The sequence below is a fragment of the Mauremys reevesii genome, linkage group 13 (genome assembly GCF_016161935.1).
Source record: "Mauremys reevesii isolate NIE-2019 linkage group 13, ASM1616193v1, whole genome shotgun sequence".
In the NCBI taxonomy this organism is placed as follows: domain Eukaryota; kingdom Metazoa; phylum Chordata; order Testudines; family Geoemydidae; genus Mauremys; species Mauremys reevesii.
In genome coordinates, this window is record NC_052635.1 from 10,078,876 (window position 1) to 10,150,964 (window position 72,089).

The 72,089-nt window shown below is 44.4% G+C and overlaps 3 protein-coding genes across 3 annotated transcripts; 1 reads left to right on the plus strand and 2 right to left on the minus strand.

Moving 5' to 3' along the window:
* Positions 1-771: 771 nt before the first annotated feature.
* LOC120379961 (olfactory receptor 6F1-like) lies at positions 772-1,743 on the minus strand. Its single transcript, XM_039497474.1, has one exon. It carries the CDS (start codon positions 1,741-1,743, stop codon positions 772-774), a length of 972 nt encoding a protein of 323 aa, XP_039353408.1.
* A 15,498-nt stretch (positions 1,744-17,241) lies between these two features.
* Positions 17,242-27,788, minus strand: LOC120379962 (olfactory receptor 10A4-like). The gene is made up of 3 exons (XM_039497475.1): positions 26,801-27,788; positions 22,696-22,710; positions 17,242-17,348 (listed from the first exon to the last, which is right to left on the minus strand). The coding sequence occupies exons 1-3, from the start codon at positions 27,786-27,788 to the stop codon at positions 17,242-17,244; spliced, it is 1,110 nt and encodes a 369-aa protein (XP_039353409.1).
* A 33,989-nt stretch (positions 27,789-61,777) lies between these two features.
* Positions 61,778-62,710, plus strand: LOC120379963 (olfactory receptor 6N1-like). Its single transcript, XM_039497476.1, has one exon. It carries the CDS (start codon positions 61,778-61,780, stop codon positions 62,708-62,710), a length of 933 nt encoding a protein of 310 aa, XP_039353410.1.
* The last annotated feature ends 9,379 nt before the right edge of the window (positions 62,711-72,089 follow it).

Here is a 72,089-nt window from a genome sequence, read left to right on the forward strand (position 1 = left end):
TTTTACAAATGACTTGCCAGAGTTGATTCTCTTTTTTTTCCCCTCAGTAAGATTTAATTTCCTATTTTCCTATTTTTGCCTCTAGCCTCTTCTTTGACTTTGTTGTTTAGCGATGGTTGCACTTTTGTGGTCCTCTTACTATGCTTTTTTAAATTTGGGTTACACATTTAATTTGAGCGTCTATTATGGTGTTTTAAAAAAGTCTCCATAGAGCTTGTTGGCCTTTCACTTTTGTGACTGTGCTTTTTAATTTCTGTTTAATTAACTTGCTCATTTTATGTAGTTCCCCTTTCTGAAATTAAATGCTACTGTGATGTGTTGCTTTAGTGTCTCTTCCACCCTCTCCCCCCACCCTGCCCCGCCACACACACATACGAATGTTAGCCTGTCTAGGGCCGCAGCAAGGCTTACAACATCCAATGGAAGTTGGAAACCTCCCTCCCTTGGCCCTCATGTAATTAACAATGGATCCATCCATACAGATCCTGCTGAGTGACATTCAAACCTAGCATCTTGGAATCTTCAGCACAAAAAAGTTTCCTCCTCCCACTGGAGCTCACCTGTCAAGGTTGTTACAGTAAATGAGGAAAGCTGTAAAACAAAGACACAACAACATGTACTAAGGAAATGTTACATTAGGGTTTGGGGTAGGCTGCAGGTCTGACTGCAATTGCAAAAGAAAAGGAGTTGGCTCTCCTTTGAAAAATACATGACTTAATCCTTTTGCTTCCTATATCAATTACCTTCAGGACATTATAATTAAAGTTTTGGTCATTTTGATGAAATTTCTACATTTCTAAAACCATTTAATATTCCACTGACTGTCTTTCTCAAGGCTTCCTTCACCTCCTTGTTTCTGAGAGTGTAAATGAAAGGATTTAATAGTGGAGTTACTATAGTGTTAAAGATGTTGACAATTTTGTTCAAATCCAGTGAGTTCTGTGCAGACGGCATGAGAAAAAGAAAAATGGCAGAGCCGTACCAGATCATCACGACAGTGAGATGGGCCGAGCAAGTGGAAAAGGCCTTTTGCCAGCCTTGGGCTGCAGGGATTCTCAAGATGGTGGAGATAATGAAAATGTAGGAGACCACGGTTATTGCACATGAGACCGTGACAACAATGAATGAGTAGATGAATGTTGCCATCTCAACAAGGCGCATATCAGCACAGGAAAGGGCTATCCAGGAATCTATGTCACAAATAAAATGATTGATGACATTTGGGCCACAGAAAGGCAACCTGGATATTAGAGACACTAGCACAGAGATAGCCAGGAAGCCACATAGCCAAGAGGCGAGGGCCAACTGACCAGAGAAAGTTCTGTTCATGAGGGAGCTGTAGCGCAATGGGTGGCATATGGCCAGATAGCGGTCATAGGCCATGACGGCCAGGAGGAAACATTCTGTGGCACCCATGGAGAGGAGAAAAAACAATTGCAGGAGGCAGACAGTGAAAGAGATGGTTTGGCTTGTGCCTAGCATGACGCCAATGGCCTTGGGGACACATGCTGTTGTTAACCAGATCTCCAGGAAGGAGAGATTGCAGAGGAAGAAGTACATGGGGGTTTGGAGCCGTGGGTGAGTCCTCACTAGGGCTATGATGGACACATTCCCTAGGATCGTTAGGATGTACATCACAGAAAACAGCACAGCAAGGGCCATCCGGAAATACCAAGTGCCAGGAAAGCCAAGTAAGATAAACTCGCGCACGCTGGTTTGATTTCTTATTTTTGTGCCAGCCATGACGTCCACCTGTGAAGACATGAGAGATCATAAGGCATTTAAACATGTTGAACACACATTTGGATGTGCAGTAGTGCAGGCCCCACAATCTGTTAATACAGCTAAGATAAGAGAAGGGAAAAGGGGTGCTACTCAACACCGTCCTGCCTCGTGCACTTTCCACAATGAAGATGAGATCTCAATTCATCATTTTTATAAGGCCCATGAGGATGCATGTTCATCCTATGGTATCTTTCATGTCTTAATGGTCTTGCCCATCAACCCCACTCAACTCACCCCTGAGAAAGTTTCAGGATTTGGCCCGTTCTTTTCATCACTAACCTTGGAAAACAACTTTGCTCTGTACTCAGGACAGAGTTGGAGTTTTTGCACAAGTTGCATTGAAGGTTGACAGGATTTCTACTCCTAAATTCTTTACACTCTTCTGAACTTCAACCAGGCTTGTGTTACTTGTGCCTAGAGTGGTTAAAAAAATTTAGAAAACTGTATCCTTTTTGAAAAATGCCATTTTGTTAAAACTGGAATAGTTCATGAAAACACACTAAGTTTGGCTGAAAATCTCACCAGGGTGGTGTCTCAGGTACAGAGTGAAATTTCTAATTAAGAAAAAATGAAAAAAAAAAGCTTTCTATCCCATTATTTAGGGCACTTATTTGGGATGTAGGGGACCCAATTTGAGTCTCATTTTTGTTCCATATTGGAATAAAAACAGAGTGCAAAACTGTGCCATTTTTCACAAAATGGAATTCTTGTTTCCATTTTTCTTAATGTCTTTTGAAAACTCCAAATCAAATGCTCAGTAACAGGGAAAAAATTAGAAAATATCAGTTATGTTTATTATTCCTTGTTGTCTTCTGGTAGAATCTTAAGGTCCCACCTGTGGTTAGAGGCCCATTGTGCTAGGCACTGCATAAACTTAGCATAGAAGCCACTCCTACTCCAAGCAGCTTGCAATCTAAAAGGCAAGAGACACAAACCAGTAGAAAGAAACAACAGAGATGCAGCTTCCAAGATTTACAGTTCAATGACTTCCTCATTTCTCTTTCACATAACAACCCTCGTCTTCTACTCAATGCCTCTGAAAATCATCTCCACTCAAACCTTACGGTCTGGGATAGACCAGAACAATAGTTAGGAATAATGTTCCAAATACCGTCCAAGGCCAAATGCTTAAGAAACCTATAACTCACCCCACTGTTGCATGTATATTTGTCACATTTTACAATGGTGATTGCTCCTGGAGCTGAGAGAGACGTCATGCTGAGAGAACATGAAGAATAAATGGTTGGTCATCCTTGCACCCTGGTATTTTCAGAGGGATCCATGGGAGTCAGGTACCCAGCTCTCCATAACATTCAGTGGAAACTGCACCAGGAACTCCCTTAGGCTTCTTTGAACACCCCAGCTGCAATGTCCATCCTCTGTCTGTAGTGTTGTTTGAAATCCTCAGACAGATAATGATCCTTAGCACTTCTGTAGCTCTTTATAGCTGCATTGTGCAGAGAATGACCATTCATCCACACAACACACCGGCATGCTAGAGGCCTGATTGAAGGCACAGTGGAGTGAATAGTTGACTAGCCAAGTGTAATTGTTCCCACTGTAGAGCAGAGGCACCCAAGTCTCAAGTCTCTTAGATGTTAAGGTCAGAATGGACCATCATGACCATCTAGGCGGACCTCCTGCACATCACAGACCATAGAACCTCCACCACCCAGTCCTGTAATAAACCCCTAACCTCTGGCTGAGTTTCCAAATTCCTCAAATCATGGTTTAAACACTTCAAGTTAAAAAGAATCCACCATTTACAGTAGTTTAAACCGGCAAGTGACCCATGCCCCAAGCTGCAGAAGAAGGTGAAAACCCCCCAGGGTCTCTGCCAATCTGACCTGGGACAAAATTCCTTCCTGACCCCAAATATGATGATCAGTTAGACCAGTGGTCCCCACCCTTTTTCGTCTGGCAGGTGCCAGATGAAGGACCATGGCGGCGGTGGAGCATCTGCCAAAATTCGGCGGCTCAACTGCCAGTCAGTACGCGGGTGCATTTAGATGCCCCCACAGGTGCCATGGCGCCCACATGCACCGCATTGGGGACCCCTGAGTTAGACCCAGAGCATGTGGACAAGACTCATCAGACAGACTCCGGGAAAGAATTATCTGTAGTAACTCAGAGCGCTCCTGTCATAAACATAGAGCTAAGGATAGCATAAAATCCTTCTTTACCCTGTAAAGGGTTAATTCCTCTTTTACCTGCAAAGGATTAAGAAGCTCAAATAACTTGGGTGACTCCTAACCAAAAGAACCGATAAGGGAAAAAAGTACTTTCAAATTTGTGGGGGAAGGTTTATTGTCGGGGTCTCCCGGAGTCAACAAGGATCCAGGGCAGGGAAAATACATCTCCGTAAGCCATACCTAAGATAAGCATCTAATATTGCAAAAATAGTAAGCAATAGCCAAAAAAATGTGTTAGGTTATCTTTTGTTTTAGTTTCTGAATGTTCCCTGTGCTAAGAGGGAGGTTTATCCCTGTTTTTGTAACTTTAAAGATTTGCCTAGAGGGGAAATCCTCTGTGTTTTAAATCTTTTTGTTACCCTGTAAAGTTATCTTCCATCCTAATTTTACAGAGGTGATTTTTTTATCTTTTTTTAAATAAACTTCTTTTAAGATTGTTTTCAGTGTCCTAAGACCCAGGGGATTTGATCTGGGCTCATTTAGTAACCAATTGTTTAGGATATTATTCTCAAGCCTCCCCAGGAAAGGGGGTGTAGGCGCTTGGGGGGTATTTTGGGGGAGGTAGGGCTCCCAAAATGTTTCTTTAAATCACTTGGTGGTGGCAGCGATACCAAAGGCCAGGAAGAAATTTGTCCCTTAGGAAAGTTCTTAACCTAAGCTGGTAAAAATAAGCTTAAGGGGTCTTTCATGTGGGTCCCCACATCTGTACCCTAGAGTTCAGAGTGGGGAGGAAACCCTAACATCTCCCCATCTAGTTACCCATCTCCAGCCATTGAGGATATTTGCCACTAGCAGTTGCACATTGGCTACATGCCATTGTAGGCAGTCTCATCATACCATCCTCTCCATAAATTTATCAAGTTCAGTCTTGAAGCCAGTAAGTTCCCCCAGACCCCGCTCTCCTTCGGAGGATGTTACAGAACTTCACTCCACTGATGGTTAGAAACCTTTGTCTAATTTCAAGACTAAACTTGTTGATGGCCAATTATAGCTATTTGTCCTTGTGTTTACATTGGTGCTTAACTTAAATAACTCCTTTCCCTCCCTGGTGTTTATCCCCTGATGTATTTATAGAGAGCAACCATATCTCCCCTCAGTCTCCTTTCAGTTAGGCTAACCAAGCCAAGCTCTTTGAGTCTCTTGTCACAAGGTAGGTTTTCCATTCCTCAGATCATCCTAGTGGCTCTTCACTGCACCTGTTCCAGTTTGAATTTATCTTTCTTAAAAACGGGATACAGAATATTCCAGATGAGATAGAATCATAGAATATTAGGGTTGGAAGAGACATCAAGAGGTCATCTAGTCCAATCCCCTGCTCAAAGTAGGACCAACACCAACTAAATCATCCCAGCCAAAGGATAATCATCCCAGCCAACTATTATTCCACTTTACAAGGTTGTCCAGATCTTGTTGTATGATATTCTTGTCCTCCTCTGTATGGGCAATACCTTCCAACTTTATGTCCTCAACAAATTTTATTAGCACACTCCTACTTTTTGTGCCAAGGTCAGTATTAAAAATGTTAAATAAGATTGGATTCATGATCTGATTCATGGATTCCAAGGCCAGAAGAGGCCATTGTGATCATCTAGTCTGGACTCTCTGAAATAATTCCTAGTACACTACTTTAGAAAATATCCAATCTTCATTTAAAAATTCCCACCATACACCTTGGTAAATTGTTCAAATAATTAATTATACTCATTGGAAAAATTAACACCATATGCCCAGTCTGAATTTGTCTAGCTTCAACTTGCAGCTGCTGGATTGTGTTAGAACTTTCTCTGCCAGACTGAAGAGTCCATTATAAATATTTTTACCCCATCTAGGAATCTAGAGACTTTGATTAAGTCTGCACTTAACTTGCTCTTTGTTAAATTAACTAGATTAGCTCTTTGAGTCTATCACTTTAGGGCATGTTTTCTAATCCTTCAGTTGTTCTTGTGGTGCTTCTCTGAACCAGTTCCAGTTGATCAACATCTTTCTTGAGTTCCAAACACCAGAACTGGACACAGGATTCCAGCAATGTTTGCACCAGTTCCAAATATACAGACAAAATAACCTCTCTGCTCCTTCTTGAGATTCCCCAGTTTATGCATCCAAGCATTGCATTAGACCTTTACGCCACGGCATCTCACTGGGAGCTCATGTTCTGCTGGTTATGTGTCATGGCCCCCAAACCTTTTTCTCAGTCATTGCTTCTCAGATTATAGTCCCCAATCCTGTGAGTAAATCCTGCATTCTTTCTTCTTGTGGATATACATTTACATTTAACCACATTAAAACATATATTATTATTTGCTTACATCCAGTTTACCACGCAATCCATATTTTCAGTCCCACCTCTGGCCTTTGTTTCCTGGGCAAGGAGACCACCTGATCTCTTTGTTCTCCAACACCTTTAGTTGGCATCTTGTGGGGGAGGGGCCCAGGCCATGAGTTGATAGCTGTTTTGATAGCTGCTTTCAACTACCTGAAGGGGGGTTCCAAAGAGGATGGATCTAGACTATTCTCAGTGGTAGCAGATGACAGAACAAGGAGTAATGGTCTCAAGTTGCAGTGGGGGAGGTTTAGGTTGGATTTTAGGAAAAACTTCTTCACTAGAAGGGTGGTGAAGCACTGGAATGGGTTACCTAGGGAGGTGGTGGCATCTCCTTCCTTAGAGGTTTTTAAGGTCAGGCTTGACAAAGCCCTGGCTGGGATGATTTAGCTGGGAATTGGTCCTGCTTTGAGCAGGGGGTTGGACTAGATGACCTCATGAGGTCCCTTCCAACCCTGATATTCTATGATTCTATGATTCTAAGGTAAAATGAGTTTGAGACTCCTGGTTTAAAGATAAGGGATGGAATGCAACTGAACTCTTGACAGGTTAAGCCCTCTGGGGTGGTTACAAATCATTTGATTTAGCAGAGGACTTGAATGATACAGTAAGTGGCAGAATTGAAGATTTTATTTTAAATAAAATAATTAGTGAAAACAAACAGGCATTACAATAAAGCCATACACAGCATTTATACTCCCATTCCAGGATAAAATGGTGCATATAAGTCCCTTGATGAGAAAAATGGGTATAGACTCCTTCCTTACACAAGAACATAAGAACGGCTGTACCGGGTCAGACCAAAATCCATTTAGCCAGTATCCTGTCTACCGACAGTGGTCAATGCCACGTGCCCCAGAGGGAGTGAACCTAAAAAGCAATGATCAAGTGATCTCTCTCCTGCCATCCATCTCCATCCTCTGACAAACAGAGGCTAGGGACACCATTCCTTACCCATCCTGGCTGATTTATGGACTTAACCACCATGAATTTATCCAGTTCTCTTTTAAATGCTGTTATAGTCCTAGCCTTCACAACCTCCTCAGGCAAGGAGTTCCACAAGTTGACTGTGCGCTGCGTGAAGAAAAACTTCCTTTTATTTGTTTTAAACCTGCTGCCTATTAATTTCATTTGGTGACCCCTAGTTCTTGTGTTATGGGAATAAGTAAATAACTTTTCCTTATCCACTTTCTCCACATCACTCATGATTGTATATAACTCTATCATATCCCCCCTTAATCTCCTCTTTTCCAAGCTGAAGAGTCCTAGCCTCTTTAATCTTTCCTCATATGGGACCCTCTCCAAACCCCTAATCATTTTAGTTGCCCTTTTCTGAACCTTTTCTAGTGCCAGTATATATTTTTTGAGATGAGGAGACCACATCTGTATGCAGTATTCAAGATGCGGGCGTACCATGGATTTATATAAGGGCAATAAGATATTCTCAGTCTTATTCTCTATCCCCTTTTTAATGATTCCTAACATCCTGTTTGCTTTTTTTGACCACCTCTGCACACTGCGTGGACATCTTCAGAGAACTATCCACGATGACTCCAAGATCTTTTTCCAGATGCATAGCTAAATTAGCCCCATCATATTGTATGTATAGTTGGGGTTATTTTTTACAATGTGCATTACTTTACATTTATCCACATTAAATTTCATTTGACATTTTGTTGCCCAATCACTTAGTTTTGTGAGATCTTTTTGAAGTTCTTCACAGTCTGCTTTGGTCTTAACTATCTTGAGGAGTTTAGTATCATCTGCAAACTTTGCAACCTCACTGTTTACCCCTTTCTCCAGATCATTTATGAATAAATTGAATAGGATTGGTCCTAGGACTGACCCTTTGGGAACACCACTAGTTACTCCTCTCCATTCTGAGAATTTACCATTAATTCCTACCTTTTGTTCCATACCTTTTGTTCCCTGTCTTTTAACCAGTTCTCAGTCCATGAAAGGACCTTCCCTTTTATCCCATGACAGCTTAATTTACATAACAGCCTTTGGTGAGGGACCTTTTCAAAGGCTTTCTGGAAATCTAAGTACACTATGTCTACCGGATCCCCCTCGTCCACATGTTTGTTGACCCCTTCAAAGAACTCTAATAGATTGGTAAGACATGATTTCCCTTTACAGAAACCATGTTGACTATTGCTCAACAGTTTATGTTTTTCTATGTGTCTGACAATTTTATTCTTAACTATTGTTTCGACTAATTTGCCCGGTACTGATGTTAGACTTACCGGTCTGTAATTGCCGGGATCACCTCTAGAGCCCTTTTAAAATATTGGTGTTGCATTAGCTAACTTCCCGTAATTGGGTACAGAAGCCGATTTAAAGGACAGGTTACAAACCTTAGTTAATAGTTCCGCGACTTCACATTTGAGTTCTTTCAGAACTCTTGGGTGAATGCCATTTGGTCCCGGTGACTTGTTAATGTTGAGTTTATCAATTGATTGCAAAACCTCCTCTAGTGACACTTCAATCTGTGACAGTTCCTCAGATTTTTCACCTACAAAAGCCAGCTCAGGCTTTTGAATCTCCCTAACATCCTCAGCCATGAAGAATGAAGCAAAGAATCCATTTAGCTTCTCCGCAATGACTTTATCGTCTTTAAGCGCTCCTTTTGTATCTCGATCATCAAGGGGCCCCACAGGTTGTTTAGCAGGCTTCCTGCTTCTGATGGACTTAAAAACACTTTGTTATTACCTTTGGAGTTTTTGGCTAGGTGTTCTTCAAACTCCTCTTTGGCTTTTCTTATTACACTCTTGCACTTAATTTGGCAGTGTTTATGCTCCTTTGTATTTGCCTCACTAGAATTTGACTTCAACTTTTTAAAGGAAGTCTTTTTATCTCTCACTGCTTCTTTTACATTGTTGTTTTTTAACTACATAGTTTTTTAGTTCTTTTACTGTTTTTCTTAATTTGGGGTATACATTGAAGTTGGGCCTCTATTATGGTGTCTTTAAAAAGCACCCATGCAGCTTGCAGGGATTTCACTTTAGTCACTGTACCTTTTAACTTCAGTTTAACTAACCCTCTCATTTTTGCATAGTTCCCCCTTTTGAAATTAAATGACACAGTGTTGGGCTGTTGAGATGTTCTTCCCACCACAGGGATGTTGAATGCTATTGTATTATGGTCACTATTTCCAAGCGGTTCTGCTATAGTTACCTCTTGGACCAGCTCCTGCGCTCCACTCAGGATTAAATCTAGAGCTGCCTCTCCCTTTGTGGGTTCCCATACCAGCTGCTGCATGAAGCAGTCATTTAAAGTATCGAGAAATTTTATCTCTGTATTTCGTCCTGAAGTGAAATGTTCCCAGTCAATATGGGGATAATTGAAATCCCCCACTATTATTGGGTTCTTAATTTCGATAGCCTCTCTATTTTCCCTTAGCATTTCATCATCACTATTACTGTCTTGGTCAGGTGGTCGATAATAGATCCCTAATGTTATATTCTTATTAGAGCATGAAACATATATCCATAGAGATTCTATGGAACATGTGGATTCGCTTAAGATTTTTACTTCATTTGATTCTACATTTTCTTTCACATACAGTGCCATTCTCTCCCCCCCACCCCCGCATGACCTGTTCTGTCCTTCCAATATATTTTGTACCCCGGAATGATTGTGTCCCATTGATTGCTCTCAGTCCATCAGGTTTCTGTGATGCCTATTATATCAATATCCTCCTTTATCACAAGGCTCTCTAGTTCACCCATCTTATTATTTAGACTTCTAGCATTTGTGTACAAGCCCTTTAAAAACTTGTCCCTGTTTATTTGTCTGCCCTTTTCTGATGTGTCCGATTCTTTATGTGAATGTTTCTCATCTGATCTGGCCCTTACATTATCCTCTTCCATCCTCTGCTCCTGACTATAACATAGAGAATCTCTATCAATAGACTCTCCTCTAAGAGAAGTCTCTGTCCGATCCACATGCTCCTCTGCAGCAGTCGGCTTTCCCCCATCTCCTAGTTTAAAAACTGCTCTACAACCTTTTTAATGTTTAGTGCCAGCAGTCTGGTTCCACTTTGGTTTAGGTGGAGCCCATCTCTCCTGTATAGGCTCCTCCCATCCCAGAAGTTTCCCCAGTTCCTAATGAATGTAAACCCCTCCTCTCTACACCATTGTCTCATCCACGCATTGAGACTCTGAAGCTCTGCCTACCTGGCCCTGCGCGTGGAACTGGGAGCATTTCTGAGAATGCCAAAATAGAGGTCCTGGATTTCAGTCTCTTCCCTAGCAGCCTAAATTTGGCCTCCAGGACATCTCTCCTACCCTCCCTATGTCATTGGGGTACCTACATGTACCACGACCGCTGGCTTCTCCTCAGCACTGCACATGAGTCTGTCTAGATGCCTCGAGAGATCCGTAATCTTCGCACCAGGCCGGCAAGTCACAATATGGTTCTCCTGGTCATCAGAAACCCAGCTATCTACGTTTCTAATGATCAAATCTCTCATTACTAACACCTGCCTTTTCCTAGTAACTGGAGTTCCCTCCCCCGGAGAGGTAACCTCAGTGCGAGAGACAACCCCAGCACCATCTGGAAGGAGGGTCCCAACTACGGGAAGGTTTCCCTCTGCTCCCATTGACTGCTCTGCTTCCCTGGGCCTTTCATCCTCCTCAACAGCGCAGGGGCTGTCTGACCGGAGATGGGACAATTCTACAGTGTCCCGGAAAGCCTCATCAACATACTTCTCTGCCTCTCTTAGCTCCTCCAGTTCTGCCACCCTGGCCTCCAAAGTCTGTACGTGGTCTCTGAGGGCCAGGAGCTCCTTGCACCGACTGTACATATATACCACCCGCCCACGGGGCAGGTAATCATACATGCTACACTCAGTGCAATAAACTGGATAGCCCCCACTCTGCTGCTGGGCTTCTGCCTGCATTCTCTTCTAGTTAATGGAAGGGTTGTTTAAAGCAAGAGGTTTTGAATGTAGTTTGGTTTATAGGTTTTAAGGGGAATAAAGGGACACAGATAGAGCTGGTACGGGACCCCGCTCCATTCCCACTCCCTTTCGAAACTCCCTGTTAGCAACCCCTGGTCGCTTGTGCGGTCCTTTATAAAGCCCTGGCCTGTGTGAATGCCCCGCCCATTGATTAAGGCTCAGCCAATTACCAGAGGCTGCTAGTTTTCTGACCTTCCTTTGAAGCTCCCAGCCTCCAACTGCCAGCCACAGCACACGGTCCTTCAAACAACCAAACAAACAGACTGACAAACACAAGCTCAGCACACAGCAAGTAACCCCCAAACACAAACAAACACACACTACAGGCAGTCACTTACCCCAAGGATGCTGTATTTGCACCTCCTTCACCTCACTTGCAAAACTCCCCGTTAGCAGCCCCTGTTCACAAAGCCCTTGATGGTGGATAAGTGCACTAATCTAAATGTAGCCTACTACCCTTTTATAATCAACTATAATAACCTAATTAACCTTAAATCCACCTTTTTACCATATCTATTCTTCTGCTACCGTATCCAAACGTCCATACCCTCAAAACCAAGTATCTTGTACTTCTTTATTGGCTATTAATATCAAACTTTATTCTAATTATAATTTGCATCAATGCAAATGCTGCAGTAACAATAGCCTAAAACATCCCCAAATCCCTTTACAACACCTGCTAAAACCATTTAAAACAAAAACATGTCGACTACATGACCCAAGCTTCTGCCTTGACTCACTTCTATGAATTACACTCACTCACGCCTGCTAGCAAATGAATTTTAGCTACTATGAAGCCTTAACTTTAGGCCCAATGGCCTGCTCTCTGCTGATGTTTCAACACATTCTAATCAGCATAAGCAAACATTATTCTCATGGGACACAGACCATAATTTGGTCTATGTTTGTACAGTGCCTAGCACAATGGCACCCTGGTCTATGACTAGGGCTCCTAGACAAACAATAACACACCTACTACTAAAACTACTACTACTACTACTACAGTGGGATCAGAACATGTTCTTCTGACTGCGTCATAAGAATGACCATCCCTCAGGAGGGAATTGGAATCTTGCATCAATCTTTCAGTCTTTTGATTGGATCCTGGATCCCCAAATTCCCTGGGATGGTGTTTTCCTTGAGTTAAACTAAAATCTGATTGCTGAGGTTTGGTGAGAAGTCAAATTAATGTATGTCCTCTGATGAGTAGGCCTGAATGGCCTGTCACTCATGCACTTTTAGATGGCTACATACATTGTGGAGTAGTGGAGCAAGCAGTAGCGTGGGCCCTAGAAATTCTCGGTTTTAGTCCCCATCTCTGCTACTAGCTTGTTGAGTGATCTTGACCCCCTCAGTGTGTAAAAGGGGGATAATGCTAATGGCTTCCTTTGTAAAGTGTTTTGAGATCTACTGGGGAAAAGTGCAAGCTACAAATAATTATTATTACCCTTGCTTTACGGTGCTGTCAGCATGACTCATCCCCTTCGTCCCAAGGAAAGTCAGTCCTGATTTAGACCTTTGGAAGCGAGAGCAGAATCAGGTCCCTTTGATCTTAATTTTCCTCCTCTACACGTGGCTCTACTGAGGCACCAGCTGGTTCAATGGCAGAGCTGAGCATAAATCCCACTTCAGTTGACTACCAGCTGTTCGTCCAACCTAAAGTTGGAATAGGCACCTTTAAATGCTCCTGTCCAGCACCCCTCTGGTGAGACCCAATCCCACCAACATCCATGGAAAGTTACCCACTTCCTTGGAGATCAGTGGATGAAACCTGGGAGCTGGGATTTTCCAAGGTTATTGGGCACCTGAAGATACACAGCAGTCCCTAGTGGAATTTTCCAAAACACGTCAGGAGGTTAAGTGTCTCTCTTCCATTAAAAATCAATAGGAGTTAGAAGTCAGATTTTTAAAGGAATTTCATGCCTAATTCCCATTGTAGTCAGTGGGAGTGAGGCTCCTAAATGCCTTTAAAAATCTGGTTCTGGGATCCTAACCAGTTTAGTCAGTTTTGTAATCCCACTTGGCACCTATCTGCATCTATAGATGAATAAATAGCTTTGAAAATCTCGCTCTTACACTCCCTGCTCCACTGACTTTCAATCCCTTAAAGCCCTTGGGAAATCCCGGCCTTGGGAGGGAATACATCACATCTCTCTATGTGAGACAGCGGCATGTATATCTATCATTCTCTATAGAGATAGAAAGATAGTCATGTACCTTTATTTGCTATTTTTCTCACTGTCTCTGATACTATGGGATAGTATTAAAATGGAAAAAAGTCAATGATGGCTATGAAGGAGATTAGAGAGATACAATGTGAGATAGTAAACAGTCAGTATGAAAGTTTTAGAGTTCACTTAAATAGCTGAAAGCTAAGAAATAAAAATGATGACAAGATGACAAACCGCCAGGTTTAATTTTTAAAGCAAATTTTACTTAACATTTTCTACTGATGTCCAGGCAAATTTCCGTCTATGCAGAGCCCTTCCCTTCTATGGTGACAATGAATACACGATGTCAAATAACACAGAGACTGAAACAATGTTAATGTCAGTTTTTGCCTTTTGGCCCTGCTCCCCCGGGCAGAGCCCCGCCGCCCCGCTCTCCTAGTCAGAGCACCGCAACCCCGCGGCTCCGCTACCCCGACCAGAGCCCCGCATCCCCGCAGTCGCGCTCCCCCGGCCGAGCGTGGCAACTCCCGCGGCCCCACTACCCGGCCAGAGCCCTGCAACCCCGCAGCCCCGCTCTCCCGGCTGGAGCCTGGACAGGGGCGGCTTTAGCCATTTCCTTGCCCCAAGCACGGCGGCAGCCGCTGGGTATGCTCTGCCGGTCGCCAGTCCCGCTGGTCCCGCTGCTCCGGAGGACCTCCCGCAGGCGTGTCTGTGGATGCTCCACTGAAGCTGTGGGACGAGCGGACCCTCCGCAGGAATGCCTGCGGGAGGTCCACTGGTGACCGGCAGAGCGCCCCCACGCAGCATGCCGCCCCAAGCATGCCCTTGGCGTGCTGGGGTCTGGAGCCGCCCCTGAGCCTGGAGGCCCCACTACCTCGGCCGGAGCCCCACAGCCCTGCTCTCCCAGCCAGAACCCCTCAACCCCGCGGTCCCGCTCTCCTGGCCGGAGCACGACAAGTCCCGTGGCCCCGCTACCGCGGCGAGATCTCTGCAACCCCGCGGCCCCGGTCCCCTGGCCCTAGAGTGGCAAGTGCGGCTGACCCGCTCCCGCAGCCGGAGCCCCGCAACCTCGCGGCCCCGCTACCACCGCCGGAGCGCGGAAAACCGAAGTGTCGCCCAGACAGTACATGCCCCACTAATTGGCCCTGCACTGGCTAAAGCCAGCCCAGGGGATGTATACTCCATTCTTTGATCTTCATTAGGAATGTTAACTTGGATGGTGAACTCTGGAAATACAGAGACTCAGCTGCCATGAAGATGGGTTTAGCTACATAGATAAATCTACATATTGAGATCTGATCCCAAGCCATCGTGTTATCATGCTGCTGGATGCAGCTACCTCACTAGCTCTATAAACCAACCAATATTGTACAGAGGGAAATCCAATCCCAACTTTGTCTAGTAAATGATAGCACCATTCTGCATCTCATGGCCCTGATTTTGCAAAAGAAATGCACAGGTCTGATGGACCGGACCCTTTGTATAGCTCTTTGACACCTGAAACTTGTACCATGTGTGCTGTAATGGGCCACTGGGAATGGGGAAGGTGTGGTTCTAATGGCCAGGCCATGGCGCTGGCACGCAGGTGGAACTAGCAGCCAGGTCTCCTATGACACTGGGCATCTTGATCACTGTGACCTAAATACACTGCTCTACAGCCAAAATGCTTCTGAAATAAGTTTTCAAAGATAATGGCCATTTGCTCTGCAATCACATCAGCCAATTCCCTCAGATGCATTCGATCTGGACTCATGGACTTGTGCATGTTGAGCTTTTTCTAAATAGTCCTTAATAATCTGCTTTGATTTGTTTGCTATCCCTCATAATCACTTACAATCTTTTGTAGTTAATCAACTTGATTATGATGCTTCTAAAACCAGTTTGTAGAATTCATAACTGGGGGGCAAAAAGTTGTGCATATCTTCCTCTGCATGGAGGGAGGGGGTGAATTTCAACAAGCTTATGCTGTACAGTTCTCTGTGTTTTCCTTCAATTTCGGGTTTACACTTCGGTGGAGGGGGGGTGCACTTGAGTGCTGGGCAATTCCCTAGCTGAAGCTTCCCATGCAGATCTGATCTCAGTGTCTGTTTTGTTCCACTGCTGGGTGGGGCCCAATCTGTGTGTGTGCTGCAGGAGGCTTGAGGGCCCAGCTCAGCAGCACAGTGTAAGGGAGCCCAGGCTGGTGGAACAGGTGGGCTGAGTGTTACCCCAGTACATCAGGTGGCACCCCTGGGGGGGGGGCAACCCATCACAATTTCCACTTTGACACCAGTGGAAATACAACTGATTTACAGCAGCCGGGGGTCTGATAAATTTACTCTAAAGGAGCTACATCAGTTTATACCAGCAATGGAGGCATACCAGTTTCCAGCATCAGGGGTTCTGTTCTTCCTCTTCAAAAACATTTCTGTCTACATGAATATTCAAAAGGGGATCAATGCTTTTCTTTCTTTCTTTCTTTCTTTCTTTCTTTCTTTCTTTCTTTCTACAGTAACATTTATCAAATAAGATTTCTCAAATGAGAGCAAATTCTGATCTCATTTGGATCTTAAATGCAGGAATTCTTATATGAATGCAAATATTCCAACTGCAGTTACAATTCACATAAGTGAGGACTACTCACATGAGTAAACTGGGGCTGCTGAGCCCAATATCATTGAAGCCCTTTGAAGAATGAGAAGCATGATAAATGCTGAAAATAATGGGGGATTTTGGCCTTTTGTGTACTATTAAATGTTATTCTTCCCTAAATATTAGAGAACAATTTAAATAATTCCTGCCTTTATCATCACAGCATCCGAAATGCATTGGTTTCTCTCAACATACAAAATAAGAGTGAGGGCCAGTTCCTTTCCTGGTGTAAATCTTAACAGATTCATGGGTATAAAAAAGTTCTATACTGCTTTACACCAGTGGAGGATCTTTGTCTAATCACTTTGATGTAAAGAATTTTACAAGAAAGAAGATCCTACAATGTACAAAGAGACAATTCCACAGATGTTTTACTTCTAGGTTGTTTGTTGACAGGGAACTTCCTAATAAAGGCATGACACTGAAATGACAGAGTTGAAATAAAAATGAGCAATAACAAATATTATATTTTTCATACCCTTAGCCCCTTCAATATGTGGCTTTCAAAGCAAGTTGTCGAAGAATAGTGAGCTACTAAGGGGGAAACTGGGAATGATTGGGGGAATGATTGGGGTGAAGAGAGTGGGTTTACACAGTGAGTCAGCATTCCTGATACCTGAAACTCTGCCATAACCACAGAACCATTCTCCTGGAAATTGAACACACTCACACACATTCAATTAAATAGAGAAAATTAAATCCAACAACCAAAGCACACTATAGTGCGCACTATGCAGAGTGCACAATTTAAAACAAAACATAATGTTTTTCTGTAAATAGGGAGCCTTGGAGAAGAGGTGGGAATTCTTCAGCCTCTCTTAAGACCTACTTTGGGGAAACTTTATTGATGTTTGTGAATATTTTCCTCAGTACGACCATTGTAGTACATGTAGAACTGGCTGGAAAATGGAATTTCCATCTCATGGAAAATTCCAATATTCCAATATATATTTTCATCCTGAATCTATACGAAAAGTTGGAATAGTGAAAGCCTTAATTTAGATTCAAAGAGTCCACATGAAATCAAATGGAAAATTGAAAACTGCCATCAATATGGATGTTTTCTCATGGAAAACATTATTGATTAAACTATTTTTTCAGAAGGAATTTGGATTTATTTCTTTAGTTAATGGCTGTCATTTGGAGCGGCTCTAAATAAATGTAGAAATTTACTCACCATTAGGAATAAGGTCTATAAAGATGCTTGTCACTGGCAGTTGAGTGATATTTTCTGAGCTCTTCAAGGCATCTGGACACTCCATTTGTATACAGGAGGACATGAAAGCAATGAAAGAAGCATACATTATGTGGAGGAAGGTTTGAGAAAAATTCAGCTAAAAGAGACTGCCATTTAACTCTTGGGCAGGAGGTGCAGATCATGTGCCGTGGTCGGATTCTGCGAGTGGACTCTCTTATTAGATGAGATCAGACTGAATCTTCACAGCCAACTGTATTCAGATCCAACCACAAGAACCACTTCAGGAAACAACATTTCCACTCAGACTCAGTGGATGATGATGACAATTGAGGAATAGAGGGGAGTAAGGATGAGAGGAGGGAGAAGCAAGAAACACCAGTGATAACAGAACAACAATGACAAAAATAAATACAATCATTGCATGATGATGAGCATGTTTGGTGCTTATTTATCACTTTGATGGGCACTATGGAATTACGGGACCAGAACTTCACCTGGTATAAATTAGCATAACACCACTGAAGTCAAGCTCACAACCTGACCCATGATTATTAAGCTAGTTGTATTCAGAATGATAGATTCAGACATGAATAGATAGATAGATAGATAGATAGATAGATATGAACACGGACACAACCCATGTGCTCAGACACACATTAAAATTCTCTGACCGTGTATAGAAAATTCAAATGGAGAAACCAATGACATGATCTTGCTCCCATTTCAGACTGGGGTACAACACCAATGGACTTCAGTGGGAGAATGGTTGGGGCCTTAAGTAATTCATTTATAACCTACCTTGTTTAAGAAGAATAGTTCTATCTCCTAGCTACAAGCACAATATGTGTTGAAGGAAACAGAGGTGTTTTTATTTCATGCACTGGCTTCTGGGACCTAGTCCCTGAAGGAAATTTCTTGTAATATTCCTCAGAGGAAGAACAATTCTGCCTCATACTGCAACAAAAGAAAACACACTAGGGTAAGTATTTCAGAGGAGGTGGTATCATCATCATCATCATGTATTTTCTAGATGAAAATTGTAATGGGATTTACTAAATGGGGTAAATTGTATGATACTATTTTGTCTGGAAAGAGGAATGATTTGTCCAAGGCAACACAACACAAAGAGTCAGGGGCAGAGTCAGTAACAACAAGCAAGGCTCATGACTCCAATTCCCTGATGTTGAGACTGTGCGCCGCACTTCCATCTCAGACACATGATTAGAATGCAGGAGATCTGATTCCCAATTCCCAGTACTCTAAACATTACACCCAACTCCCCTCCTAGAGCTGGGAACAGAACCCAGGAGTCCTCACTCTCAGACTCTACTGCTCTTACCGAACAGTCTATTTCCCTTCTTGAGGACCAGATACAAAGTCTGTAGAAGTCACTGGGACTATTCCCTTTGATAAAATTTGCAGTGGAACCAGAATCAGGACTAGTTCACAGGAGCAGTAAAATAAACTCTATGTGGAAGCTGAGAGGTGCTAGGGGGTAGTGTGCTTCAGAGAATGGGGTGATGGGCTCAGCTGGGAGCACTCTCATTTCTTAGAAAGTTCTGACCTCATTTCTCCAGCATGGCCGTAGGGGGCTGAGGCTGTGCTACTGCGAGTGGGGTGAGGTGCTCAGTTTCGGTCAATCTTCCCACTTAGTCAAAGTTGCTAGCAATACCCCAGTGTAGCACTAGGGGGTGCTAAAATACAGGGATGGTCTGGAGGATGTTCTCAGGTTGATGGATCTCAATGTCCCAATTCAGCAGTAGGGGCGCTGTACTGCAGGGAATAGGGTGGATGACTCATTAAGGGACATTCTCTTCTGGGGGTCAGTACTAAATCCAGTGCTCCAGCACAGCTCCAAGTGATGACATGCTGCAAGGAGCTAGGTGGGGTCTCATTTGGGGGGTACTCTTGTCTCTTGGTCCATGCTGACCCCTTGTGCTTCAGCAGGACATCAATTAATAGGCAGCAGGTTTAAAACAAATAAAAGGAAGTTCTTCTTCACGCAGTGCACAGTCAACTTGTGGAACTCCTTAGCTGAGGAGGTTGTGAAGGCTAGGACTATAACAATGTTTAAAAGGGGACTGGATAAATTCATGGTGGCTAAGTCCATAAATGGCTATTAGCCAGGATGGGTAAGAATGGTGTCCCTAGCCTCTGTTCGTCAGAGGATGGAGATGGATGGCAGGAGAGAGATCACTTGATCATTGCCTATTAGGTTCACTCCCTCTGGGGCACCTGGCATTGGCCACTGTCAGTAGACAGATACTGGGCTAGATGGACCTTTGGTCTGACCCGGTATGGCCTTTCTTATGTTCTTATGTTCTTATATGGCCCTGTGCCACAAGGAGCAGAGGGAGGAGCTCAGCTGTGGACCTGCTCCCATCGGAATCACTGCTTACCACAGTGCTCCAGCATGGCGCTCGGGGGCCCTGTGCTGCAGGGGTGAGAAGGGTGGCTCAGTAGGGGGCACTCTCCCCTTGAAATTAGTGCTGACCTGTAGCAACCCATCACAGTGGAAGGGGACACTGTGGTGGATGTTATATCTTTTAGATGAGCTTTAAATGAAAGATCTTTCCTGAACACCCGTGGTCATTGAGAAGTCAGTGAGTCTATTAACAAGAAGAAGGGGCAGCAGTGGCACGTACACACATGCACTGAACATAGCTCATTCCATCCAGCAGGGGATGACAGCGACACAGACAGACAGGCACATACATATACACATACACACACACTGAGCAGGGCTCATTCCCTTGTGGTTACCTATCTGCTGTTTGCAACATTTGTGATTATGACAAAACAATTAACAGGGCCTTGTGATGTTTTGTGACTTAAGGTCATTGCTACTTTACTTCCTTATGGCAACTCATTGAGCAACTGCTCCTGTTTAGACTAGAAAGCCTTCTACTTACCCAGGGCCGGCTCTACAGTTTTTGCTGCCCCAAGCAGCACGCTGAATTGCCGCCCTGGGTGGGGGGCGGGGGCAGTCCGTGTGCCCTTAGGGCGGCAGGCGCGTTTCCGCGGCCGCGCAATTCAGCGGCAGCTTCTATATTTAGCTGAACATAGAAGCTGCCACCAAATTGCCGCTGCCGCGGAAACGCGCCTGCCGCCCAAAGGGCACACAGAGCCCCCCCCCCCCACTTGCGTTTCCGCAGCAGCAGCAATTCGGTGGCAGATTCTATGTTTAGCTGTCTGGGGGGGCTTCAGCTAAATATAGAAGCTGCTGCTGAATTGGGCCGCCGCAGAAACGTGCCTGCCGCCCTAAGGGCACAGGGACCGCCCCCCCTCCCGGCCGCGGCGGCAATTCGGTGGAGCCAGCCCTGCATCCCTAGGTATGTCACGGGGGAAAATCAGGGCAAACTCCTACGGGACACTTTAGCAGTTTGAGTTCATGGCCATCTGAGTAGTGCAGATTTGGCAAAAATATAACCTGCCTCGGGTCAGAAATAGAAATTCCATTCTATGCATCCGAAGAAGTGAGCTTTAGCTCACGAAAGCTCATGCTAAAATAAATTTGTTAGTCTTTAAGGTGCCACAAGTACTCCTGTTTTTTTTTTTTGAGAAACTTAACTTACCTTCCCCTCCCGTGACTCTCGGTGAGGGATGATGCCTGTAGTGAGCAAATCAGCACCTCCCCAGCCGGGCTCGGGTCGCTGCAGAGCCGCGTCTCACAGCTTGAAGCCACCCTGGACAGCTAAACATAGAAGCTGCCCCCGAACTTCCACCGCCGCAGAAACGCGCCTGCCACCCTAAGGGCACACAGAATGCCCCCCCTGCCCGCGGTGGCAATTTGGCGCGCTACTTGGGGGCAAAACAAGGGGGACTGCCGCCCCTTGCAGAATGCCGCCCCAAGCACCAGCTTGGAATGCTGGTGCCTGGAGCCAGCCCTGTACTTACCCTAATTGCTTAAGCTATTCCTGTATGCAATGCTGTTGTAGCCATTTTGGTCCCAGGATACTAGAGACACAAAGTGGATGAGATAATATCTTTTGCTGGACCAACTTCTGTCTCTCTCACAAACAATAAAAGATATTACCTCAGCCATCTTGTCTTTCTAAGGCCTGGTCTACACTACGCGTTTAAACTGGTTTTAGGAGCGTTAAACCGATTTAATGCCACACCCGTCCACACTAAGGGTACGTCTACACTATCTCCCACTGCAGTCAATGAGACCTCAGCCCCTTTTCAAATCAAGCCAACTCTGAACTGTGATGAATGGAAAATGATCAAGGACCATGGCAGGTCCAGGAATGTCTCCTGCCCTGGCCACACCCACAAGTAGAAAGGGAACAGCTCAGCAAAACACACAGGGAAATGTTGCAGAAGCAAATAGCTACACTGTTGGAGTAATGAATTCCCTTGCTATTAATTAATCTTCCTCGCTGCTCTGAGGCTGGGGATTGGCTCTGACAACAGGGAAATACACTGCTCTGTGAGAACAAGAGAGTGTAAAGCTGCAGGAGCTGAAAAAGCAAAGTCTTTGACATCATTATGGACCATCGCTTGACTCTTCCCCAACCCTCACCCTTTGCTGCCCCTGGTACCCAGTACACAGTATAGCCATCCCTTTTCCGCCATGTCTCTCTGCTGCCCCTACTGCCCCTTTTACAGTATAGCCACCCCACCTCCACCCCTCACCCTCTGCTGCCCTTATTGGCCATGATACAGTATAGCTGCCCCTTCCTCACCCCACTCTGTCCTGCCCCTAGTGCCCATTATACAGTATAGCCACCCCTTCCCCACTACTGTTGGGATGATAGATAGATAGATAGATAGATAGATAGATAGATAGATAGATAGATAGATAGATATCCATGTAATGTGTTATATGCCTAGTGTGGATGAAGTGTGCTAGATGTGTGTTGTATGTTGACAACCGAAGCAAGAATTTGAGGTTTTCTGCAGTCAAGAGGTGTTTGCATCAAAAAAAAACAAAAAACAAAAAACTTTGTTATGAGAAAGATAAGGAATAACACTGGGGGCATTGCCATGGCAATGTACCTGTTGCAATGTATCTGCTGCAGTTGTAAACAAGAACTGGGGAAAGAGGAACATTTCAGGCCTGGAACTATTTCTAAACATCTTGGGTTTTGGCAATTTGACCAGAACTGTCTTTTGAAATTGCCCAGACAACTGATGACATGATGGGGTGGATTATAAAAGATATTTGATACACTCGCAGTTTGGAGTCGTTTGTGAATCCAGAGCTCTTTTTAGATTAAGATGTGGTAATGCTGGCTCCCAGCACCTTGTGATCAGACTGAACATCGACTTCAATTCTGATCTTCAGACTCTGGTGTAGTATGTTTGGGTTATGAATGTGGACTGAACAGTTTATTTTGTAAGCAATAAAGAATATTTGTGGATTATAAACCAACACTGTGTCCGGTATCTGTCTGCTCCCCTATCTCATAGGGTGACTCCTGCTGCAGGTCTAACACCCCCACCATCTGCTGCCCCTAGTGCCCATTATACAGTGTAGCCACCACTTCCCCATCCCCACCTTCTGCTGCCCCTAGTGCCCATTATACAGTATAGCCCCCACTTTAAATGTTTTACCTCTCCAAGCAACAAAGAATCCTGTGGCACCTTATAGACCTTATGAGTTTTCGTGGGTGAATACCCACTTCTTCGGATGCAAGCTCATGCTGCAAAACGTCTGTTAGTCTATAAGGTGCCACAAGATTCTTTGTTGCTTCTACAGAACCAGACTAACACGGCTACCCCTCTGATACTTACCTCTCCAAGTGGCCCTTGTTAACTAAGTCACTCCTTTCTCACTGCTGTGATACAGTATAACAGCTAGTTTCCTGTCATCCATCATTGGCTGCACTCTGCTGCCTGTTGTTGATAAATTGTGCAGTCAATTGCTTGACAGTAGGGTTTATTACTAAAAGCCAATCATAGTATAGTACTCGGAAAAGGTTCAATATGATACCAGTCTCCAGGAAGCCGTCTCGTGCATCATTGTTAAATTCACCTTGCACAGAAGCTGGGCTCCCAAATTTATACATTTCAACGAGAAATAACTCTAGTTACAAAACTCTTTCATGGATTGAGAACTGGCTAAAAGACAGGGAACAAACGTAGGAATAAATGGCAAATTTTCAGAATGGAGAGGGGTAACTAGTGGTGTTCAGCAAGGTCAGTCCTAGGACCAATCTTATTCAATTTATTCATAAATGATCTGCAGAAAGGGGTAAACAGTGAGGCGGCAAAGTTTGCAGATGATACTAAACTGCTCAAGATAGTTAAGACCAAAGCAGATTGTGAAGAACTTCAAAAAGATCTCACAAAACTAAGTGATTGGGCAACAAAATGGCAAATGAAATTTAATGTGGATAAATGTAAAGTAATGCACATTGGAAAAAATAACCCCAACTATACATACAATATTATGGGGGCTAATTTAGCTACAACTAATCAGGAGAAGAACTTGGAGTCATCATGGATAGTTCTCTGAAGACGTCCACACAGTGTGCAGTGGCAGTCAAAAAGCAAACAGGATGTTAGGAATCATTAAAAAAGGGATAGAGAATAAGACTGAGAATATCGTATTGCCCTTATATAAATCCATGATATGCCCACATCTTGAATACTGCGTGCAGATGCGGTTCCCTCATCTCAAAAAAGATATATTGGCATTAGAAAAGGTTCAGAGAAGGGCAACTAAAATGTTAGGGGTTTGGAAAAGGTCCCATATGAGGAGAGATTAAAGAAGCTAGGACTTTTCAGCTTGGAAAAAAGGAGACTAAGGGGGGATATGATAGATGTATATAAAATCATGAGTGGTGTGGAGAAAGTGGATAAGGAAAAGTTATTTACTTATTCCCATAATATAAGAAGTAGGGGCCACCAAACAAAATTAATCGGCAGCAAGTTTAAAACAAATAAAAGTAAGTTCTTCTTCACAGAGTGCACAGTCAACTTGTGGAACTCCTTGCCTGAGTAGGTTGTGAAAGCTAGGACTGTAACAGGGTTTAAAAGAGAACTGGATACATTTATGGAGGCTAAGTCCTTTAATGGCTATTAGCCCAGATGGGTAAGGAGTGGTGTCTCTAGCCTCTATTTGTCAGAGGGTGGAGATAGATGGCAGGAGAGAGATCAATGATCATTACATAAGAACATAAGAACGGCCGTACCGGGTCAGACCAAAGGTCCATCTAGCCCAGTATCTGTCTACCGACAGTGGCCAGTGCCAGGTGCCCCAGAGGGAGTAAACCTAACAGGCAATGATCAAGTGATCTCTCTCCTGCCATCCATCTCCATCCTCTGACAAACAGAGGCTAGGGACCTTTGGTCAGACCCAGTATGGCCATTCTTATGTCTTATGTCACAGAAATCCAGCCTGTCTGTTCATCCCTTAACTTCATTCCTTAACTTCTTGTTCTGAACCATGACCTTCCATATCTTGCTTTTGGACACAGCATTCCATGTCCTGGTCCATGAAGGTTCCCCACAATTTGTACTAAGCTATTGAATTAATGTATCTTGACTTTTACAAGTTTCTTATCTGCTTATGTTAAATACTAAGTTATACTGTTGCTTGGTAGTGTGGGGTGTAGGTTAGCACGAGTGCACAGAATACTGGGAAGAACATACACTAATTCAGCTTGTAGAACTGACAGGTATTCACGTAATGGGGTGTATACTAACTTAACACATATGTGTTCGCTGACAGCCCACGGCTTGTTGCTCCGATAATTATTGTATGAGGGTCACATCTTTGCTAAATTAATTTACAAAGCAGAGATGAGAGCATTTATGTGGGATTAACCTTTTTATCCAATTGTGTACGTTGTTGGGAATGTAGAGTGGGACTGTAGTGAAAGAGAGAGAGAGAGTGAGAGAGAGACTGGAAGCTCATGCAATGACTATATAGCCATCCAATTTAGACTTAATCAGTTTTGCCATTGTTTAATACAATTTAAGACAGAATTAATCTTACTTATAGTGTTTGGACATACATTTCTGCCTCACAAGTAATAACAGACAAGATAGAATAGGTGAATGGGCCCAAGTTTACACATTCTGGGGCACTGAAAAGTCCTTCCTTCCTCCATGATGTCAGTCCTCCTCACCTGCCTGGATCTCTTGCTCTCCAGCCCATTTTATATGTATTTTCTTATTTTATACATATTTTACATATGTATTTTCATATATTTACACATTTTCTATGGCCTAATTTTCCTCCATTCTTCAGTCAACACATTATCCATTTAATTTTACATAACCTGCACATTACTTAGGCACAATTATTAATCATCTAATATCTACAATCTTCTTGCTGAATTTGTAGTTTCTGGGTCATGTTGCCCTGGGCCACTCTTCTTCTAAGTTTCCCAGAGAAAGGGATTTTTCTTTTGTTTTTCATTACATGTTCTTACTTCTTACTTACATCTTCCAGCACGACAGGTTACTTATCTTGCCAACAATATCATTTTAAACAAATCAGCAAATTATATCAAAGAGATCCAACAAAACATCACATACTGCCAGCCAGTGCATCTCAGAGTCTCCATGTATTTTAAGCTTTGAATGAATGCATTATAGGGATGTTTAGTGAAAGAAGGCATATAGTCATGGAAATGCTGAACTAGGTATAGAGGTTTGTAATTTGGTGTTTATTATAAAGCTGCAACGATATAGGTAGAGAAGCAAACAGAATAGTATCTCTCATCATAAAAATATAGAAAGGAATTTTTATCATATGGTTATACAAAGATGTACCATATACACAGGCATTTGGTGCAATATTGTTATACATTGATATAACCACTTGTATCACACAGCTATTATTTTACATATGTAATATAAACTATTTACAGTGCTTCTTTAACTCAGGAATCACCAGGTGAAACTCTCTGCCCTGTGTTAAGCGAATGTCAGACTAGATGATCAAAATGATCCCTTATGACCTTTTAATCAATGACTCTATGATATACACAATGATCTGTTAGCCTAGATTTCTGAACCTGTGCAAAATGCCATGGAAGTCAAAAGCCAGCTTCCAGAGTTGTTGTGTGATCTGATCAGGTTAGGCATTGAAAGATCCATCAGAGTTTTCCATAGGAAACTGTTCATAAGTGCTGAGAAATATTATTTAAAATTAGGCAACAGGGAGCACTAGGGAAATCCATTTGACAGCCAAGGAAAGCCAGCCCAACCCAACCTAAATCCTAAAATGCTTCAGTGGACTGACAGAGCAGGAAAAGGAGAAGCCTAAATGGAGTTCTCGGTAGAGCTGGTTGAAATTTTTCCATCATTAAAATTTTGGTGAAAATTGTTACATTTGCAAAAACCAAGGTGAACATTTTATGAAAGCGTTTTCATTTTAAGCTTTTATTTAATTTGACATTCAAAATTGTGAAGATATTTAAAATTTGGAGGGGGGGTGGTAATAAAAGTTTCTCTTCCCATTCTCCTGATAGGTTTACAAGTCAAAGTTTTTCAAATGGCAACACTTCAATTAAAAAAGTGAAGGTCATTGGGAGTAATTCAACAGAACATTTATGAATATCCCTCATTCCCCGTTTTAACTAAGTCTATTTTTCATTCTCTGTTTTCTCCAATTGTTTGAAAAAATGCTCTTCTCAACTGTTTTTCTAAAGGCTCCCTTCACCTCTTTGTTCCTCAGAGTGTATATTATGGGGTTCAACACGGGTACCACAACTGTGACCACAAGGGAAATCATTTGGTCACTCTCTGGGGTGGAGATAGACTTGGGCCTCAGGTAGGTGAAAAGGGCCGTTCCATAGAACAAAGTCACCACCATGAGGTGAGAGGAGCAGGTGGAGAAGGCTTTACGCCTTCCCTCTGCTGATGGGAGCTTGAGGATGGTGGAGATAATGCAGATGTAGGACACGGTTATCAATAAAAAAGGGCCCATGATGAACAAAACTGACACGGTCAGGACCATAATCTCGTTTTTGGATGTGTCTGTGCATGCCATCTTCACCACTGGTGGAATGTCGCAGAAGAAGTGGTGGATGCGGTTGGAGCCACAGAAGGGCAGGCTGAAGATCCATGTGATCTGAGCTACTTCCACTGAGATGCCGATGATCCATGAAGCACCCACGAGCTGTGCACAAGCCCGGCCACTCATGATAGTTCTGTAGTGCAGGGGGTGACATATGGCCACATAGCGGTCGTACGCCATGACTGCTAGGAGGCAGCATTGTGTCAGGCCCATGATGGTGATGACGTACATCTGGGCAGCACAGCCCACAATGGTGATGGTCTTTTGCTCCGCCAAGAGGTGAATCAGCAGCTGAGGGACCACACTGCTGGTGTAGCAGATTTCCAAGAATGACAGGTTCACCAGGAAGAAATACATGGGGGTGTGGAGTGAGGGGTTTAGCTTTATAAGGAGGATAACAAGGAGATTCCCTATCAGGGCAACCAGGTAGGTGACCAGAAGCACCAGAAAGAGAATGATTTGCAGCTTCTTAAGGTTTGAAAACCCCACCAGGATGAATACATCAGAGATGGTCCGGTTCTCTCCTGGGTTATTCTCAAAATAGATCATCTATAGGGGTGACAAAGAAAGAAACTGAATCTGAGGTTCTATTTTTCCTCTTCGAACAAATTTTTTTCAGTCTACATAAAAATTCAAAAAGGGATCAATCTTTTTCTTTCTTTCTTTCTTTCTTTCTTTCTTTCTTTCTTTCTTTCTTTCCCCTCTGTGAATGTTTTTCTTTAGCCACATTTATCAAATAAGATTTCTCAAATGAGGGCAAATTCTGATCTCATTTGGATCTTAATCACAGGAATTCTTATATGAATGCAAATATTCCCACTGCAGTTACAACTCACAAAAGTGAGGACTACTCACATGGATAAACTGATGCTGTTGAACCCAATTTGTTTGAAGCCCTTCGAAGAATGAGAAGCACAATAAATGGTGAAAACAATGAGGGATTTTGGCCTTTTGTGTACTAAAAATGTTATTCTTCCCTAAAAATTAGAGAACAATTAAAATCACTCCTGCCTTTATCATCACCACATTTGAAATGCATGGGTTTCTCTCAACATACAGAAGAGCTAGGGCCAGTTCCTTTGCTGGTGTAAATCTTAACAGCTCCATGGGTATAAAAAGTTCTATATTGATTTACGCCAGTTGAAGATCTTTGTCTTATCACCTTGCTATAAAGAATTTTATGAGATGGAAGATCCTTCAATGTTAGAAGAGACGTTTTCCACAGATGTTTTATTTCAAGGTTACTTGTTGACAAGGAACTTCCTAATAAGTGAAATGACAGAGTTGAAATAAAAATGAGCAATAACAAATATCACATTTTTCATACCCTTAGCACCTTCAATACATGGCTCTCAAAGCAACGCATCAAAGCATAGTGAGCTACTAAGGGGGAAACTGGGAACGATCGGGGGAATGATAGGGGTGAAGAGACTGGGTTTACACAGCGAGTCAGCATTCCTGATACCTGAAACTCTGCCATAACCACAGAACCATTCTCCTGGAAATTGAACACACACACACACACAAAGGGAATGAAGTAGAGAAAATTAAGTCCAATAACTAAGGCACACTGTAGTGGCGCTCTATGCAGAGTGCACTACACATAAAAAATTAAAACAAAAGGGAATGTTCTTCTCTAAATATCGAGATCTGGGGAAGAGGTGGGAATTGTTCTGCCTTTCTTAAGAGCTACTCTGGGGAACCTGTATTGACATTTGTGAGTACTTTCCTCAGCATGACCACTGCACTACTAAATGCACAGCTGGCTGGAAAATGTGAAATTCCAATATTCCAATATTTGTTTTCATCCTGAATTTATATGAAAGTGTTACCCAAATTTTGATTCAGAAGAGTCTATATGAAATTCATGAAAAAAAATGAAAAAAAACATCAATCAACATCAACATCAACATTTTCTCATGGAAACATCAGTATTGATGAAACCATTTTTTTTTTATTTTTTTTTATTTTTTTTTATTTGTTGGCTGACATTGATGGGCTGGAATAAAAATGGACCAAATGTACTCACCATTAGGAATATTTTTTTATTTAGTTGTGTGATATTTTTGTGTGATATTTTCTGAGCTCTTTCTGACATCTGGAACTACCATACAATATAACAAAAAAACAAAAAAAAAAAAAAGAAACATACATTATGTGTAGAGCTTTACTTTATGTCTGCGGATATCCGTGGAGTATTTTTGCAGATGACAGTGCAGATGCAGATACAAATTTTGTATGCATGCAGGGCTCTGACAGTAAGAGCCAGGCGGGCAGCTGTGAGGAGCCGTAGTGAGGTCCCTCTACCTGCACTGGGCAGAGGTCCTGGGGGGCAGGGACAGGGGTTGGATGTCAGAGATCAGACTGAGCTCTCCCAGCCAACTGTATTCAGCTCCAAATAAAGACCCATCTCAGGAAACAACATTTCCACTTTGATTCAATGGATGATGATAAGGACTGAGGAACAGAGGGCAATAAGGACAAGAGGAGGGAGAAGCAGGAAACACCACCACCAACACAACAACAACAACAACAAAAATAATAAATAGAGCCATGGTCTGATGATGAGTATGTCTAGAGCTTAATCAATCATTCTGGTGGGCACTATGGAATTATGAGACCAGCATTTCAGCCAAGAGGAAATAGCTCAGTGGTTTGAGCATTGGCCTACTAAACCCAGGGTTATGAGTTCAATCCTTAAATGAGCCATTTAGGAATCTGGGGCAAAAATCTGCCTGGGGATTGGTCCTGCTTTGAGCAGGGGTTTGTACTAGATGATCTCCTGAGGTCCCTTCCAACCCTGATATTCTAGGAAAACACCACTCAAGTCAAGCTTATGACCTGACCCGATTGTTAATTAGTTCAGTTCAGAATGACAGATTTAGACACCAGTAAATCAACTGATATATTAATATCTAGATAGATAGATATGAATACAGACCAAGAAAACCCATTTGCTCGGACAAACACTAAGATTCTCTTCCCATGTATGGAAAATTCAGATAAGGAAACCGATGACATGATCTTGCGCTCCTGTTGCAGACTGGGGCACAATGTCCATGAACTTCAGAGGGAGGATGTTTGGGGGCTTAAGTTATTCATCTATAGCCTACCTTGTTTAGGAAGAGTAGTTCTATCTCCTAGCTACAAGCGCAAAATGTGTGGAAGGAAACAGAGATGGTGTTATTTCATTCACTGGCTTCTGGGACCTACTCCCTGAAGGAAATTTCTTATAATATTTCTCAGAGGAAGAACAATTCTGTATCAACCTGCAACAAAACAAAATACACTAGGGCAATCATTTCAGAAGCGGTGGTATCATCATCATCATCATTATTATGTGTGTTTGCTAGATGAAAATTGTAATGGGATTTACTAAGTGTGGTAAAGCATGTGACACTTTTTGTCTAGAGACATGATGAGGATGAATTACTTGTTAAAAAACAACACAGAGTCAGGAACAACACCCAAGGCTCATGACGCCAGTTCCCTGATGTTCAGATTGTGAGCCCCATTCCCGTCTCAGAGCCACGATTAGAACCCAGGAGCTCAGACTCGCAGTCCCAACTGCTCTAACTATTAGACCCCACTCCCCTCCCGGAGCTGGAAACAGAACCCAGGAGTCCTCAGTCTTACACTCCGCTGCCCCAACCATAGGGCTCATTTCCCTCCTAGACAAACAGATCCAAAGCCCATTGAAGTCAGCGGGACTATTCCCTTTTACTCCAGTAAGTTTGCAGTGGGACCAGAATCAGGACTAGTTCCCAGGAACATTAGAAAAAAATATCTGTGGAAGCTGAGCACTGCTAGGCAGTAGTGTGCTTCAGGGAGTGGGGTGATGGGCTCAGCTGGGAGCACTATCATTTCTTAGACAGTGCTGACCCCATTACACCAGCATGGCCATAGTGGGGGCTGTGGTACTGCGAGTGGGGTGGGATGCTCAATTTGAGACACTCTTCCCCCTTATTCGGTGCTTCTAGCATTGCCCAGTGTGGCACTAGGGGGCAGTGAGCTGCAGGGACAGACTCTATAGGATTTTCTCAGGTTGATTGATCCGAATGTCCCAGTTCAGCAATAGGGGTCACTGTGCTGAGAGGAATAGGGTGGAGGACTCATTAAGGGACATTCTCCTCTGTGGGTCAGTACTAACCCCAGTGCTCCAGCATAGATCCAAGGGATGACACAATGCAAATTGCTCAGTGGGGGGTCTCACTTCAGGGGGCACTGTTTTCTCTTGGTCTATGCTGATCTCCTGAGCCTGAGCCAGGCACCACGTGGCCCTGCGCTGCAAGGAGTTGGGTGAGATGCTCAGCTGTGGACCCGCTGCCATAAGAATGGCTGCTTACCACAGTGCCCCAGAATGGTGCTCGGGGGCCCTATGCTGCAGGGAGGGAGTAGGATGGATCAGCAGGCGGAGCTCTCCCCTTGGAGTTGGTGATGACCCACAAGGACCCATCCCAGTGGAAGGGGCACTGTTTCCGGCTGAAGTTATATCTTTTGTAAATTAAGAATCTTTCCTGACCACCTGTTGTCATCAACAAGTCCTTGGGACTGTTCACAAGAGGAAGAGACAGCAGGGCATGTGCACACACAAATTGAGCATGGCTCATTCTATTCAACTGGATGCGGGGGCAGCCACACACACACACACACACACACACACACATTGAGCAGGGCTTCCCATTCCCTTGTGGTTACCTATCTGCTGTTTGCAACACTCATCATTATGACAAAACTATAAACAGAGCCTGGTGATGTTTTGTGACTTAAAGCTGTCTTATGAAGGGAGACTCAAAGAGCTTGGCTTGTTTAGCCTAACCAAAAGAAGGCTGAGGGGAGACATGATTGCTCTTTATAAATATATCAGAGGGATAAATATCAGGGAGGGAGAGAAATTATTTAAGCTCAGTACTATGAGAACACAGGAACAAATGGATATAAACTGGCCATCAGGAAGTTTAGACTTAAAATTAGAAGAAGGTTTCTAACCATCAGAAGAGTGAAGTTCTGGAACAGCCTTCCAAGGGGAGCAGTGGGGGCAAAAGACACACCTGGCTTCAAGACTAAGCTTGATAAGTGTATGGAGGGGATGGTATGATGGGATAGCCTAATTTTGGCAATTAATTCATCTTTCATTATTAGCAGGTAAATATGCCCAATGGTCTGTGATGGGATTTTAGATGGGGTGGGATCTGAGTTACTACAGAGAATTCTTTCCTGGGTGTCTGGCTGGTGCCCACATGCTCAGGGTTTAGCTGATCACCATATTTGGGGTCGGGAAAGAATTTTCCTCCAGGGCAGATTGGCAGAGGCCCTGGTTTTTTTTGCCTTCCTCTGCAGCATGGGGCATGGGTCACTTGCTGGAAGATTCTCTGCACCTTGAAGTCTTTAAACCACAATTTGAGGACTTCAAAAACTCAGACATAGGTTAGGGGTTTATTACAGGAGTGGGTAGGTGGGATTCTGTGGCCTGCATTGTGCAGGAGGTCAGATTAGACGATCATAATGGTCCCTTCTGACCTTAAAGTCTATGAGTCTACAGTTTACTTCCTTATGCCAACTCATTGAGCAACTGCTCCTGTTCAGGCTAGAAGGCCTTCTACTTAAGCTAATTGCTTAAGCTATTCTTGTATGCAAGGCTGATGTAGCTGTCTGGGTCTCAGGATACTAGAGAGACAAAGTGGGTGAGGTAATATCTTTTCCTGGACCAACTTCTGTTTCTCTCACCCACAATAATGGATATTACCTCACCCATCTTTTCTGTCTAAGTAATTTTTATAAGCCTAGACCTATAGATCTTTTGTGTTTCTGTTATCTGTTCCTCACCCCTTTATCCTTTACATACTATATAACTATCACCATTGCATGGCTATATGCTCACTTCATGGGCTACAAGTCACACACACATACATACATGCATAGAGTTTCTATTTTGCATAAGGTGTTTGTTCCTTCCTGCCTTAATCATCTGTTTAATACTGTTGTGTGGCATTATACATTCTGCATCCCAGAGGTGCCTCCATTTCAGTGGCCTGGTACAGGGACCACCAGGTACATTTTTCTTTTATGTTCAATTTGATGCCTGGCTAAGTGCTCTGTGGGCCTGTGTGATGAATCCCAACACAATGTGAGACAGAGGAGGTCAGATGAGATAATCTAGAGGTCCCTTTTGTCCTTAAACTCTGTGACTCTCTGATGATATGAAATACACCAGTGATATGTGACCGTAAGCGTTTGGGATGAAGCAAGCACAGATATGGTAGAAGTGAATCTTAAAGTCAAACACATGGAATCTCTCACTCCCAAACAGCCCCAGAAGAGCAGAAGTGATTATCTCGTGTTTTTTCAAAGACACAAACTACAGCACTAACTCTGTAGGGAAATGTTGTTAGGCAACAGCTACAGCCGTTGCATCATCCTTGTTGCTCTACATGTAATGTCCATTCAACAGCAGTGGGAACTGAGGTCTCCTGATACCTGAAACAGTGCCATATCCACAGAACCATTCTCCTGGAAATTTCAGCGCACACACGCACACACACACACACACAGGAAAGGGCTCATCCCCTCCAAAGGGGGCAGCAGACGCACACATGTGCACACACATACATACATTCAATGAGAATCAAAGACAGAAAATTAAATCAAACAACTGATGCAAACTCTAGTGGCGCACTATGCAGCGAGAACTACACAGAACAATTTAAAACAAAAGGGAATGGTGTTCTCTAAATAGGGAGACCTGGTGAAGAGGTGGGAATTCTTCGGCCTCTCTTAAGAGCTGCTTTAGAGAACCTATATTGACATGAAAGCTCATGCTCCAATACGCCTGTTAGTCTATAAGGTGCCACAGGACTCTTTGCTGCTTATATTGACATTTGTGAGTACTTTCCTCAACACAAGCACTGTAGTGAATATAGAGCTGGCTGGAAAATGGAGTTTTCATCTCATGGCATATTCCAATATTCCAATATTTGTTTTCACCCTGAATTGATATGAAAGTTGAAATATCAAAAACCCTAAATTTTGATTCAGAAGTGTCAATATGAAATATAACAGAAAATTGATAACTGTCCTCAACATCAGCATTTTCTCATGGAAAACTCATAGAAAGATGGGCATGTGGGAGATGATTTTGTAGGTGTGCTCAGTGGCTGCTTATGGGATTGGGTCCCATTCAAAAGCCGGATGTGAGGGGTGGGGCATGTGGCCTACTCACCTTATAGCTCGGCTTGGCAGCATGCAATTTCTATTTTTTATATTTTTGATGGATAAAATCAATGTTTATTTTTAAGCATTTCTCAGAATTTTTAATTTTTGTTTAAATTTGCAAAGAGAATTATGGGGACATCAGAAAATGGTGGGCTCAGACAATAATTATTTAATGATAGTAGCTATTGAGATTCAAAAAGTTAAAGCAGTGCTTCTCGGTACGTCTACACTATGGGACTATTCCGAATTTGCATAAACCGGTTTTGTAAAACAGATTGTATAAAATCGAGTACGCGCAGCCACACTAAACACATTAAATCGGTGGTGTGCGTCCACGGTCCGAGGCTAGCATCAACTTCTGGAGCGTTGCACTGTGGGTAGCTATTCCGTAGCTATCCCATAGTTCCCGCAGCCTCCCCCGCCCCTTGGAATTTCCGGGTTGAGATCCCAGTGCCTGATGGGGCAATAATCATTGTCGCGGGTGGTTCTGGGTAAATGTCGTCAGTCACTCCTTCCTCTGGGAAAGCAACGGCAGACAAGCATTTCACGCCTTTTTTCCCTGGATTGCCCTGGCAGATGCCATAGCATGGCAATCATGGAGCCTGTTTTGCCTTTTGTGACTGTCACCGTATGTGTACTAGATGCCGCTGACAGAGACGATTCAGCAGCGCTACACAGCAGCATGCTTTTGCTTTTGCATGACAGCAGAGATGGTTATCAGCCATACTGTACAATCTACCAATCCATAAATTGGTAATAAGATGATCGTGGCTACCAGTCCTTTTGCACTGTTCCATTTGCTACTGTCATAAGTGCCCCTGGCTGCTCTTAGCCAGGGGCGCAAAAGCCAAAATTGGGATTGACTCCCTGAGTCAATCTCTCCTTTTTTGTATCTAAAAATAGAATCAGTCCTGCCTAGAATATGGGCAAGTGTACTAGAGAACCACTGTATCAGAGAACCAGAGAGCACAGCTACTCTGTGTCAGATCCTGCAGAAATTATGAGCTGTATTCTATTCACATTGGGTGCTCCTGCAACAACCCCACCTGTTGATTCCGTTCTTCCCTCAGCCTTCCTGGGCTACCATAGCATTGTCCCCCCACTTGTGTGATGAAGTAATAAAGAATGCAGGAATAAGACACAGTGACTTGTTAGTGAGATATGAGTGGAAGGCAGCCTCCAGCTGCTATGATAGTCCAGACAGGACAGTAAGGAGTGTGTAGGAGAGGAGCCCAGCATCCCTCTGCTAGTTCAGGGGCACTTAAATCTTTTCGTTACACATGAAGGGTGGGGGCTGATGGAGCTCAGCCCCCTGTTGCTATGACGACGATGGTTATCAGCCATACTGCACCGTCTACCAGGAAAAATTAGGACCAGGCGCCCTTGATCGACCTAACAGATGCTGGTCATCATGGTTACCAATCCTTTTGCACTGCCCCATGTGCCAATAGGCTGATGACGAGGACAGATACCAGTCGTATTGTACCATCAGCCAGCCATAGCGTGGGGGGAGCAAGGATGTTGGTGTTGAGTGCTGCACCATCGCGTCTATCTGCAGCATTCAGTAAAGATAGGGTGACATGTAAAAGAGTCAAGAGAGGATTGTTTTCCTTTCACTTCTGGGGTGGGTGGGGGTGCGTAAATTGCCGAGCTATGCCCTGACCCACCGCGGACACTGTTTTTGACCCTAGAAGCATTTGGAGCTCAGCCAAGAATGCAAATGCTTTTCAGAGACTGCAGGAACTGTGGGATAGCTTGAGTCCTCCAGTCCATGAGCGTCCATTTGATTCTTTGGCTTTCCGTTACGCTTGTCACGCAGCAGTGCGCTGAGTCCCTGCTATGGCATCTGTCTGGAGATATTTAAAAAATGATTTTGAATTTCGTCTTCGGTAACGGAGCGCTGATAGAACAGATTTGCCTGCCCTTACAGCGATCACGTCCGCATCATCCATGCGGGAGCTCTTTCTTTATTTTGATTTTTATCTGCATCACCACCCGTGCTGATCAGAGCTCCACGCTGGGCAAACAGGAAATATTCAAAAGTTCGCGGGGCTTTTCCTGTCTACCTGGCCACTCCATCCGAGTTCAGATTGCTGTCCAGAGCGGTCAGTGGTGCACTGTGGGATACCGCCCGGAGGCCAATACTGTCGATCTGCGGCCACACTAACCCCAATCCGATATGGTAATACCGATATTAGCCCTACTCCTCTCGTTAGGGAGGAGTACAGAAACCGGTTTAAAGAGCCCTTTATACCGATATAAAGGGCCTCTTAGTGTGGACGGTTGTGGTGTTAAATCGGTTTTACGATCCTAAAACTGGTTTAAACGCGTAGTGTAGACCAGGCTTCAAACGTTTGTACTGGTGACCCCTTTCACACAGCAAACCTCTGAGTGTGACTCCCCCCTTATAAATTAAAACACACTTTTTAATATATTTAACACCATTATAAATGCTGGAGACAACACAGGGTTTGGGGTGGAGGCTGACAGCTTGCGACTCCCCACATAATAACCTCACGACCTCTGGAGGGGTCCCGACCCCCAGTTTGAGAGCCCCTGAGTTAAATCTTTAGAATAGTTAAAACACAAATGGTCAACATCACATGTCAACATATACATAGTAAATATCCTCAAATGAAACTCTATTAAGTTCTCAAGCAGCATTTTTCTTGCTTTGCCTATTTGTACATTTTAATTGCCATTGATGGAAATACTGGTTCATCAGTTTGTGTCTATGGTGAAATCAATGTTTACTGAAATTTACCCATAGAAATCTAAATCTTCTGAGCCTTCCTATAACTTTTAGCCCAGTGGTCAAAGCATTGATCTGGAATGTGGAAGAGCTAGTCCATGTCCCTCCTCAGGCATAGGGGGAGAAACAATTCCAACAAGTCTCCCTTCTTTCAGGAAAATTCTCTAACCAGTGGGTTATGAAATATTCTGATGTGGGCCTTCCCCAGTCTCTCCTCTGGATGCTGTTGCACTCTGGATAAATAATTAGAACAGAGGCACACAGATGTATGCCCTAACTATGGCCCTACAGAGTCATTCTCACTCTCTATATCTCTGACCTGCTAACTATTCCACTGTGGATAAATACTTAAGTAGTCATTGGGCCAGAGAGAGTTAAAATTAATATCAGTGATTCAGATTCACCATTGGAACTCCTTGCAACAAGATATCAATGAGCCTAGAGAGATTCAGCAAGGTACTGGACAACTATATGAATAAGGGGCCAATAAGAATTAAAAAAATAAAAATATAAAAAAGCCCAATAAATACTTCACATCATAAGTGAACCTAGACTGGAAGGTACAGAAACCTTTGTTCTTCAGAGTATGTATAAACCTCTGACTGATGGAGATTAGCATTACATTTTCCCAGTGTGCAAGTTCTTTCATAATTACACAATTCAAATTTTCTCCCACCTTCATCTGAGCCATCTATTATTGGCCTATATCACAGAGAGGAGATGATAGATTATTGGTCTGATCTATTCTGGCTGCCTAGAAATCTATTTCTTCATAATACCTTGTGGCTTTTCTCCAAAGCTGAGAAACTACAACTTATTTTTTAATCCTAATATATTTTTGCCAGCAGATCAGAATGCAGAATCCTCAGTGGAACAACCTTGAATCCCTATTATTCTGCTATTGGCTAGAGCTCCAAGTGCTTTGGGGCCCCTGGCTGAAACTGATGCATGTCTAAAAAGGAAGGAATTTGGGAAAGTGGGCAAGGAGTCTGGGATTCCTTACAAAGCAGAAGGGAGATAGGTGCCCAACTCCCCCTCAAGGTCAAAGGAAGTTGTGTGCCTAAAGCCTTTAGCACCCTTTGATAATCCCATCCATGACAATAGATCATTTCTCTTGATAATTAACTGATCTGTGCCAAAACAAGGAAATAGCACAATCAAATATCTTTATCTTAGCTCATGTTCCACTGCTTGGCTTCCTTCTTGCCAGCTCTCTGCATGTGTGACTCCAGGCAGAAACTTTCAGGGGAGCAGTAGCTCCAATCAGCTGCCAAGATAGTGTCATAGTTGGGTGTAGGTGACCTCTCATGTAAGGGAAAGCTAAGATTCTAGTTGTCTTGACCTCCAGCCTTTCTTACAAGGTACTAGATGCTGCAAATGTCTCCAAATCCTATTGAAATCAGGGGAGCCAACAGAGCTCTTTGCCTGGCAGTATAAAATAATTTCCCAGGGAGGGCTAGATAATGGGATACTAAGGTTGATCAGAGCTATTGAGTAATTGATTGATTCAGATTTACACAAGAACAACACCTATCCAAAGGCCTAAGGACCACATTTTTCAACACATTTAGGAGCCTAGTGGGATTTTCAAAATCATGTAGGCACCCAACAGCCACCCTAAGTGATCATTAATTCTACAGTAAAACCTTAGCAACATGAAATGATCCTTTCAACAGGAAGTCAGCAAGCCAGCAACCTCTCTGCCTCTCCATATCTTCATCACATGTCAAACCAGTGTCTTCATGAACATGCCTGGAAGGTCTCAACATTTGTGGTCTTTTGGTCCAAAGTGAGGAGCAAGTTCTAACGTCTTGGAGTTCTCACAGCGAACACCTTGCCAACACCCCATCTCTCTTTTAGACTGAGGGACTAGCATTGATGCCTCTTATGACCACAGCTGCCATTCATCTGGTGATCCCTGAGATGGGATATATGCACCTAAAAGTGGCAGATTGACTGCAGGAAGTCTGGGAAACCACAGGAAGTCTGGGAAACTACACAATAAGCAGAGATTTAGATATGCATGGACAAAATGTATTCCCAGTGCAGGGAGGTCCACTAGGGATCTATTAACCCAATGGAATTGACCCAGATTTATAACTATTCACAAGTGCATGGTGCCCAGCTTGGTGTTCTGTGAGTCTGATTTCACTGCTCTACAGGCAAAATGCTTCTGAAATAAATGTAGTCAAACTTTACTAATTCTGGGACACTGAGAACAAAAATGATGCTTAACATTGTTGATTGGCTCTAGTTTTCAAGTTATGCTATTGGGTCAGTATATACGACCCTTGACTTGGGAATAGCGGAGGATAAGTGAGTTATAAAGGGAAGGGATCTCAATTTAAACCAGAAATGACTAAAATACATCTTTGACTGGATCTATGAATGAATCTATGACTGGGTTTGGACAGTACTTGCTTTTTAGGCAAAACAATGAATGATGCAATCTGAAGCTGGTATTGCGTCATACATGATATGAATTGCATCATGTTATTCCTAGAAGTCATGGATGATGCAATCATAACGAAGCTTACATCACTCTGCTGAACAAATTGCCTTATATCAGTGTAAGCGGGCGGTACTCACCCCTGCCGCGCCTCCTGCTGGTTGGGGCCCAGAATGTCTCCTGTCCAGCCCCTGAGCCTCAGCAGGCAGCTGGTGACCTGCCTGTTCTCCCCCGTCGCCCCCTCCCCCCCTCCCCCCTCCTATGTATGGTCTCCCCTCCCCCCCCACTCCCCACCCCCCCCCCCCCCTCCTGCCAGCCTCAGTACAGTGGTGTGTGAGCAGCACACCCCCCTGGGGCAGACTGCAGTATCAGCCTACTCATCACAGCAGGCAATAGGTTTGCTGCTGCTTTGGTCCTACTACCCTGCCCCCTGCTGCAACCCCCAACCTGGCCCTGGCCCACTGCCCTGGGCGGGCTTCTGCTTTTGCTGCTGAGCCTCCTTAGCTCCCCAGCCTTCCCCCCCCCCCCCCTCCTCCCTCAGCCTGCCCCAGCCCCAGCCAGCTCTCTCTCTCCATCTCTCTGAAGCAGAGAGAGAGACTCTCTCTCTTCTGCTGGCTCTGCTGCTCTTCTTGGCCAGGGTGGGGCTTCAGTTTGGCGCCCACCAGCCCACTCAGCCCACTCTCCCAGCCCAGCTCTGTCAACCTTTAAAGCCCCCAAAAACTCACCCACACCCCCCCCCCTCCCCCACCCCCCCCTTAAAAGGGATAGGGCCTGGATTTGCACTGGCCTTGCCTCCAGTGGCTCACACACCACTTCTCCTCCACTCTCCGCCACTTCCCTCCTCACCACTCTTCCACCCCACCCTCCTGATTTCGACTTCAAGATTCCACCCACGCATTAGCCACCCACACTGGGCTTTAGCCGCGCCTGCCCTGCTCCCCGCTTCACCCTGCTCCCCCCCCTTCCTCAGAGGTCCCGGGCCCTCTTCCCCAGGTCAGTCCCAGTCTGTGGTGTGCCTCCCTTGCACCCCAGGTCTGGGTGTCCCTCCCAGCCTCTGTCTGGCCCGTTCCCTCTGGGCCCCCTCTTCCGTCTGCCTCTCCGTCTAGGTCTCTGTCTCCCAGGTTCCGGGTGGGTGATGCTGGGTCCTCTCTCAGGGCAGGTTTCTGGCGCAGCTCCCCCTGCGCTTTCCAGACTGTGCGCCCCCCCCCCTGTTGTCTGTCCCCCAGTCCTATGTGGGTCCCCACATCGGGGGTCCCCACCGGTAGCCCTCTTCCACTTGGGTCCTCTTGGCCCTGTGTGTTCTCTCCTCTCTCTCCCTGGGCCCCCTGCCCCCCTCCCCTCTTCACTGGCCTCCCCCCCCACCACCTTTTTCCTGGGGCTGGCTTCTCAGCTGCTTCTTTCCTTGGGGCTCTTGGCTTTGCCTTTTTAGTGTGGCAGTGCCCTTGGTGGGCCCTTGGTGTAGCAGTGAAAGCCTGCCCCTCCCTGGCCTTGGCCCGGCCCCTTCCTAGGGCCTTGGCCCCCCTTGGGCACTCTGGGGGGCCTTGGGCTTTAGGTTCCTCCTCCCCCCTCCCCCCAAGGTGTCCTGCTCCCCAGCCCCCTCCTCTTCCTCAGTCCCTGCTCCCTCTCACTTGGGCAGGGGGCCCTCTGCCCTTCCCCAGGGGAGGGGCACTCTTTCTTTGCTCTTCCCTCTCTCCTTCCCCAGCCCAGTCTTCCTTGGCTTACTGCAGGCCCAGGCCCACCCCCCCCCCCCTGAGGGTCCGTGCCCCTGCCCCAGCGAAGTGCCTGCAGTTTGCCCAGCCTGGCCCGCCGGGCCACACCTGCCTCCACAATAGGCAGAATTTCTCAGGTCCTCAATCTCAGTCTCCCAAGTCTAGTCCACTCTCAATCTCAGTCAACTGTCCCCAGTCAACTGTCCCCAGTTCTTGCCAGGGGCCCTCGAACGGCCCCCCCAGCAGGTTCCAGGCCCCTGGCCTGGGTGCTTGGGCGGCGGCTGCTGTACCTGGCCTGCTGGTCCTGTCCCTCGCCCTGGCTCCTCGCCTCTCCTGCCAGCAGCTGCCTCCGGCCAGCTGTCGCCCCCCCTCCTCCCTCCTCTGCCCGCCCCCTCCCCCTCTGGTGTGGTTGGGTCTCCCCTACCTCCCCCCCCCACGCCACTATCCCCTATCCTCCCCAGTCTCCTCTAGCCACAGTCCTCGTCTCATGGTCTAGGCCCACACCCTGGTGCAGACTGCAGTATCAGCCTGCTCATCACAGGACCATGGGTTTGGACCTGCTGCTTTGTCCTACCCTGGGGTTGCCCCTGCAGCCTGGGCTCCTGCTGGCCAGGCCTGCTAGCCGCAGCCTGGGCCCCTGCCCCTCTTGCCCTCCTCCAGCCCTCAGCCCCCCCCCCTCTAGCCTCAGCCCAGCCAGCCTCAGCCAGCCTCCTGCCAGCCAGGCTCTCTCAGAAGCAGAGAGAGACCTCTGGCTTCTAGCTTCTTTGCTTCTTATAAGCCCAGGGCAGAGGCTTCCAGGCCTCCCCATGCTCTCCAGCCAGCAGCTTTAGCTCACTCAGCCCTCTGTCAGGCTTTCCCCAACCCACCCTGCACCCAGCACCACCAATCAGCTCTAGAAATCATACAGTGTCATGCTCTCTTATTTGTCAGTGTTTGATTTTGCAAAGGACACATTTCTGTTTAGCCAAAGTGAGCAGAGATGCCTCGTACTTGTGTGAACAGTGCAGATAACTTCTGCTATGTTTGTGGTGAAGTGACTTTTGCATCACAAAAGTGCAGTATAACCACTATGGTTAAGAAAGCCTATCACCTTTATTTTGGCTGCAAAATTGGAGATCAGGACAAGAGGTGGGTCCCACACATATGCTGCAACACTTGTGCAACAAATCTTCGCCAGTGGTTGAACAGGAAAAGGAAATCTATGCCTTTTGCAGTGCCAATGATTTGGAGAGAGCCAACAGATCATACCAGCAATTGTTACTTCTGCATGGTGCCTCCAGCTGGGAAAGGTGTGTCAAAGAAGAAAAAGTGGACTGTGCATTATCGAAACATTCCATCAGCTATACTCCCAGTACCCCACGGAGAAGGACTGCCGGTTCCTGATGCACCAGAATCATTCTCACTTGAGTCAGACGAGGAAGAGGAAGAGGATGAAACTTCTGGTCCTGAACCATCAATGTCACAGGACCCACATTTTCTCCCATCCTCCTCCTCTGAACCACACCTCATAACACAAGGTGAACTGAATGACCTTGTCAGGGATTTGGAACTACCCAAGAGTAAGGCAGAGCTGTTGGGCTCCAGACTACAGCAGTGGAATCTCCTGGCAGGTGATGTTAGGGTTTCCATGTTCCATGACCGTCAAAAGGATCTTGTCCCATTCTTCTTCATGGAAGGTGATCTTGTAGCCTGCAACAACATCGATGGTGTGATGGCAGCCCTCAACATCGTTCACGATCCAGATGAGTGGAGACTGTTCATTGATTCATCGAAGACGAGTCTTAAAGCTGTTTTACTGCAAAATGGCAATGTTTTGCCATCAATTCCAGTTGGTCATGCAGTCCATATGAAGGAAACCTATGACAACATGAAACAACATTTGAGGTGCATAAACTATGACCAACATCAGTGGCAGCTTTGTGGCGATTTGAAGGTTGTTGCTCTCTTGCTTGGTCTGCAGACTGGATACACAAAGTACTGCTGTTTTCTCTGAGAATGGGATAGTCATGCAAGAGATTCCCACTACATCAAGAAAGATTGGCCAATCTGACAGTCATTGGAGCCTGGGAGGAAAAGTGTTCAGCATCCACCACTTGTTGAATCAAGAAAGATTTTGTTACCTCCCTTACACATCAAGCTGGGTCTGATGAAGAACTTTGTCAAGGCCATTGACAAAACACAAGCAGCTTTCAAGTACTTCCGTGGAAAATGTCCAAGCTTAAGTGAAGCTAAGATAAAGGAAGGTGTCTTTGTTGCTCCTCAGATTCGTGAACTTCTTCGAGATGATGCATTTGACCATGCACTGCGTGGCAAGGAAAAGACGGCATGGAAAGCCTTCCAGTTAGTGGCAATAAATTTTCTCGGAATCAACAAGGCAGACAACTACAGGTTGTTGGTGGAAAACCTCCTCAAGGCATACAAAAGCCTTGGTTGCAACATGTCACTAAAGATACATTTTTTGCACTCTCATCTAGATTTTTTTCCACCAAACTGCGGAGCAGTGAGCGACAAGCACGGCGAGTGATTTCACCAGGACATTGCAACAATGGAGAAACACTATCAGGGCAAATGGAGCCCATCAATGCTTGCAGACTATTGCTGGACAGTGACAAGAGATGCTCCATTTAATGAATACAAGAGACAAGCCAAGAAGCGCCGAGTAGACACTGAATAGGACTAAACTATGTACATAATAGTTTTTTGCCTTTTGTTTCATAATACATTTTAGTTAGATAACCCTTTTGCTGATTTTTAAAGTGTTACATAAACAGGACAGGTGAAATATTATCATGTAAAGCAACCATAAACACATGAAAAGACCTAGGTTTACAATTTATGATTAAAACTCTACTATCTACACAATATACATAGACATAAAATGTAAAAACTTAAATATCTTAGAAACAGTAGCCAATCGGTTGTTTTAATTGTCATATTTGAATTCAGCACATCAAAATACATAATAAATAGAACATTTTATCTCTGAAGCAGGCAATTTCTCAAAAATTGTACACCAGTGATATAAGCCCCTTAGGACAAGAACTGTGTCTGTACAGTGCTTGTCACACTGTGGCCTCTAGGTGGCGCTATTGTAATAATAAAGCCACCAAGAAGGCTGGAGACTTGCCTTGATAGTTTCTTACTGCACTATAAATCAATCAATCTGAGTTTGGGGGCAATGACACAGGTACAGCAGAACTAAACCAGTAGTGCTCCATTGGCTGCTGCATTGCATGGACATTTAAATTGCATTGAGTTAGCTAGAGCTCTGGGACAGATCCTCAGCTGGTGTAGATCAACAAGCCAATAGAGCTATGCTAAATGACACCATCCGAGGATCTGACCTCTTGCCTAAAAGACGTCTGACATCAGTACATAATTATATGTATTTTTATAGGTTAGTGACTCATCAATTTGCACAGCAGTAGAGGCGCCGGTGTGCTGGGAGGTGAGACTGATTTGTGAGATGCTATTGCTCATTTACTTATTAAGTTGCACTCAGGATAAAAATGCAGAGAACCACTAGGCTAACAGTGACAGAGCCACTCATCTGGATGCTTACATCCAGATCCTCAGCTGGTGTAAAGTTGTGTAACTGCACCGACTTAACCTGTGTCAATTTATATCTCTTGAGGATTGGACTCCAATGATATGAACAGAGCTATGCAGATTTACACCCTGCTCAAAATCTGGCCCATTAACATCAGTGTAGCTAGCCTGATTTACACCAGATGGGGACCTGAAACAGTGACATCAGTGGAGTATTTCTGATTCACATCAGATGGAGATCTGGCTGTCTCTCTTTAGTGACACAGCAAACAGCTTTTCAGACCATAATACGTATATTTCAACTAAGTATATATATTTCAACCTCTGTTCGCCGCCCACTTCAAGAGTTTTACAGCAGTGTCATAGGTTGGGGGTGATTAGCGAATTGCTTTTAACATCAGCTTGGTTTTACATCATGAAAAGGGAATGTGAAGTGACTGTCCAATGCTATAATTGGTATGAGGAGGAAAGAGTGAGCTGATAGAGTTACCCAACCACTCTGCACTAATTTATCACAAATGGAAATGACAACAGGAGGTGGGAGACCATGGAAAATCAGGGGATCTCTGCTTTTTGCAGTGATTACACAGAAGCAAAGGCTAAGGGATGCAAATAGTGTTTCTATACTGTAATAAAACATGACTAGGATACAACAGAGAGTGGCGGTGGGGAAGGGGCTGCTATACATTATAATCAGAGGGGTAGCCGTGTTAGTCTGGATCTGTAAAAGCAGCAAAGAGTCCTGTGGCACCTTATAGACTAACAGCATTGAAGCATGAGCTCTCATGGGTGAATACCCACTTCGTCGGATGCAACAAATATATATACATGTACATTATAATGAGCACAAGGGGCTAGGATGAGCAGACAGCAAGTGTGAAATATTGGGGGGTAACAGATGCCTATATCAGAAAAAGCCCCCCAAATTGGGACTGTCCCTATAAAATTGGGACATCTGTTTACCCTACAAGGGGCAGCAGAAGGTGAGGACCAGGGAACAGGGGACTATACTGTATAATAGGCACCGGGGCAGCAGTGGGTGCGGGTGGGGAAGAGGTGGCTATACTATATAATGAACACTAGGGGGCAGCAGTGGGTGGGGGTGGGGATGATGGGCACTAGGGGCAGCAGAGGGCGAGGAGCAGGGAACTGGGGACTATACTGTATAATGGGCACTAGGGGCAGCAGAGGGTGAGAGGTAGGCAAGTGTGGAAGTTTTTTTAGGTTTACAGCATGTGCCTTTATGTGCATTTGCTTTAGTTGGCATAATCAGGAGGAATCAGTTGGTGTGACAACCGTTACACTTTTGTAAACTAATCTGAATGGAGAATTAAATCATAAGACTACATATGCGAATTAATGTGAATGTGTGGGTGAGAAAATCAGCCTTTATATATCTTACTGAAAGGACAGGTGTGTATTGGATGGTTTATGTATCAGAGTGATTTTCTATGTACATGTGCTTATGCCTTAGACAGAGAAATTGAGACAGTGTGTGTGCATTGTGTTTGTGTGGCTGTGTTTGAGCACGTGCATTTCAGGGTTTGAATCTGAATGTATGTACCTCCATATGTGTGTCTGCAGTGTATGTGTTGTGTGGATCTGCAGTGTGCCCATGTGTGTGTGCGCACACACCTGTTTGTGTGTATATGCATAAATGAATGAATGCTTGGTTAATATGTGTGTGTGCGTGAATATATTGCCTGCTCTGTGTGTGTGAACTGTGATCTGCTGCGTAGCATGGACAACTAAAGCCAGGTCCTCAGCTGGTGGATATGAATGTAGCTCTAAAGGCCAACTGAGTTCCACCCATTTTCGCCAGCTGAAGCTGTGTCCTGAAGTTCCACATTTCTCCCTGGTTTATCTCGTGGAGCATTGATGTCCAGGCAGAACTGTGCTCCACAGTACCACCACTGCAAATCGCTGATGTTAAGTGCACCATGGCCTGATATATCAGTGGGGCCATATGCATCCCTGGCAGCACCTAGATAGTGTCACTATCTATCTTACAGCTCTGTCCTGGCCTCTCTGTGAATTGCTTAGTGGTCCTGGTCTAATTCACAGCAGAAACAGGCTTCCTGGACTCCAGGATCTAAGAGGCAAACCTCGGATCTGAAGAATGCCAATAAATATGGTGAGTCCCAGGCCCCAGGACTGAATTTCACAGCCCGGATCAGTCGCTAGTTATGAGTTGACAGGAGGGGACATGGATCAGCATTCATGTTGCACTACCTGGCCTCAGGCTGGAGAAGCTAATGATCCAACCACTGGACCAAATTTGGTGAAGAATCTTGATCACATGCTCCCTAAGGTAGCATATGCTAAGAAGCAGAAGAACTTGACAGGAAGCTACATGAAAACTACAATACTGTGTATGATGCCAATTGGCCTATTTACTGGTAGGCTCAGAAGTCACATTAAGGGAAGACAGATGGGGCATGTGAACTAACTTCTGGGTTCTGGCCCATAGAAATTATCTCCTTTGGGTCACTTTTGAAACACATTGCCTGATGGGAGCGTGAGTGTGTGTATGTGTGAGTAAGTGAGCTTGTATTCCCACTGCTCTATCTAATTATCTATCTGTCCGTCTAACTATCTGTCTAATTATTCATCTGTATAATCATTTGCCAATCCACCTAATTGTCTGTCTTGTTCTCCGTCTGTCCATCAAGATGTCTGTCCATTTTTCCTCCTTCTGCTTTTTGTCCACCCAATTATCTATCCATCTGTCTAACTGCCCATCTATACAGGGCAAGGTAATATTTTTAACTGGTACAACTTCTGTTGGGGTAAGAGACAAGCTTTCGAGGTTACAGAGAGTTCCGCTTCAGTGGAGGGTAGCTAATGTGATGCCAATTTTTAAAAAGCAGCTCCAGAGTCAATCCTGGTAATTATAGGCTAGTAAGTCTAACTTCAACACCAGGCAAATTGGTTGAAACAGTAAAGAACAGAATTATCAGACACAGAGATGAACTTGATTTATTGAGAAAGACTCAACGTGGCTTTTGTACATGGAAATTATGCCTCACCAATCTGTTAGAATTCTTTGAGGGTGTCAGCAAATGTGGAAAAGGGTGATCCTGTGGATATAGTGTGCTTGTATTTTCAGAAACCCTTTGACAAGTTCCCTCACCAAAGTCTCTTAAGCAAAGTAAGCTGTCATGGGATAAGAGGGAAGGTCCTCTCTGTAGTAAAAAGGGAGCCTAAGATATATGCCCTTGTATCAGAGGCCTGGTATAAGGCCTGAGTTAAAGTAGTGGGCAAGATTTTCTAATATAAAGCAAAGTTAGCAAAAATCAGGCTGAGAGCAAACATCAGGCTCTGCCTGCTTGCAAGTTTACAGAATTTGTCAAGAACAGTGCTGATATTGCAGAAATACACATTCCTAAGAAGTGATAGTTACAGAGTACTTACGCAAACACATATACAAGGTGATGAGTAATAAATAGCCACGCCCACTCCAGGGGGCAGTAACTAACTATGTCAGAGGGGCAGTACTAACTTGTTTGTATCGGGTATAAAAATGTACCTCAGAGGGATTATCACTGTCTGGACTAGGGAGGAATGGAAAGTCCCGCAGTTCACTGAGCTGGTCCATTGTTATGGGTATACATGTGTTAGTGGTCTGGTAGAGTCTGCGGGATACTAGTACCGTGCTTCATTGACAATAAACCTGGCTGGGTGCCTTCATCCCTTAATGGATCTTGTGGTCATTGGTCAGTTCGCTCAAGGTCTACTGTGCCAGCTATCTGCACAGGTCTGGGGTGGCAAACAGAGGGAACACACAGCACAGCCAAACATCTATCAACATCTAACCACACTCTCAGAATCGGTAACTGGCTAAAAAACAGGAAACAAAGGGTAGGAATAAGTGGCCAGTTTTCACAATGGAGAGAGTTAAGTAGCAGGGTCTGTACTGGGACCAGTGCTGTTCAGCATATTCATAAACAATTTGGTAAAAAGAGTAAACAGTAAGATGGCAAAGTTTGCAAATGATACAAAATTATTCAAGGTAGTTAAGTCCAAAGCTGACTGCAAAGAGTTACAAAGGGATCTCACTAAATTGGGTGATTGGGCAACAAAATGGCAGATGGAACTCAATGTTGATAAATGCAAAGTAATGCACATTGGAAAACATAATCCCAACTATACATTTAAAACGATGGGGTCTCAATTAGTTGTTTCCACTCAAGAAAGAGATCTTGGAGTCATTGTGGATAGTTCTTTGAAAACATCAACTCACTGTGCAGCAGCAGTCAAAAAAGTGAATGATACCTTTACAGTTCTAGTTGCCCCATCTCCAGAAAGATGTATTAGAATTAGAAAAGATACAGAGAAGGTCAAAATAATTAGGGGTCTGGATCAGCTTCAGTAGGAGGAGAGAGAAAAATACTGGGACTATTCAGCTAGGAAAAGAGTCTAAGAGGGCACATGATAGAGGTTTATACAATCATGAATGGTGTAGAGAAAGTGAACAGGGAAGTCTTATTTTTCCCTTCACATAAAACAAGAACCAGGGGTCACCCAATGAAATTAATAGGCAGCAGGTTTACAATTAACAAAAGGAAGTATTTCTTCACACAACACACACTCAATCAGTGGTACTCATTGCCAGGGGACTTTGTGAAGGCCAAAAGTATAACCGGGTTAAAAAATATTAGAGCAATGCATGGAGATAGGGCCATCAGTGGCTATTAGCCAAGATGGCCAAGGATGCAAACCCGTGCTCTGGGTGTCCCTAAGCTTCTGACTTGCAGAAGCTGGGACTGGATGACAGATCATTCAATAATTACTATGTTCTGTTCAATCCCTCTGATCCATCTGGCACTGGCCATTGTCAGAAGACAGGATGCTGGGCTGGATGGACCATTTGCCTGGCCCAGTATGGTCATTCTTATGTTCTTACATAGGCAGGGGTTGCTGTGTGGGTACATTTCACAGTCATGGACATTAAATTTAATTTAAAAATATATCATGATTTTTGGTAGCTAAAGGACATTCCTTCTGACTCTGAGGGCAGCTAATGTCACAGGCAAAGCAGGTGGGAATTGGAGCTGGAAAGGGGCTTGCAGTGGGACTGTGACACTCTGCTAAGGGCAGCAGTGGCAAGGGCGGATAGGCTGTAACAAGAGCTATCTCAGTCCCTGGTGGCTGACCAGACAAGTGGCAATGAACAAACTGTCCATAGGGTGTAAAGTGCTTGACCTTAAGGATGCAGCTGTTTCTATAGGTCTGATAGCAAATCTGCACTGACAGATCCCCAGCATGAAGGAATCCTGGGCAGTGTCATCTGAAACATGTTAATTTCATTGACTCTTGTTTAGGATAAAGATAATAATTAAATAAAAAAATCTTCGCTTTGTTATGTGCTCATTAAAATCATCCCCATTAGCAACACAGCTACTAAAGAGAAATCTCCCCAACTAGCCATGCAGCACCTGTGGGTCTATATGGATTTGCAGGAGGACACTGAGGTCATTATAACTCCTCATGTCTTAATCAGCTCTCTGAGAAATGTTATGCCCAGCTGAGACCTGGGCAAGGCCTGGAGATCTGACAAACCCCTCAAAGAATTAAGGGCCAGTGGCAGAAACAAAGTTACTCGTCATTTTAATGGGTCCCAAGGAGGCCATTAGAATGGAAACACTGTTGGGAAATGCAGGTCGCAGCAGCAGTCCCATTGGGGCTGATTAGAAAGGAAAGTCAGAGCCACTGATTAATGTTAGACAAAGGAAGGGGAAGGTTTGTTCCTATTCAAGGAGCCCCCTGATGTGTAAAGTGAAAGGGGTCAGGCCAGTTTGACCAGCTCCTGTGAAGGGTGATCCCTTCATTCATAAATTCCTCCAGAGTCTCACCTAGCTAGGGGATGTAGTGGGCGGGTGTGTGGGTGGTGGTGGTGGTGGATTGCAGTGAAACTGACATGTAAACAAACCAGAGAGTCCCACTGGGTTAGCTGAGGCAGCAGGGGCCAGGTACAGTGAATGAAAGGCAATTCCAGGTGTCTAGGCCTCAATGACAGAGATCAGCCAAAGTACCTGGATTGTGACAGGCTTTGCTGTCCTGCCCATGACAACCAGTGCTGCCAGTGCCCCTCAGTCCTAGCCCACAGCCCCTACCCACAATGCTATTCCATCTCTGGGCCCACATGCACACACAGCTCTGCGCACAGACCTAAAAGTGGCAATTCTTCAACAAAAAACTTCTAAAACAGACTGCAATGTGCAACTACAGAATTGGAATTAATCAGCATACTGGACATCATCAGATTAGTCCTGAATAAAGACTGGGAGTGGTTGGGTCATTACAAAATCTAAACCTAATTTCCTCAATACTAATTTCCCCCCTACTGTTACTCACACCTTCCTGTCAACTGTCTGAAATGGGCCACTCTCATTATCACTTCAAAAGTTATTTTTCCTCCCTTGGTATCCTGCTGTCAATTGAATTGTCTTGTTAGACTGACCTCACAGTTGGTAAGGCAACTCCCATCTTTTCATGCATTTATACCTGCTCCTGTATTTTCACTCCATGCATCCGATGAAGTAGGTTCTAGCCCACGAAAGTTTATGCCCAAATAAATTTATTAGTCTCAAGGTGCCACAAAGACTCCTTATTGTTTTTGCTGATACAGACTAACATGACTACCACTCTGAGAGCTCTGCCAGTGCCCCTCAGTCCTGACCCACAGCCCCTACCCACAATGCTACTCCATCTCTGGGCCTACATGCACACACACCTCAATCCTGATCCTATAGTCCCCTGGTTGTCACAGCCCTGCACTCCCGCCACCCCACGGTCCCAATCTGCAGCTTCCTGCTATCCCAGCCTTGGGCTCCTCCATGTCCCCATAAGCTCTGTTGATGCCCATTAATGCTGATTGCAGCCCCCGCCTTCTATCCCATTTCTGGGCTAACACACACAACACACACAGCTCTGCTGCTGCTGCACCTCAATCCCGACCCACAGACACCCTGCAGTCCCAGCCCTGCCCCCGTCCCCTCCCTCCAGCTCTGCCAGTGCCTGGGAATAAACTGTGCGGTCAGTTCCTTGACCACACTTTGGTTCAGTAGGAAATAGATTCAAGAGACCAACTCAGCAACAAGCGAGGTTGATTGCTATAAACCAGTGGCGCTGCAACGGGGTAGGAGGGCCAGAGACCCCACCCCCTTCCCCTCCTTTTCCCCCCAAGGCCCCACCCACCGGCCAGGCCAGCAGCTGGTGGAGCCTGACCAGGGAGCCCAGGCAGTTGTGGGAGCCGTGGGGACCCCCCATCCAGCCCGGGATGGGGTGAGGCCGAAAACAGTCCCCCTGCCCGTGTCATCACCCCGCGGGCTCCCCGCCCAGCCCAGGGCACGTGGAGGGTCTGTGACTCTGTGCCAGCTCCCCACAGCTGCCCACATGGCTCTGTCCCCAACCCGGCTCTCTCCAGTTGAGTGGGGGCCTCGGAGCCGTAACCCTGCCATGATAAGAGCTGCAAGGGCAGTTGTAGGGAGATGGTGCAGACCCTCCACCTGCCCTCAGCGGGGGGCCCAGAGGCCAGGGACATGGTCAGGGGGATGCTTTAGCCCCGGCTCAGCTCTGACTTCAGGCTTGGCCGGGGTGGGGCCTCGCGGGGAAGAGGAGGAGTGGGAGTGGAGCTGGGGAGTCCCTGACTCCCCCCACTTTTGAGAAGTCGCCGACACCCTTGCTATAAACTAATAATCATATAGTACAGGGCAAAGGTTCAATATGATACCAGTCTCTGGGAAGCCATCTTGTGCAGCGTTGTTACATTCACCTTCCGCAGAGGCTGTGCTCTCAAAGTTATACCCCTAAAACCATCTTTTTATACCCACCCTGTTTGCAAGTACAAGGTACTGTGTAGGCCATCTGAAGCTACGTTTAACCAATCAGCTTTCTATCTTGTTCTTCTGGTACTGCAGTGTATCCCTGTCTCCTTGTTCTGACATCATGTATTTCAGGTACCAAAAGGCACGAAGGTTTGTACTAGGCCTAGAGAACAACCATATGTCTTGTCCTCTTCCTTTGTGACATTTCAGGCCAGGGCTGTGGAGACCAAATCCCAGTCTGCTGCTGTGATAAAGCACTCATCTGTCTGGATCTTGATAGGGAGCAGGGCCAGGCTGTTTGAGGTGGCACAGCCTTCCCTACCCTAAAGCTCTTTCAGCAGTTTGAGGCTTGCAGACAGCTATTTAACACAAAGAGCCAAGCTGTTATCTTTTCCATGGGGGAGGGATCACATGAGAGGAGCAATATCCTACACCACCTACCTCCTTCCCAACCCTACCAAGGGAGTCCCCCCTCCCCTGAATTTCCCGAGGCTCCAGAGGGGTTGATTCAGTGGTTCTCAAACTTTTGTACTGGTGACCCCTTTCACATAGCAAACCTCTGAGTGTGACCCCATCCCCTTAAAATTAAAAACACTTTTTGAAATATATTTAACACTATTATAAATGCTGGAGGCAAAGGGGGTTTGAGGTGGAGGCTGACAGCTTGTGACCCTCAGTAATAACCTCATGACCCCCCTGAGGGGTCCTGACCCCAGTTTGAGAACCCCAGGGTTAATTTAAATTTATCACCTGTGTCCATTCACATGCATGTGCTATTTTGAGCATTTCAGTTTTCGCAACATAGGCTCATCCCAGATTCTGGAACAAGCTCAAATGCTCAGTTCGTGGAGTATGTACATAAGCTATATTAAGGACAAACCCACAGTAACCGTCTCCAGTTTGTGAGGGACCCCATGGAGCTAGTCTCTAGGAAACAGATAAATTCATGGAGGTTAAGTCCATTAATGGCTATTAGCCAGGATGGGTAAGGGATAGTGTCCCGAGCCTCTGTTTGTCAGAGGGTGGAGATGGATGGCAGGAGAGAGATCACTTGATCATTACCTGTTAGGTTAACTCCCTCTGGAGCACTTGGCATTCACCACTGTTGGTAGACAGGATGCTGGGCTGGATGGATGGACCTTTGGTCTGACCCAGTATGGCCATTCTTATGTTCTAAGGCTAAGCTAAATGAACCCAAAGTTATGAAGACAGATATGAGTCAAGGAAGTCAGCAGAGTATCAGAAACCTGGAAAAATCTTTGACTGGATGAGCTCAGATGTTTGGTCACAAGCTGAGGTGGTTCAAAAGTTATGGATTTTTTTTAAGCAGAATTTTTTTATTGTTTCTTTAAACAAACACAGCAAGCAGCAAATATCTGGCCACACACTTCTGAAACCCCAAACCATGTTCATGTTTTGGCAGACTAAAATTTCAGCTTTTGAATTAAAAAAACACAACAAATTTTGAAGGAAAGCAGAAATTGTCCGTGATTTTTTTCTGCTTTTTAAAAACCCTTAGTTTTCAATCCAAAAAAACTTTTGACGGAAAATATTTGTCCAATCCTTTTAATGATCTTTAGTGCCTTTTAGCACTAGGTGATGCTGAGAAGCAGTGATACCTTGTAAAAGTGACTTGAAAAGGAATTTTCTCAAAACTGGATTTGTGTCGAGATGCGGAAGGTTTTTAAATGTTTATTATTCCCAGTGCTGCCCGGGAGTGGGGTAGGGTGGGGAGGGGCAAGTGGGGCAAATTGCCTCGGGCCCCACAGAGGCCCCCACAAGAATATAGTATTCTATAGTATTGGAACTTTTTTTATGGAAGGGGCCCCCAAAATTGCATTGCCCCAGCCCCCCCGAATCCTCTAGACGGCCCTGGTCCTAACCCACAACACCACTATTATTCCTTGCCCCAAACTACTTTCCCACTCCGCCAATACACCACAGTCATGAGTTACCACCCCCTCTGTCCTGGCTGTCCTGCCCCAAACACACAATGCTGATAGTTCCCCTGGATCCTGACCCTATGCTAGTCATATTCACCCCATCACACACACAGGTCTCTCAATGCATCACTGGTGTGACCTGCAGCTCCCCCTGGTGTTCCAGTCCTAGGACTGCACACAGCCTTAGTAGGGTATGTCTACACTGCAATTAGACACCCGCGACTGTCCCTTGAAGCCAAGTCGGGCTTTGTGGAGCTGTTCAGTTGCAGTGTAGATGTTCTGGTTTGAGCTGCAGCCCTATCTCTGGGACCCTCTCGCCTCATAGGGTCCTACAGCCTGGGCGTCAGCCCTAGCTCGGACGTCTACACTCCAGTTAAACACCCCCACAGCCTTAGCCTCGTGAGCCCGAGTCAGCTGTCACAGATTTTTAATTGCTGTGTAGATATACTCAGCGAGCCCTTGCTGGCCCAGGCCTGGCATCCTCAGAGCTCGGGTATTTCTGCTTAATTCTGATATGCCACATGACCTGCCAGCCCAGTACTGGGCCAAATCTGAGCTGTCTCAATGCATCAACAACAGCTTGCACCCCCACAGCCCCCCCCCCGACACATGAATGAGGTGTCATTCCTTCCATAAGGGGTCAGCAAAAACACACCCACAAGGATTCCTTCCTTCCATAAGGGGAGGGCATGCATGCACGTGTGCACACGCACACACACACAGAGTTTCACTCCTTCCAGAATGGGGTAGCAGGGATGTATGCACACACACATACACACAAAAGAAGCAGGTCTCATTTTCTATAGAAACGGGTAGCAATGACAAACACATACACACAGCCTTACTCTCTCCTGAAGGAGGGACAAACATATACATACACAAACACACATACACACTGAACAGGGTTCCTTTTTTTTTCTCCTGGCAGCAGCAATCACACAGAGACATGTGTTTTACACACACACACACACACACACACACACACACACACACACACACACACACACACAATTAATATGGCTAAATGTAAATGTATACATCTAGGCACATAAAAGTAGGTCATGCTTACACAATGGGGGATGGTATCCTAGGAATTAGTGACTCTGGGAAATATTGGTGGAGAATCAGCTGAACATGAGCTCTCAGGGTGATGCTGTGGCCCAAAAGATCTAATGTGATCCTTGGATGCATATATGGGAATCCCAAGTAGGCACTGGTGCGTCTGCTACTGGAATCCTGTGTTCAGTTCTGATGGACACAACTCAAGAAGGATGTTGATAAATTGGAGAGGGTTCAAAGAAGAGCTATGAAAATGAATTAAAGGATTAGAAAACATGTGATAGACTCCAGAAGTTAATCTATTTAGCTTAAGAAAGAGAAAGTTTAGTGGTGACTTGATCATAGTCTATAGGTATCTACATGGGGAACAAATATTTAATAGTAGGCTTTTCAATCTAGCAGAGAAAGGCCTAACATGATCCAATGACTGGAAGTTAAAGCTAGACAAATTCTGACTGGAAATCAGGTGTACATAACTATGAGAGTAATTAATCATTATAACAGTTTACCATGGGTTGTGGTGGATTCTCCATCACTGGCAATTTTTTCAGTCAAGATTCGATATTTTTCTAAAAGATCTTCTCTAGGAATTATTGGGGGTGGGGAGTAGGCATTGTCTCCCCTGTGCTGCTATACACAAGGTCAGATTAGATGATCACAATGGTTCCTTCAAGCCGTGGAAGTGATGAAAACATGCACAACGATCAGGTCCCCTTCCCTCCAGCAGCGGAAAAAAGCAACACATACACACTAACATGGAGACGGAGCAGACCTCACTCAGGCTAGCAGATGGCCAAAGCTCACCCTCTTGTTCTCTCTTTTTCTCTCTCACATGCACACACACCATCAGGGCTCATGTCCTCCAGCCAGAGGTAGCCAGGACACACAAACTCATACAGAAACACACATATTCATCACAAGACATTGCCTTCAACAAGGGACAGCCGAATAAGTTTATTATCAAACATTCAAGATTCAAGTGATAGTGAGTAAGAAGACTGGAAACAAATGTTTACATGTAAAACAAAATCATAACACATTTTCTAGAGACTAATCTTAACTTAAAGGAGGACGGGGGTTAAAATGACTTTATTCTGTCATGTGCAAATTGGGGATACTCTTCATCAACCTCACTTTCGAGACAGCACTTTTCATCAATAGACCTCAAAATGCCTGAAGAAACTAAGTAAATATCACTGTCCTCAAATTTAGATACAGGGAATGTGAGGTAGAGAGAGGGTAAAATGATTCATCCGGCCAGTGGCAGAGCCAGGAGGGGATCCCCCAGATCCGGACTCCAGTGACGCATTAGTAAAATATCATTGCAAAAATGAAAAGATGACAACAGATTAAAAAGACTCAGACACAGCTGGGTGCCATATACTAATGAAAAGTTTTCACCCTTTCTTATAGCTTTCGGACACATACAAATGAAAACACTTGTCTCACTAACCCACTGCAAAAAGACATTCTTATGCACTGGGATGTAGGCTCTGGCTTAGTAGCTAGAGGAGGAGTCAGGTCTAGTGGACAGAGCAGGCATCCAGGTTGGGGAACCCCAAAGTTCATTGTACTCAGAGACAGTGTAACCACCCATGCCTTGTTTTCCCCCTGTGATACTTCTTCCTTGCTGACTTCACATCTCTTTGATAACTTCATATGTAAACAGGCATCCATTGTGTAAGCTTACAATGCTTAATTTACATCCGTCAGCAAGAGACGTCAATACACATCTTTTACCTGACCAAAAACCTGTTTTCTTCACTTCTGCTGGTGAGTCAGACAGTGGTACAGACTCAAAGAACGTGTTTTCATGATATTTACATAACTCATTACATAGTGTCTGTACATACATTTCACAGTAATATTAATGACAAGTGTGATCCCAGCTTTTATATAAGGAATCACTTATGTTCTTTGGTGAATCGGAATGTGCATACCAGAATAAGAACATTCCTGTAATCTTCTTGTCAATTGATAAAGAGTTTTTGGGTCATAACCTTATTGAATTAAGTTAGACTTTATTGAACTACATTTAATATCTTTGGGGTCCATTGTATTACAAATGCAATTGTGTATGCATTTGTGACGGGTTGGATCACAGAACCCCCTTGGGAACTGCCAACTGATGTGCCAAGACTACTTCTGCCCCTGCTTCCCTGCCCTGCCAGCTTGGGACTTCAGTGCCTTGCCTGGTCTGAGCCAGACCCGCTAGCCTGCTGCAAACCCCAACCCAGCTGTAGGCTTGACTGAAACCAGCTTACAGAAGTGTTCTTATCTTTAACACTCAGATGCCTGTCTCCCAGTGGGCTCTAAACCCAAATAAATACGTTTGACCCTGTATACAGCTTATGCAGGGTAAACTCATAAATTGTTCGCCCTCTATAACACTGATAGAGAGATATGCACAGCTGTTTGCTCCCCCCCCAGGTATTAATACATACTCTGGGTTAATTGCTAAGTAAAAAGTGATTTTATTAAATAGAGAAAGTAGGTTTTAAGTGGTTCCAAGTAGTAACAGACAGAACAAACTGAATTACCAAGTAAAATAAAACAAAACACGCCAGTCTATGTCTAATCCAACTGAATACAAATAAAATTCTCACCAGTTCCAATATGGTCCCTTTTACAGACTAATCTCCTTCTAGTCTGGGTCCAGCAATCACTCACACCCCTTGCAGTTACTGTCCTTTGTTCCAGTTTCTTTCAGGTATCTTTGGGGGTGGAGAGGCTTTCTCTTTAGCCAGCTGAAGACCAAATGGAGGGGTCACCCAGGGGCTTAAATAGACTTTCTTTTGTGGGTGGAGACCCTGTCCTCTCTCCTATGCAAAGTCTAGCTCCAAGATGGAGTTTTGGAGTCACCTGGGCAAGTCACATGTCCATGCATGACTGAGTTCCTTACCTGCCAAGCCACATTCCTGGGAAAGCCCAGATGTGGACTGGTGTCTCTAAGTTCATTGTTGGCTTTTACTGAAGTTTTCATCCTTTCAGTAATGGCTTACAATCAATATTCTGCCATATGTGATCCATTGCACTACATGGGGATTATGAACAAACAATTCTGAAGTCAGCTAGTGGTCAGTGCATGGATAATGGGTGTCTTGTATGCACAGTTAAACACTATTCCCATACTAACGTTAAATTTCTGAATCAGCCATTTCAGCTGTCAGCTCCCTTCTCTATTGGTCTTGTCCTGCAATGATAAGAAGCATGGTGCTTCTTACAACCTTTGTAATATTTGGAATGAGCTCTTTCTTTCTCACCCTGGTCTCCTACATTCGCATCATCTCCATTATACTGAGGATATGCCCCATGGATGACAGACATAAAGCCTAGAAGCGCAGGACCCACAGGAGCAAGGTCAGAGCTCTGCAACAATAGACAGATAGATAGATAGATAATCTCCTTTTGTTATAAATATGTTGACATCTATCTGGCAAAAATCTGTTCTCATTTTTGCCATTGTAAATCTGGAATACCCAATTAACATCAGTAGAATTACTTTGATTTTCAACCTTTCAAAGATAGCAAAGTTTGGACCACCAGAAAAAAAGAAGCAACAATATTATTGGCACTGACCAACTGGCTGACTTGCCTGCAAAAGAAAGCCAAATATACACTGATGTTCCTTTCTAATAAGAAAAACAAGAGTAAAAGAGAAATAAATCCGGCCCATGTAGCATTCTTGGTTCCACAATTAGAAGCTTTTGGAGTATGGCTCACAAAAACGTCAATGCTCCTAAGAGCAGCACTCCCCTGGGTATCATCAAAGAGCAATAATAACCACACACAGGAGATTGCTGTTCAGAGCAGGAAAAACCATTACCAACCCCTAAGATAAAATCTCATCACATTAATTATGATGAACTATTGAAAACCAAGTATTTAAAACATTTTTTCTTATTTTAACCAATTTCTATAATAAATGTATGTCTCTACCGTGATATAATGTGACCTGATATAACATGAATTTGGATATAATGCGGTAAAGCAGCGCTCCGGGGAGGTGGGACTGCGCACTCTGGTAGATCAAAGCAAGTTCGATATAACACGGTTTCACCTATAACACGGTAAGATTTTTTGGCTCCCAAGGACTGCGTTATATCAAGTTACAGGTGTATTTAAATGTATGTAAAAATTCTAGCACCCTCCACTTCATTGACGAACAGGATTCTGGCAATAAAGTTGGTAGCAAGTTTATTTCGGTCACTCATCTGATTTCTGATGAGTTCTATCGTGAGTAATTTTACACACTTCCTTCTTCTATGACTCTTGGTTTCTTTTTATTTTTCTATATAAATATGAGACTATTTCATTTATGTAGTATTCAACTTCAGTAGAGAATTATACTTTCAGATTGATGGCAAACTATGATCCATAGTTACTTATATTACAAGGCTCTTATAATGATGCTATCATAGGAGGTGTATTAGTTAGAGAACAGGATACAAAGATCACTTTTAGAAATGCTAGACAGACATAAATGCTATACCGTATGCATGTATACAGTAATATGGACTCACAGAAGTAATGTTATATCAAAAACAAAGCAGGTATCTCCATAGCATTCATCCGAAGGACATTTGAAATGTGTGATAGATAGATAGATAGATAGGCTGACCGACCTGGTCAGGAAATATTTTATTTCCTAGTAAAATTTTTGATGGAAATAAGCAATTTTTTCTTTCCTCAAAAAATTTCATCTTCAGTTAGAAAGAAAGAAAAAAAGAAAGAAAGAAAGAATCTGAGAACAGATTTTTGTTCTAGTTATGGGTTTTGCGGTTTTTGATGCAAACCTGAAACATTTAATAAAAATTTCCCACAGAAATTTCATTTCAAAAAAGCAATTTTTTATGTAAAAATATTTTGAATGAAATATAATGACTATCTTAGATAAATAGATATTTTTGAACGCATGTACAACCTTGGTATGGGGCAGAAGTAATAAACCTGGAGACTGAAGACTTTTATTTGTCTCAAGATAAATATTGGCAGTAAATCAGAAGCCCATTCACCTCCTGCTCTGAATCTCTTCTACCGACACACAACCACACTCTTCCATGCCACTACATCACAGCCCAGATCTCAGGGTAACAAGACCATTCAGCCTATGCACTGTATCCTAATATTGATGGCACAATGGCTTATCAGTGACCATAGTGATGGTGATGTTTTGTAAACACATAGCCAGTGAAGACTCAATACCAAATTCTAATCTTAGTTGTAACTCAGTAGAAGTTAATATATTTATCTGGATTTACACTAATGTAATTTAGATCAGAATCTGATTCTGAAATGCTTTAACCTAAACTCACTTTTTTGGGGTAGATTAATACTCATCAATTCACTTTACTTAGGTTACTGAATAGTATTACTAGATTCATTGTACCTATCAAATTCTCCTTTCATTTGTACCATTGTAATCCTTATCCAGCTAGACTAGTATAACTCAAAGCAGAACTTGTTCCCATGTCTTCCAGCACCTTCCAATTTTTCTAGGAGACCTGGAAGTTAAAAAATATCCAAGAAAAATTCTGGCCTCAGTTACACTGCTTTAAATCCATAGTATTTTTTATAATTGCAAGGGTCAATCATGAGACTCTGTACCTTATTCCACAACTACTACTGAAAATGAGGAAAATGAAGTGGATTTGAATGGGGAATTCAAGTGGAAAGGAGGGAAGATTGATGTATTGGGTTCTAAATTTCACTGGAGGTTTAGGAATCAACATGAAAAAAAGAAAGGTCCTATTAAAAGTCAAGATAATTAAAGGTATTTAGGTACCAAACTCTCATTGAAATCAGTTAGGTGCCTAAATACCTTTACAAATCTGGTCCTAATTCCTGTTGGTAATCAAATAATGTTCCGATGAACAGATGACATGCAAACAGACAGATAGACAGAGAGAGAGAGAGAGAGAGAGAGAGGCTCCTAATAATTCATTAATCCAAGATGTAACTGGTGTTTTTTGGGCCAGTTGTGTTTATGCAGAAGATGAGGTGCCTCTTAATTTACAGATTTATCCGGCCAATCCCATGGAGAGAGAGAACCGGACAGTGGTCATTGAGTTCATCTTCCAGAGGTTCACCAGCTTGCCACAGTTCCAGATCCTGCTCTTTGTGCTGTTCCTAATCATTTACCTCCTCTCACTCATGGGCAATATGCTTATCATCCTCGTCATCCTGGTGGACTCCCACCTTCACACCGCCATGTACTTCTTCCTCTGTAACCTCTCTTTTGTGGAGGTCTGGTACACCACCGTCACAGTGCCCAAGATGTTGGCCAGCTTCCTGGCGGAGCAGAGCACCATCTCTGCCTCTGGCTGCATTGCCCAGTATTACTTCTTCTTCTCCTTTGCTGCCACTGAGCTGTTCCTCCTGACAGTCATGGCTTACGACCAGTACTTGGCAATCTGCAACCCACTGCATTACTCCACCATCATGAGCCCTAGCACCTGCCAGTACTTAGCTATGTTATGCTGGCTCACGGGGTTTGTCTGTCCCACATTTGCATCTTTCATGCTTGCCAGGATTTCCTTCTGCACCCCCAACAGGATTAACCATTTCTTCTGTGATGCCAATCAGCTCTTTAGGCTCTCATGCAATGACACCTACTCCATACAGGCAGTAGGCTATGCCTTCAGCACTGTCGTCATCATGTCTGCTGTCCTCTTCACCATGGCCTCTTACTTCCAAATCATAGTCACCATACTGAGGATGTCATCAGCTGCCGTCCGCAAGAAGACCTTTTCCACCTGTGCTTCGCACCTCTCTGTGGTCACCATCTATTTCGGGACCCTCATTTTCATGTACGTCCGCCCTGCAGTGAAGTATGAGTCTAACATCAATAAAGTGGTGTCCGTTTTCTACTCGGTGATAACGCCACTGCTGAATCCGATCATATACACACTGAGGAATAAGGATGTGAAAACAGCCCTGAGAAAAACATTCTTGAGGAACAAGGGTTAAGTTTCAGAGCACCTAACCTTGCTTCCTCACTCCTTCTGTCAATGTCCTATGTCTCTCCATTCCACCATTTATTCCTATCATCCTATACATCTTCCCCTCCAAAATGACTCCTTCCACTGATGTGACAGAAAGACATAAGACATTTTCAGATGTAACCAGTGATTTTCAATACCTCAATTTTGGGGTGTTCTTCTTGAAACACCTTAAAAAAGCCTGGTATTCAGAAGGTAGATGATAAGTTGGGCACCCCAAAAATGGAGGCAGCTGAAATCAATTAGAAAATGTAGCACATAGTATCGTATAGTGAAACGACAGCTTTGCTATAGTTAAGGTTGACACTCACTTCCTGTTTAACAGATGATGTTTCTAGTGTTTTAATACCTACATGCTTACTGGGATTGTCCTGTAAATTGCTGAGCCTCATAGGGTCCATGGTAGGGTTAGTGGTGAAAATATGGGGTTGTTAGACCAAGGGAATTTTTAGCTTGGAAAGAGACAACCAAGGGAGGATATGATTGAGGTCTATAAAATCATGATGGGTGTGGAGAAAGTAAATAAGGAAGTGTTATTTACTCCTTCTAGAACTAGGGGTCACCACATGAAATTAATAGGCAGCAGGTATAAAACAAACAAAAGGAAGTATTTCTTCATGCAATGCACAGTCAACGTGTGAAACTCTTTGTCAGAGGATGTTGTGAAGGCCAAGACTATAACAGGGTTCAGAAAAGAACTAGATAAATTCATGTAGGATAGGTCCATCAATGATTACTAGCCAGGATGTGAAGGGATGGTATTGCTATCCTCTGTTCACCAGAAGCTGGGAATGGGAGAGAGGGGATGGATCACTTGATGATCATCTGTTCTGTTCATTCCCTTTGAAACATCTTGCCTTGGCCACTGTCGGAAGACAGGATACTAGGTTAGATGGACCTTTGGTCTGATCCAGTGTCATAAACATACAGCCAAGAGTAGCATAAAATCCCTCCTTTACCTGTAAGGAATTAATCAGTTCCATTAACCTAGTTGGCACCTGACCAGAATGACCAATGGGGAAAGAAGATACTTTCAAATCGTGGGGGTTGTTTGTGCTTGTGGTGGGGTGAGTGCCCCACCCCCCTGTGAGAGTGGCCTAAGACAGGCCAGAGAGGCTGCACAAAGTGGAAGCCAATCAGGGAGGGCCTGTTAGAGAGCCAATCAGGGCTGGTCAGAAGGCGGCCAATCAGGGCCGGGCTCAGCCCTAGATAAAGGCTGCCCAGGAGAGCAGCAGACAGTCTCTCCCAGACTTTCAGAGGGGAAGGTCTGTCTCCTGAGTGAGGAGACCAGCACCTGGGACAGCGCAGTACTGGGCAGACTCCTCGGGGGAGCAGAAAGGAACTCCAGCCCGGTACCTGCCAGGCTGCAGGCCCTGATAGAAGGCCCCGCAAGGTGGAAAGGGGCCAAGGGGAAGAGGCCCAGGGAAGAGAGATGGACAAGGGGATTGAAGGAGGGCAGGGAGACTGTTGCCAGAGGGTCCATGGGCCGGACCCAGTGTAGAGAGCAGGCCTGAGTCCCCCCTTTTCCCCTTGTATTACACCTGGCTGTTGGAAGTGGCCATAGCGCACTGCATCAGACCCCTAATGGAAGGGGTTAGACTTTGGGGTATGGTTGGCCACTGCGGCTGGGGTGAAGTGAAAGACCGCTGTTGCCCCCCCACCCCCAGAAGGGAATGAGAATGGACTAGGGGGCACTGCTGGAGGGCAGTGTCCTGAAGGGGATGCAGAAGGAAGCAATGCAGGTCCAAGCGCCAACAGAGGGTGAGAGATGGATGGGACACCTCCAGGAGAGGGCGCTCCCCATGGACTGAGCTAATTCCCAGCAGGAGGTACCAGCGGAGGTGAGTCCCAGCCCCATCACAATGCTCGTTGTTGTTCTCTCTGAGACAAAGAGAGAGAGAGAGTAATTGTAAGTAATAGCAAGGGAATGCATTAGAGTATCTTTTCTTTTAGCTTGTGAATTTTCCCTATGCTAAGAGGGAGGTTTAGTTCTGTTTTTTTGTAACTTTGAAGTTTTGCCTAGAGAGAAATCCTCCATGTTTTAAATCTTATTACCATGTAAAATTATCTTTCATCCTGATTTTACAGAGGTGCTTCTTTTACTTTTTTCTTTATAATAATAAAATTTTTAAAAAAAATTGATTTTTAGTTTCCTAAAAATCCAAAAAGTGTCTAGTCTGTCTTGTACTACCCTTTTTTTGGTATTATTATATTGTCAAGCCCCCAAGCAGGGGGGGGGAAGGGGGGGGGGGTTTGGGGATATTTGGAAAACCCCATCCCTCCTCCTTTTTCTTTTCTTCTTCTGGTTGGTGGTGGTGGGGGCTCCCCCCAAGCCAAGGGAGAGTTTTTGAAGGTTTTTTTTTTTAAAATTTTTGGGTAGTAAGCTGCATAGGTTTTTTTCATGGTGTCCCTCATACAGGTCCACATCTGTCAGCTAGAGTCAAGAGTGGAAGGAACCCTGACACCTAGTATGTATCTATTATATAAAGCCCTTGAAAAGTCAAGAGAAAGAATAGATTTATTTTATTTTTTGTTCAATATTTTCGATCAAATCTTTGAAACACTAATTTTGTATTTCCTGGTTTTCAGATTTTAGTTTTAGCACTTTCCCATATTCTGAAAGGGCAAGAGGCAACACTGAAAACCTTAACTCTATGTTAATGAAGTTTTGGCATTTAATAAAAAAAACTGGGGGAAAAGCTATGGGGTAAAAAACAACAGGCCACCACCTAGGCTGGTGTGTAAATGGTGTCCCTGTTGCAGTCCATTGAGGCTACACTGCTACACACACAGAAGATCTGGTCATATATATATAAAAAATGCACAAAAAAAAAACTATCATGCAGGTTGTCCAATATCACTCTCATCCCTTCTTTGGCTTGTGTGTGTGTGCATGGTGTGTGTTGCTTTAAGATTATTTACACCTCTCTTACAATTAACAGGAGGTCAGGGGTCAGGGATCACCATTCAAATCTGTACCTAGATTCCAAAAGTGTGGATATTCAGATCAGAAGTTTTCTTTCAGCCCCTGTGCTGGAGCTAGGAAATAGTCATAAATGAGATATAATTTGGGTGAATTTATTTTGGACAACACATTTTTTCACCAAAATATTCTGGTTTGGGTCAAATGGAAAAATTTTTTGTATGAATTCATTCATTCATCAATGTACAAAAAAAAAATAAAAAAAAAGGAAAAAAATTTTTATGAAATAATGAAATATTCTGATTTTTTAAATTCAAAATAACATTTGGTTGCAAGTCCTACTTAAATTTAAAGGTAAAAAAAAATAAAAAAACAAAAAAAAATAAAATAAATTGTTTTTTGAATATTTTTTTTTTTTTTATTTTTAAAAAAAAAAATTTTTTTTTTTTTTTTTTTTTTGTTTTGTTTTTTTGTTTTTCTTTTTTTTTTTTCAGTTCAGCCCATGAAATTCAAAAAGTTATATTCACATGGAGCAGATGGTAAAAATCCTTCAGATAGTAGCTACACCTGGTCCCTCATCAGGAAATACATGGCAGTAGAACCAGAAGGAGGGACTTAAATTACTGACATGCACCAATCGGGCTTCATTCTGCAGAATATGCAGCCAGTGATAGAGCTCCTCTTGACTTCAATGGGGCAGGATCCAGCACAGGGAGAACAAGTATTAACTATTTTTATAGGAACATTTCTAAAATTTTCTCCTTTCTGAAAATCTCTGCTGACATGATTTAAGACTGTTCTTGTAACACCGACAGACCCTGGTCAAACCTGGTACCCCTCTCTCTCTCTCTGGTCTCAGGGCCACTAGATGGGACAGAACACCATACCCAGGAGGCATGAGGGTTACACTGTCAATAAATCATTGACCTAAATTACCACTGGATTCCGGTCCTTTGACAAGCTGCCTAGGGCCATTAAATCAAGATCCACTAACTAGGTGAAATTTTGCATGCCTGATGAGAAACCAAATGTTTAAAGTACTATATGGTGCACATTAACAGAGTATGAATACACATTCATTGTGTATTCATTTTTAGAGATGTTCAACATTTATTGATTTCAAAATTTCACTGAAAATTAGCGCCCCCCAAAATCATTGTTTTCTGTCTTTTCTTATGTTTCTGGACCAAAATCTAAATTTCAACTAAACTAGCAAAACATTATAAATTTTTTTACAAATTTTCCTCCTCACCCCCGGTTTACCAGTTCATTATTTTTGTCGAGGAAGCTGGAGAAAAAAATTGTGCTTCTGGACTGCAATGCAAATTGAATCAAAAGAGAGGGCAGGGGATGGCCATGGGAGGAAACCTCTATTGTTAATTTTTTTTTACATATAAAAGATTTTGTCAGCAGGTGCTGAAGTTTTCACCTTTTCATCTTGGATTTAGGACTGACACGCTACCATATGTGGCTCACTGCATTACACAGAGGCTATAAAGACACAGTTTTGAAGACAGCTTGTGGTTGGTGTATGGACAAAGGTGTTTATATATTCCTTAAAAAAACAACAAGGAGTCCAGTGGCACCTTAAAGACTAACAGATTTATTTGGGTATAAGCTTTCATGGGTAAAAAACCTCACTTCTTCAGATGCATGGAGTCAAAGTTACAGATGCAGACATTATTTAATGACACGTGAAAAGAAGGGAGTAACAAAGAGAAACAGCAGAACTAAAATTCATTTGCGAATTTAACACCATTAATCTGGGCTTGAATAGGGACTGGGAGTGGCTGGCTCATTACAGAAGCAGCTTTGCCTCTCCTAGAATTGACACCTCCTCATCTATTACTGGGAGTGGACTACATCCACCTAGATTGAATTGGCCCTGTCAACACCGGTTCTCCACTTGTGAACCACTCTCTTAGAAAAAACATCCAATCTTGATTTAAAAATTGTCAGTGATGGAAAATCCACCACAACCCTTGCTAAATTGTTCTAGTGGTTAATTACTCTCACTGTTAAAAAATCATGCATTATTTCCCATCTGAATTTGTCTATCTTCAACTTCCAGACATTGGATCGTGTGATACTTTGCGACATTGAAGAGTCTATTGTCAAGCTCTATGGAGTGATTCACAACCATGAGAGGTTCATCAATGTCAGGACAGATTGTCAAACACCCCAAATGGGTGGTTTGTTCTATAATTACATTTCACCAATCCAGTAACAAATGTGAATGCCTGTGAATCAAAGTAACAGTCTTACTATGGAGTCACACACAGACAGTCTCGTTGGGACCTCCTGTCTATCTTGCCACCCAGGTACGCTAGACTTAGTGATAAATGTTTAATTACACACACACACAAAACAAAATATTCAGGTTGAGCCCAGTCCCAAGAGACCAGTCACTTACCCCAGATCAATTTGTACCTTAGATCTCATGCCAAAGTCAACACTAGTAGCTAATCCAATAATAAACTAAGGATTTATTAACTAGAGGAAAAAAAGGAGAGATTTATTTACAAGTTAAAGCAGGCAACATATAGGCACAGATGAATAACAGGTGGTTCCAAAAGGTGACTGAAGTGTAGCAATCTGTTCACTGAATGACTTTTAGGGATAACCCAGGTTGACCCTCGGGATCTCTGCTTTTTGTTCCTTAACACCAGCCCTTGTAAGAGTTCAAACAACAAAGAGAGAACCATTTCTTTACATGCCCTTCCCCCAGAGTTCAAACTGATGGGATGACAGCTCCTGCGTGTAACTTCTTCATGGATAGATGGGGCAGCCAACAAAGCTTTGTCCTACAATGGACCATTTAGTCTTGAGAGTCCTTCTTGATGGATGGGAAAACCACTCTTCCTGCCTAGGTTCACAAGCTCATAGCAGGCATTTTTACAATTATAAAACAAAACTTACAGATTACGTTATAGCATGGGATATAGGCATCACAAATATGAATCACCCATGCAGCAACTTAAACATTAAACACATCTTTACAAGTCTAACACCTGTCTTGAAGAATATTAACATACAGGTGAGCTGGTCTCATATGTGTGGGAACTAGCGGTGCCGGGGTGCTGCAGCACCTCCAGGTTTTACTGTGAAAAGTTTGCTGGTGCTGTCAGAACGAAGCTACCATTATTTTGCGATGCTGGAGAATCCCAGAGCTGTGCTGCTCTCATGTGGTGTAAGCGGGAATTGCGCTCACAATTTTGAACACGCAGTGTTTGCAGCAGGGTTTGGCAACCTATGGCACGCGTGCCACCTTTGGCACACAAGCCGATTTTGCCTGGCACGCGGCTGCTCAGCGCATGCGGCCGGCTGAGTGAAACCGGCTGAGTGAAGCGGGCCGGTGGCCAGGACCCCAGACCGGCAGCAGGCGTGTCCCCCTGACTCCCCCCTCACCACGCTCGTTCTGTGGCTCCCGGGAGTGTGAGCCACCAGGGCGTGGGGCCCTGAGCCTGCTGCGGGAGGGGCGGCGGCAGTTCACACTGCCGGGAGCTGCAGGGCCTGAGCTCAGCGAGGGAGGAGCTGGGGGGCGCACGGGGCCTGCCACCAGCATGCATCCACTTCAGGAGCCCCCCTGGGGGGGGGGGCACTGGGCTGCAGCCCGGGCAGGTGCACCCCCCAGCTCCCGCATCACCTCACTCTAGTTCTGCGGCTCCTGGAAGTGTGAGCCTCCCACAGCTCCCCCTCCCGCTGCCTCAGCGCGCCACATGGAGGCAAAACTCCACGTGGAGCCAGCATGTGATCAGCATGGGCCTGGTAAGGGGAGTCTCAGGGGGCAGTCAGGGAGCAGGGGGAGGGTTGGATGGGTCGGGAGTTCTGGGGGGTCCTGTCAGGGGTGGGGAGTGGTTGGATGGGGCGTGGGAGTCTCCGGGTGTCTGTCTGGGGGCAGAGGTGTTCATAAGGGTTGGGGCAGTCAGGGGACAGGTAGGGGTAGGGTCTTAGAGGGGAGTTGGGGGTCTCAGGAGAGGGCAGTCAGGGAACAAGGAGCAGGGAGGCTTAGGTAGGGGGTGGGGTTCTGGGGGGGGAGTTAGAGGCAGGGGTTCCAGGAGGGGGCAGTCAAGGGACAAGGAGCGGAGGGTTGGGGCTTCTGACTGGGGCAATCGGGGTGGGAAGTGGGAGGGAGTGGATGGGGGCTAGGGCAGGGCTCTCCCCTCTTTTTTGATTGTTGAAATATGATAACCTTAGTTGAGGGGGGAGCCAGGGAGCGCATGGGGGGTGGCGCCCACAGACATCCACTGCAGCCTGCAGGAGCCCCCGGGGTGGGGGGTGGGGGGCGCTGGGTCACAGCCTGAGCAGGAGGGGCGGAGGGGCTCATCTGCTCCCCAGTAGCGGTGCTGCCACCGCCTTTGCAGGGCTGCTGCCCCCCTGCACCACGCTGGCTCCTCCACGGGCTGGGGCTCGCTGCTGCCGCAAGTGGGATGCTCTGGCTCTCCGGTGCCTCCGGAAGGCGGCTCCTCCCTGCGGAGCTGCTGCAGTGGCCCAAGCCTGGCAAAGCCAGTGAGTGGACCTGGGGCGGGGGCCACCTGGGTTGGGTTGGGAGGGCTCTTGGAGGGGGCTGTGCATCCTCCAGGGGAGTTCAGGGGGCACGAGGGGGGAACCTGGTCTGGGGAGCAGCCCCTGGGCATGGCTGGCCCCTGGGGTCTATAAAGGCTCGTTGGGGATTTGCCAATCAATGAACTGATGTGCAAGGTGGAAGTTTCACCTAGGGCGCAAAATATCCTTGCACCGGCCCTGCCCCAGGGGGTGTGTGCACTCCAGGTTAAGAATCACTGCACTACACTGATAAGATCTGCATTTTAATTTAATTTTAAATGAAGCTTCTTAAACATTTTAAAAAAACTTGTTTACTTTACATACAATAATAGTTTAGACTTATAGAGAGAGACCTTCTAAAAATGTTAAAATATGTGACCGGCACGTGAAACCTTAAATTAGAGTGAATAAATGAAGACTCGGCTCAAAACTTCTGAAAGGTTGCTGACCCCTGGTTTACAGCTTTCAGCACCCCCACTATAAAAAGTGCTCCCGCGCCACTAGCTGGTCTGGATTCCACCTATGAATTTGTCAGTGCTCAGCTAATGCCTACAGACTTGGCAAGATATGGCACCTGGTTTGTCGGCGTCACACCCATTATTCAATATTTTTTTCCTACCGACATGCTATAGACTGTAATCAGCTTACCCCCATAACCTTCTCTTTGTTAAGATAAATAGACTGAGTTCCTTGAGTCATTCACTATAAAGCATGTTTTCTAATCCTTTAATCATTCTCCTAGTTCTTTTCTCACCCCTCTCCAACTTTTCAACATCCTTTTCTAGTTGTGGGCACCAGAACTAGACACACTATTCCAGCAGGGGTCTCACCAGTACCAAAGTGAGAGGTAAAATAACCTCTACCCAAAATTCTCCATTTTCTGCAACCTGGAATCGCATTAGCTTTGCTGGCCACAATATCACATTGGGAGCTCATGTTCAGCTGATTATCCACCATGACCTCACATCTCCCTCTGTATATGGAAATAATAGCACTGCCCTGCCTCACAATCACTGTCCATTACCCAGAGCAGATTCACTGGGATAATGTATAATTGTTATTAGAAACCTGGGCCAAAGACTCAGCTGGTATAATGCAGTGCAGTGCCATTGTTTTCACTGTAGAGGCAGTGATTCACATTATCTAAGGATCTAGTCCAGTATCTAGAAATTAATCAATAAATAAAATAAATCAAAGTATATAGCGCTTTCTGGGTCTGTCATATTACCCATTGCAAAATACTCATTCATTACTGATGCAGAACACTGTTAGCTTTCTACACAAGAGATTCTTGTCCCAGAGGAAACCAGAAAGTATTCAGACTCCCCAGAAGTAATTAACTCTTGCTCTTAGAGTCAGATGAATAAAGGATTTTATTTTCCAAGAGGAGAGGGATTTATTTTTCCAAGAGAAGAGAAGTATATAAATTTGATCAACACCCACATATAGCCCCCTCACCCTGTAGGAGCTGACTTTGCAGGGTAAAGTGTAGCTGATGGTGTTACATGTTGTATTTGTGAGACACAGAGAGAAAGAGAGAGAAGGAGACAGAGAGAAGGAAGGGAGGGAGATATTAACTAGATAGACAGATAGATAATGTGTATGGGGATAGAGAGAGAGAAAGATTTATCTTTCAAGGCTATATGGTGATAACAAAGTCACTACAACTAGTACTTTACTCCCAATTCCATTATATGTTATATACATTATTTACATAAACATTATATATAGTTCCATTAACTTCAGTGGCATCATTAAGTAAAGCACTTTTCAACTTCAGTAAGGGTGTCACAATCAATCTGTCTCTTTATCTATCTATGGCGGGGAGTATGCATTACAAGTCCGAAGGTCCATGATCTCTTTCTGGAAGCTAGGTGAG

What these genes read in the sequence shown, in the direction of transcription:
- LOC120379961 (XM_039497474.1), bottom strand. Translation starts at nt 1,743, where the DNA reads ATGGCTGGCACAAAAATAAGAAATCAAACCAGCGTGCGCGAGTTTATC.
- LOC120379962 (XM_039497475.1), bottom strand. Translation starts at nt 27,788, where the DNA reads ATGATCTATTTTGAGAATAACCCAGGAGAGAACCGGACCATCTCTGAT.
- LOC120379963 (XM_039497476.1), top strand. Translation starts at nt 61,778, where the DNA reads ATGGAGAGAGAGAACCGGACAGTGGTCATTGAGTTCATCTTCCAGAGG.